The sequence below is a fragment of the Dermacentor variabilis genome, chromosome 2 (assembly GCF_050947875.1).
Source record: "Dermacentor variabilis isolate Ectoservices chromosome 2, ASM5094787v1, whole genome shotgun sequence".
Taxonomy (NCBI): domain Eukaryota; kingdom Metazoa; phylum Arthropoda; class Arachnida; order Ixodida; family Ixodidae; genus Dermacentor; species Dermacentor variabilis.
The window spans coordinates 74,728,179-74,800,267 of record NC_134569.1 but is presented as its reverse complement, the minus strand read 5'-3'; the positions used below and the strand labels follow the sequence as shown (position 1 = coordinate 74,800,267).

The 72,089-nt window shown below is 45.3% G+C and overlaps 1 protein-coding gene across 1 annotated transcript; it reads left to right on the top strand.

Annotated features, from left to right (window-relative positions):
* Nucleotides 1-30,195: 30,195 nt before the first annotated feature.
* Nucleotides 30,196-66,931, top strand: LOC142572096 (arylsulfatase B-like). Its single transcript, XM_075680950.1, has 10 exons — nt 30,196-30,354; nt 32,834-32,942; nt 35,210-35,369; nt 45,838-45,950; nt 48,893-49,003; nt 49,682-49,807; nt 51,035-51,161; nt 63,538-63,831; nt 64,724-65,160; nt 66,276-66,931. Exons 1-10 carry the CDS (start codon nt 30,311-30,313, stop codon nt 66,411-66,413), a joined length of 1,659 nt encoding a protein of 552 aa, XP_075537065.1. The 5' UTR covers nt 30,196-30,310; the 3' UTR covers nt 66,414-66,931.
* The last annotated feature ends 5,158 nt before the right edge of the window (nt 66,932-72,089 follow it).

Here is a 72,089-nt window from a genome sequence, read left to right as displayed (position 1 = left end):
GGAGCCGTAAAGTGGCTTGGTTTCTTTTGAGGCCCTTGGTCACACATGGCTTGTGAGGTGAGCTCCACAAAGAACTGAAGTGGCACAACACCGCTTCTCTGAAGATTCTCTGTCCTCTTGAGGCACTTTTCTCAATGGATTCCCAGACAGCGCTCTATGGGTGAGGCTCTCCGCCATCTCGTTACCTTTGATACTTATGTGCGAGTGCACCCTTTGAAAACGTATGGAGAAGCCTTTGATATGGAGATTGTGCACCGAGCGTAGGGAGCTAAGACATAAGGTCTCAGTAGAAAACCCGTGCTGTAACCTTTGAAGGGCCGATTTTGAATCTGTAAGAATGACAAAAGGTTGAGGCGTACGAAACAGTAGCTTCTTTAGAGCTGCCTCAATGACAACGCTTTCGGCCGTTGTGGAGGACACGACTGCAGTGAAGCGAACCGACCAATCATACATCAAAGAGGGAATGTGAAAAGCAGCTGCACTAGATCCTCTGGCCTTGTCCACAGAGCCATCAGTAAAAATTTGAAGATGACGTGCATATTCAGTCTGAGTATGTTCCACTACGAGCGAACGCGTTGCCCCCAAAGGAGAACTCTGCTTAGCACGAACGTGAGGAATTGTCAACGAACAATCGAGGCTCGCGAATGACCAAGGTGGTTGCAACCTCTTAGTTCGACCTCTAGAGTCAAGACCCAGGTAACCAAGGGTATTAAGGGCCAAGTATGCTTGGGACTCAGGTCTCTTTCGAACGCGCTGTAGAAGGGCTCGCCCGGCTACCATCTGTTTGAGGCGGCCAATTTGCATCAATAACCTTTGTGAAGCGACTAGGCTAAGAGGTATCGATAGAGACTCATAAATTACTGCATTGTTAGGAGCAGTCTACTGAACGCCAGGAGCCCTCCTTAGGCCCTTTCTATGCAAAACCTCAAGTCGTTCCAGCTGTGATAGCGAGGGGGAAATTAAAGGGAGCTGGCACATTATTCGGCTCGTCGCTAGTGCATCGTACAGCCTGATCATTGAAGAAGGGTGATTTCCCCATTGCTCACTTGCAACTCTACGGATCACATTGAGACGCGAAGATATCGATGTCACAACCGAGTCCACAGCTCGTCACCACTGTAGACGGTAGTCAACAATGACACCCAAAAAGCGCTTGTGCTTCAATTGACGAAGGCAAGATTGATTAAGGTCGATCTTCAGCCGCGCATACCGTCTTCCTCTACCTGGAAACATGATGAAGCCAGATTTTTCCACTGATAGAGTCAACCCAACACCTTGAAGGTAATATCGAACTGAAAGTAATGCCTTTCGAGTTATTAGAGGTAAAGGGTTGTGTTGATATTATCCGGTTAACCGAATACAAATGTCGTCCGCATATATCGACCTATTGATATGCCGGCAATGTTTCTGCACTTCAGCGGGAAGACCAGCCATTACAACATTAAACAACGTTGGGGAAAGAACACTTCCCTGAAGTACACCTAGCGATACCGCCCTTTCGGTGCTTATGGTACTTCCTAACCGCACTAGAATTTTACGAGCACTGATAAATGAGTGAATGAATCGCAGAAGATAGCCCTGTACGCCTATGGTCTGCAAACTATTTAGTATTGAGCTCTGACGGACGCTATCATAAGCCTTTGATACGTATAGGAAAATAGCTAGTGTTGAGAGGCCGAACGCTCTTTGATGTTCAGTTTAGCTTATCAAGTCCAAGAGGGTATCTTGCGCGCTTAAACCTGTGCGGAATCCAGTCATGCATGTTGGCAGAGCCCTTCTATCTTCGAGCCACCAAGATAAACGCTTACTTTCGAGCTTCTCCATGAGCCTAGCCACACACGACGTCAGTGATACAGGATGATACGAGGCCAAGTCTGTCATTTTTTTGCCGGTCTTCAGCACTGGGACAACACAAGCCACCTTCCATGAAGGAGGGACGTTGCCAGTCTCCCACACTCGATTGAGATAGCTTAGGAGCATCTTCTGGTGTTTCAGAGGTAGGTTCTGCATCATCTGGTTGGTAATGCCGTCAGGACCTGGTGCACATCGACGCCGCAGACTGCTGAGTGCTGTCTGACGCTCTCGAAGTGTGAACAGGGCGTTCGTAACAGATGTACATGTTGTAGACAGAGCACATGGATGAATTCCTGAACATGCACGTGAAAATGCATCTGCAAATTCTTCTGCCAAGCACGCAAGAGGTTTCTGCTTGCGCAGTGCAAGCGCTTCGAAAGGCTACCAATGACACGCCAAATTCTCGTCATCGGTGAGAAAACAGTCACGCTAGCGCAGAAGGACGCCCACTGCGATCTACAGAGCTTGTTCGTATGGCGTCGAATGGCAGAGTTAAGCCTATATTGAAGGGCGTCTTCAAGGATCTGTCGTCCTTCCGCATCAGTTGTCGATCCGCCCTTCTGCGCGCTGCGCAAACGCTCCCGAGTTTTAAATCCGGAGTCGGAAAATGATTAGGCAACTTGACCACCGTTGTAGCAGCCATCTTATCATAAATAAGTTTGTCTATCACATCGCCCGAAACACTTGCGAGTTGTTCCCTGTATTTGTCGCAATTTTAACAACATGGCTCATTTTAGAGCCGCGCATATGGAAGTCGGCAGTAAACACTAAAATTAAATTGTGATCACTTCCCATGTGGTCACGTGCAGTTGACCACTTCACATGGACGTCAGGTGCATGCAAGGTTGGGTATAAAGAAGTGGCTCAGGCTGGAGGCCGGAAGAAAGTGGGGCTTCCGTCATTGCCACGCACAAGTCCAAACTGTAGATAACTTCTACAAGTTTGCGTCCGCACGAATTTGTGTTCCTGTCACCCCAGACAGAGTGATGGGCGTTGAAGTAACCGCTTATAAAGGGCGTTGGGCAACGGGCACAAAGCTGCTGGAGAAACAAATCCATTGCTGCCTTCTTCCGTGGAGCCACGTACGGATGCAACAGAAAGAGTTCGGAAGCCAAGCCGTATCCTCACACCCGTTACCTCAACACTATCGGTGCAAAGATCGGTGACATTCAAAGCCACATGAGGAATCTCTCTTCGTATGTAAAGGGCGGCACTTCCTGCGGAAAATGACTTTATGCTGCAATTCTTGTGTGCGACATATCCAGTCAAAGATCTCCCGCTTGGTAGGCCAGCCTCCGAGGGCGCCAACACTGGAACACAAGTTTCTTTCAAAAATAATTTCAGTTCTGCTAATCGACTTATAATCCTAGCGCAGTTTCATTGCATAATAAACGGCACTTCTCGGTTATTTTTAGTTGCGCGAGGTTGATGAAAACTGGCCATATTATAAGGTAGAGTTCGCTGCGAAGTCGGTAATCATGGACTCAAAGGAAAGAACGAGCTGTACAAACTTCTTCAGGGTGCCTGTCTGCATCGCTTGAACATATGAGCGGAGGACTTCAAACAAAACTCGCAGAAGGTCGGACAGGTCCCGATTTTTGAGCTCCTTATTTTCCTGGACGCACTGCTTCACAACTTCAACAAAAGATGCGGACTGGGACCCACTCTTGGCCAAAGCAGCTGGTTTCTTCATCTCTTTTGAGGCAAGGGAATGCCCCCCTTATCGTCGAGTCTGGCTTTGATCTGGCCGCTGAGGAACTTGGACACTTTTGGCTGAAGCAGATCGAACAACTGACTCATCCATTTGGGGTTTCACGCGTCAAAACCACGATTTGATTATGAGGCACGCCGTAGTGCGGAAGTACGGGTTACTTTTGACCAAAGTGGGATCTTTAACGTACCCCCAAAGCACGGGGACACGGGCGTTTTCGCATTTCGCACCCGTCGAAAGGCGGCCTCCGCGACCGGGATTTGATCCCGCGACCTCGTACTTAGCAGCGCTACACCATAGCCGTTAAGCCACCAAGGCGAGTACAGCGGCTCTAGCGGCACGGCACATACATAGTGGAGCCTAACCAAGTCGGCGTCAAAGCGGTTCGTTGAAGATCGACACGTACTCAGCGGAACACACGCAGTGACCCCTGGGGCGCGTACCGACTGGTAAAGGCCCACGGGAACGGCCCACATAAAAGTTACAGAAATGTGTGTTAAAGTCGCTAGAATGGTTCGCATTAAAGCTAAACTCTGCCATACACAAAACATGAAGTAGCCATCTCTAGCCTACACTGTTGCACACATCCACTAAATTTTTACTTGCACTCCGAAGGCTTTACGTCATTAGTGCTATGTTAGTTTTTGGGGGGAGGGGGTAGCAAGATGAAACCACGGAGCATTATATATTATTTGTTGACAATGGCATAGTGTACAAAAAAAAAAAAACGTTCGCGAAATAGCGTCGCCATCAAGGCCACCATTCAACCGTTCTTATTTCGCTATTCACGGCTGTCTTGTTTCTTGACCACATGACGCCAAAGTTTGCTCAGCCATTCCACACTTCATTTCATGCGGTTTCCTTACTAAAGTTAGACTAAACTACCTTTCCTTTATTTTTAACTATATTAGGCTCGATTTTCATCCGTGCAGTGAACATGGAATTACTTTAAAAAGGGAAAAGACAAATAACTTTTTCTGGGTGCAAATAATAATAAAAAATGAGTATCGAATCGAAATTGCGCTTACCCCAAAAGCGAGCAGCTATGTATCCATAAATCTAAATATTTAATATTAACATAGATTGTAGGTAATAGAAATCAATATCACAAACCAAAGAGCATATTAATTTTACATAGATATGTAATATATGAAATTTAGTAAACGTAACATAAGAATCCGACTAAAAGAAATCATTATCGCACGGCAAACAACGTAATCACCAGTAAGGACTAATAACCAAGCACACATTGCATAACGACATTAAAAACAAGAAAACGCAATATTTATCAATGCTGCGGAATGCAAACTATAAATTGTACTTCGAAAGCGTTATGCATTTCTCGAAAAGAGAAGAGCTCAATGCTCATTGCCTTACGGAGTAACGTATATACGTATCAACAAAGTATGTTTTGTAACCTTTGAATGTGGTGTGCTTTAATTCAATCCTTCAATTTGGACAGAAATCTATATTCGCAATTTTTCTTTCTCTTCTTATTCTAACCACCATATACTAAAATGTTTGATTCATTTACATTTAAAGATTCTCTAACTTCTTAGATTTGTCTTACCCAAGTTTTGGCCAATCCACCAGGGCGGGCAAGTCCCATTGACACAAGGAACTACTATACTACAACGTGGTGGCAATGCGCGTACAGGAAATAGACGACCCCAAGAGCGAAGGAAGCGCACAGACTTCGAAGAAGAGCAAGGCAGATGGAAGGAGCGGCGGCACTCGCTTGCAGGCATCGTCGAAGGCCGCAGGGTGCAGGCCTGGGTGCCGCCCCAGCCATGGCAGCAGCTCGAAAGTCGACCGGCCTGAAGACCCGACTCGGCCAGGGCTCAATAGTGATCACTTTTCAAAGAGCTTTGCACATCGAATCCTGTTCCAGTGGAGGGACATCAAGCAAAGTTAGCTGGACATGCGCCGAAGTTTGCATTCACACCGAGATTCCCAAGCCATCTCCAAGTGTGAGTCTTCGAGTTGAACTTTTTACGTGAGACCATGAAGCCGCGAGAGCTATTTCTTGTGTGCAGCACATAAGTTGTTTTCAACATTTTTTTCGAGTAGCTAAGACGGTACGGCAGAGACATATGTTCTGTAGCTCCTCAACATTTCTGCGTTCTTACTTTGTTCGGTCATAATTCTTTTGTTCGCTTTTGGGTAGTGCAATGATATTGTTCCCGTAAAACTGCAAAAAAAAAAAAATCCCGCCGTGGTAGCGTAGTGACTCCGATGTTGCGCTGTTATGTCGAAAGGCGCAGGAAAGAATTCTGGCCGCGGCGGCCGCATTTCGGCGTGGACGAAATGCAAAAATGCCCCTGTGCCATGCATTGGGCGCACGTTAAAATAACCTTGTGGTAAAAATGATTTCAGATTGTCCTCTTACGGCGTGCCTCACAGTCATATCGTGGTTTTGGCACGCAAAAGGAGAGAATTATTTATACTGCAAAAATGATTATGTTCATTTCATTAGATCAAGCAAGGCAAAGGCCATCGTGGCAAGCTGACTGTTTCGCAGTCGTTATTTTGTTCATTGCACCAAGGAAAAAGGAAAGCAAAGTAACACACATGGTTGAGTGATGTAGCGTCTGAGTGCAGCGAGCAGATATAGACGGTTTCACTCGTGCGATAACGGCAGCGAGAATGCGCCCCCAAGAAACTTCCGGTCCCGGGCCTTATTAGTCTACTGCTCTGGAACACAAAGCGCGTTTAAGTTGTTTTACTGGCGGAAAGTCTATTTTTAAGTTTTCAGATAAACGACATGCGTATTACGCCTCAAGACTGATACATAAAAATTTTCGCGTAACTTAGGGCAACATTCACTTGTAAAATTTTACTTATGTACAGAGGAAAAGTGCTGAAAATCGGCGGGCTTAGATTTTAAAGCACTCCTGCTAGCCAGTATCGCAGGTAATGTAGTTCCTGCTCGTTAAGAAAGCGGAAACCGTCCAGGGCCTATGTTTGTAAACACTGAAAGGGTCTATAGAATAGCAGTGTTGTAACTAAATGTTACCAATACATAGAAAAGTATTATGCGGTTTTACCTGCCAAAACCACCCTTCCATTATGATGTACGATGTAGCGGGGATGTACGGAATTATTTGGACCGCTAGGGGTCCTTTAAGTTTGGACCACCGAAATACGGCCGCCGGGGCCGGGATTCGATCCCACTACCTTGTGCTTAGCAGCCCAGCGCTATAGCAACTGAGCAACCATGACTGGCGACAAAGTGAGAACGAGCATCTACCCACTACAGGATCTACCCACTACAGCAGAGCTGACACGCGAAACACTGTGCAGAGCAATGCTCTGAGTGCGGGAAGGTCGCGCGCGTGTCAAGGTCTTTCGATGACGGGCCATGCTCTGTTGACGTATGGCAGCATTTGTGCCCGAGATCGCAAACATCCAGCAAGTTCGGATTGTACTCGGCGCACTGTGCGCGTTCAATATAGAGGAGACCCCCCCCCCTCCCTCTTTGAAAAATAAAATAACCACGAGAAAAAAATACAAAGTACGACAGTCAACATCTGAGCTAATTCGTTTCTCTAGAATACATGGGGAACTTCAATGCTGAAAACAGTGGGACGTACTTGCCCGGCTAGCATTATATATATATGGGTTCCGTACACCTGAGCTGTGAGAGAAAGTGCATGTGCGGCATTGCGGGGCTTGATTTTTTTTTTTATTTCCCGAAGCTCTTTGCGAAACGAATGGAAGGGAGGCAGCTTTTTCAGGCGTAGGCTGTATGTTTTGCTCTGAACACATTTTAGTGTAATCGTACGTAGGATATAGCAGAATTCGGCCTGTTCAGGCGGACTGCCTGAACAAGCAGACATTATTTGCACGATAGATCACAACGCACAGTTACACTACACTAGTCAAGTTTTTTTTTTTACTTCTCGACTATGGATCCATGTTGTAATTGGAGAACTAAACCCTGAGGAATGTTGAAGTCATGTAGGCTTAGGAGAGATTATGACAAACACCACATTCATGATATCCTTGATATGGGCTATGCTAAATTGGCGTTAAAGTTAGCAGTTTTCCAAAATCGCTTTTCTTTGAACTCAAGGTGATATGAAGCGCCAAAGTAGTGCTAGTTTTACTATTACTGTTAAGCAGAGGTGGCTTCACTACAACACGGGTTAAATTTCGCCCTAACAACGGGCGCTTTATGGAGAATAATTATTTGTAAATTATTTAGTGAATAAGCAAAAATATATACCTCAACATTGCCATTTGTCATGCAGATAATTTCTGACTGTTGAACACACTGACCGCTCAAGCGAGAAAGCGCCGCTATCTGTCGCAGGCGATCTTTAAATAATCTGTTCGAGCTAAAAAGACAAGAAAAATTAAAAAGAGATTGTACACTGCAAAGCAGAACCATTGGAATGAAAGAAGAACAACAACTACAACGACAATGTGTTGACGAGGAACTCACTAATCAATTGTCAAAGCAAAATCCCCCTTCAGTGCAACTGTAGGGCAGCTGTAAAGTCGAGGCGCCCACGGAATTAAAAAAAAAAGCTGAGTGACGTCGATAAAAGTTTTCTTCGCAATGACGAGCACGTATGTTTCGATAATCTGTTGTTGCTGGTAGTAAGTCTGGAGAGGCCGTTAAGGTATGGCGCACAGTAAACGTAAATTTATTCGTAATAAATCGTGCAATTCACGTTTAGGAATCTAGGTGGGTGAAACAATTATTACAGGCAAACCTTCAGCAGACGCTTCTAACTCGCATTTCGTAAATCTCCTCACAAGCATTCGCAGTTACCGGTCTTACCAGCATCAAAACTGGCAATGCTGCTTTAATTCAACAAGCCTGGCTTCATTATCTGTTGGTGCGATATGGCTGTGACCAACAAATAATTTAGCCCCTCGGTTCCTCTTCCTCTCGTTCAACCGATTGTAAGGTTCGTTAGGCGCTTATTCTGAAAGGTAAAGGCAGAGACGCTGATGGAATTGAAATTCAGTGAATTGTCTTACAATGTATTATATCTGTTTTCAAAGACATTTTTGGCGGACTGGCTTCCGGAGCGTTTCCGATAACGCAAAAGTGGGAGTTCTATACAAATCTGGCGATAAAAACTACTTGCACAATGCCGATCAGCTTCAAGGCCACCTATATTTTTCAAGGGACCTGAAAAAATATTTTTACGCGTACACATTCTTGATGTGATAAACCGTTCTCAATTTCGCCTTTTCAATATGGTTTCAGGGATAAATCGTCCAATCATTCCTAGAGCAAGTGGAACTCTCACTATCTATTTTGAAGACAGAGCTAATTCCGGCGATTTTGTAGTTTTTGCGAGTGTTTTTCATGCATTAAGTCGCCCAACATTATTGACAAAATTAGAGCTTTAGAGATTTCCGTGGCCGAACCCCTAATTTCCTGACGTGATACGTGACCAACCAAGGGAAGGCGGAAAAATTATGAATTTTCCGTCATAACAACTTATAGGTACGTGTGGTTCACGACGGTGCGTTTGGACCATTATTATTCAATTTGTATGTTAATAATATCAGATACGTAACAGATCAGGCGTAATTCATAGTTTTCGCTGATGATAAGGAATATTTTTTTTATTTTTTGATACCGCTGACAAACTCTCTTAGCTGAAACATTACTCTCGAGAAATTAATCAGGAGTATGTATACTAAACCTTAATATTAAAATTGGCCTACACAATGCTGAATTATTCTTAGAGATTCAAGTTCTTTGCATAACACTTAACAGACACATGCTCTGAAGGACTCAAATTAAATACATTATTCTAGCTGTGTCTGGAAATGTTGGGGTGCGGTTTAACATCTTATATGTATTACTTGAGAGTTTTTAATGCTGAGATCACTTTTTTCGGCCCAGGTAAACCACAGCTCGTTATTCTGGGTTATGATGTCCCACAATACGATAGACATGACTTGCAATCTACAAAAGAAAGGTCGCAATTAAAGTGCAAACTTTTCCAGGGATGTATTGACACACCATTCATTACGTACGAAGAATTATTTCAGAATAACCAAGCACACATTATTATTCCAATATAAGATCACCTTAATATAGAATAACATATCATTTGTTTCAATTCACAACTCAAAGAGCGCTCCAGAAAGAGTGTACTGTTTTCGGAAGACAACCTGGCTGGGTATGTTTCTGCAAGCTAAATTATGGATACAGCAGCACAGAAACCTACACTTTTGAATGAAATAATTTATTCCGTGATAAATTATCTAGACATGAGGCAAACGGGTGTCAAAGTATGTTTTTAAGAACTTTTCTACTCGATACTACGCTGTCATGTACTTTGGCTAATTTCTATAAGACTTGTGAAAAGTGAAAACATTTTTTTCTATTTAAATATGTACATTTTTCGCAAGTGCATCCTTTTAGTATTTTCTAAGAGAAATTTTTTTACTTTTTATTTTTATCGAAGTTTTCATGATTTTCTAAATGTTTTACTGCTATTAGACACAATCTGTCCATAGAGAAGCTTTTCTTCGTTGCTCCTTGGATTTCTCGTGTACGAAATGCAGAGATAAATTTTGTATACTGGCATACGTGTGCAGGTGGTGACAGTGTTTTAGGCACATTTTTACATTTCTTGTGTTCACACTGGTGCTGTAGCCTGTAGGATCAGCTCTCCTGCTAGACACCGACTTCGGCCAGTGAGTTTCATCATGCTTGAGGGTTTCGCTGTAGTTGGAGTTGTTACAATGGTGGAAATAAAGTTGCGCCCACATTTGAGCTAAAGTACGGATGAAGGGATTCACTGCCGGAAAAGCGATAAAGAATACTGATAAACGCAACAAACAAGAATCGAATAGCTGAGTAAGATATTGACTGCAATTTAGACATCACTTTCGTTATTTCTTTCTGGTCAACCAAGATGTATGCAAAACGTGTTTGTAGTCCTGAGTGAAATCTCAAGACATAAACTGTATCGAAAATTTATCCCTTGAGTGCTTGCATGATGTGCGCATTCTCTTTTAATAGGTGTAGACGGAAGGTGGCATAAGTAATTCCAAGCGGCTGGGTTCCCGACGCTTGTCCAATTTCCTGCTTTTTGACGCACTACCCGGAAATGAGCACACATTGCACATATGATACCACAGATGGGCCAGACTGAAAACAAGTTTTATGCACGTGGGCTATCTCGTGTTTGTAGTCCTGAGTGAAATCTCAAGACATTAACTGTATCGAAAATTTATCCCTTGAGTGCTTGCATGATGTACGCATTCTCTTTTAATAGGTGTAGACGGAAGGTGGCATAAGTAATTCCAAGCGGCTGGGTTCCCGACGCTTGTCCAATTTCCTGCTTTTTGACGCACTACCCGGAAATGAGCACACATTGCACATATGATACCACAGATGGGCTAGACTGAAAACAAGTTTTATGCACGTGGGCTATCTCGTGTTTGTAGTCCTGAGTGAAATCTCAAGACATTAACTGTATCGAAAATTTATCCCTTGAGTGCTTGCATGATGTACGCATTCTCTTTTAATAGGTGTAGACGGAAGGTGGCATAAGTAATTCCAAGCGGCTGGGTTCCCGACGCTTGTCCAATTTCCTGCTTTTTGACGCACTACCCGGAAATGAGCACACATTGCACATATGATACCACAGATGGGCCAGACTGAAAACAAGTTTTATGCACGTGGGCTATCTCGTGTTTGTAGTCCTGAGTGAAATCTCAAGACATTAACTGTATCGAAAATTTATCCCTTGAGTGCTTGCATGATGTACGCATTCTCTTTTAATAGGTGTAGACGGAAGGTGGCATAAGTAATTCCAAGCGGCTGGGTTCCCGACGCTTGTCCAATTTCCTGCTTTTTGACGCACTACCCGGAAATGAGCACGCATTGCACATATGATACCACAGATGGGCCAGACTGAAAACAAGTTTTATGCACGTGGGCTATCTCGTGTTTGTAGTCCTGAGTGAAATCTCAAGACATTAACTGTATCGAAAATTTATCCCTTGAGTGCTTGCATGATGTACGCATTCTCTTTTAATAGGTGTAGACGGAAGGTGGCATAAGTAATTCCAAGCGGCTGGGTTCCCGACGCTTGTCCAATTTCCTGCTTTTTGACGCACTACCCGGAAATGAGCACACATTGCACATATGATACCACAGATGGGCTAGACTGAAAACAAGTTTTATGCACGTGGGCTATCTCGTGTTTGTAGTCCTGAGTGAAATCTCAAGACATTAACTGTATCGAAAATTTATCCCTTGAGTGCTTGCATGATGTACGCATTCTCTTTTAATAGGTGTAGACGGAAGGTGGCATAAGTAATTCCAAGCGGCTGGGTTCCCGACGCTTGTCCAATTTCCTGCTTTTTGACGCACTACCCGGAAATGAGCACACATTGCACATATGATACCACAGATGGGCCAGACTGAAAACAAGTTTTATGCACGTGGGCTATCTCGTGTTTGTAGTCCTGAGTGAAATCTCAAGACATTAACTGTATCGAAAATTTATCCCTTGAGTGCTTGCATGATGTACGCATTCTCTTTTAATAGGTGTAGACGGAAGGTGGCATAAGTAATTCCAAGCGGCTGGGTTCCCGACGCTTGTCCAATTTCCTGCTTTTTGACGCACTACCCGGAAATGAGCACGCATTGCACATATGATACCACAGATGGGCCAGACTGAAAACAAGTTTTATGCACGTGGGCTATCTCGTGTTTGTAGTCCTGAGTGAAATCTCAAGACATTAACTGTATCGAAAATTTATCCCTTGAGTGCTTGCATGATGTACGCATTCTCTTTTAATAGGTGTAGACGGAAGGTGGCATAAGTAATTCCAAGCGGCTGGGTTCCCGACGCTTGTCCAATTTCCTGCTTTTTGACGCACTACCCGGAAATGAGCACACATTGCACATATGATACCACAGATGGGCCAGACTGAAAACAAGTTTTATGCACGTGGGCTATCTCGTGTTTGCAGTCCTGAGTGAAATCTCAAGACATTAACTGTATCGAAAATTTATCCCTTGAGTGCTTGCATGATGTACGCATTCTCTTTTAATAGGTGTAGACGGAAGGTGGCATAAGTAATTCCAAGCGGCTGGGTTCCCGACGCTTGTCCAATTTCCTGCTTTTTGACGCACTACCCGGAAATGAGCACACATTGCACATATGATACCACAGATGGGCTAGACTGAAAACAAGTTTTATGCACGTGGGCTATCTCGTGTTTGTAGTCCTGAGTGAAATCTCAAGACATTAACTGTATCGAAAATTTATCCCTTGAGTGCTTGCATGATGTACGCATTCTCTTTTAATAGGTGTAGACGGAAGGTGGCATAAATAATTCCAAGCGGCTGGGTTCCCGACGCTTGTCCAATTTCCTGCTTTTTGACGCACTACCCGGAAATGAGCACACATTGCACATATGATACCACAGATGGGCCAGACTGAAAACAAGTTTTATGCACGTGGGCTATCTCGTGTTTGTAGTCCTGAGTGAAATCTCAAGACATTAACTGTATCGAAAATTTATCCCTTGAGTGCTTGCATGATGTACGCATTCTCTTTTAATAGGTGTAGACGGAAGGTGGCATAAGTAATTCCAAGCGGCTGGGTTCCCGACGCTTGTCCAATTTCCTGCTTTTTGACGCACTACCCGGAAATGAGCACACATTGCACATATGATACCACAGATGGGCCAGACTGAAAACAAGTTTTATGCACGTGGGCTATCTCGTGTTTGCAGTCCTGAGTGAAATCTCAAGACATTAACTGTATCGAAAATTTATCCCTTGAGTGCTTGCATGATGTACGCATTCTCTTTTAATAGGTGTAGACGGAAGGTGGCATAAGTAATTCCAAGCGGCTGGGTTCCCGACGCTTGTCCAATTTCCTGCTTTTTGACGCACTACCCCGAAATGAGCACACATTGCACATATGATACCACAGATGGGCTAGACTGAAAACAAGTTTTATGCACGTGGGCTATCTCGTGTTTGTAGTCCTGAGTGAAATCTCAAGACATTAACTGTATCGAAAATTTATCCCTTGAGTGCTTGCATGATGTACGCATTCTCTTTTAATAGGTGTAGACGGAAGGTGGCATAAGTAATTCCAAGCGGCTGGGTTCCCGACGCTTGTCCCATTTCCTGCTTTTTGACGCACTACCCGGAAATGAGCACACATTGCACATATGATACCACAGATGGGCCAGACTGAAAACAAGTTTTATGCACGTGGGCTATCTCGTGTTTGCAGTCCTGAGTGAAATCTCAAGACATTAACTGTATCGAAAATTTATCCCTTGAGTGCTTGCATGATGTACGCATTCTCTTTTAATAGGTGTAGACGGAAGGTGGCATAAGTAATTCCAAGCGGCTGGGTTCCCGACGCTTGTCCAATTTCCTGCTTTTTGACGCACTACCCGGAAATGAGCACACATGGCACATATGATACCACAGATGGGCCAGACTGAAAACAAGTTTTATGCACGTGGGCTATCTCGTGTTTGTAGTCCTGAGTGAAATCTCAAGACATTAACTGTATCGAAAATTTATCCCTTGAGTGCTTGCATGATGTACGCATTCTCTTTTAATAGGTGTAGACGGAAGGTGGCATAAGTAATTCCAAGCGGCTGGGTTCCCGACGCTTGTCCAATTTCCTGCTTTTTGACGCACTACCCGGAAATGAGCACGCATTGCACATATGATACCACAGATGGGCCAGACTGAAAACAAGTTTTATGCACGTGGGCTATCTCGTGTTTGTAGTCCTGAGTGAAATCTCAAGACATTAACTGTATCGAAAATTTATCCCTTGAGTGCTTGCATGATGTACGCATTCTCTTTTAATAGGTGTAGACGGAAGGTGGCATAAGTAATTCCAAGCGGCTGGGTTCCCGACGCTTGTCCAATTTCCTGCTTTTTGACGCACTACCCGGAAATGAGCACACATTGCACATATAATACCACAGATGGGCTAGACTGAAAACAAGTTTTATGCTCGTGGGCTATATCGCACGCGCGCACGCGCGCGCAGACACACATATGCACGCATCTCGTACAAACGAAAAGCTTTGTAATTGCGGCCACAGCACATTGGCGCATCGGGTTGGGAAGCGTACTGTCTCTGGCTTTTTCTACGCCAGAGAACGTTTATGACCATGGATACAATTTCACAATTCAGAATAATGATCATGTGAACCGACGGGCTCGGCTTCAGTCATGTGGCTGGTATACGAAGTTAACAGATGGCGTGGACGAGATAAATTTAGCGGAACGATAAATTTTTTTTAAAACGAATAGCTTTCTTTGCCTCTTTCAGCCATTTTAATGGTGGGTCGATTTGTCAGACTCGCCATTAAAAACGTTCGTTACCCGCCGTGGTTGCTCAGTGGCTATGGTGTTGGGCTGCTGAGCACGAGGTCGCGGGATCGAATCCCGGCCACGGCGGCCGCATTTCGATGGGGGCGAAATGCGAAAACACCCGTGTGCTTAGATTTAGGTGCACGTTAAAGAACCCCAGGTGGTCAAAATTTCCGGAGTCCTCCACTACGGCGTGCCTCATAATCAGAAAGTGGTTTTGGCACGTAAAACCCAAATATTATTATTAAAACGTTCGTTCATTCGTTTTATTCGCTTGCGATGGCAATCATCGTCGATGGTCTCTGCCGAATTCTTTAATTTAACTGCGAACTAATATTAGAGGACTGACAAAGTAGCGTTTTTATGTATGTCTGTAAAAATTTGAAGTGAATTAAAAGGAGAAAAGAAAGCAGGTTCACAGCTTCCTGGTAGGCGGCGAGCGCTGCTGCGAGCCAATCTCAAAACTGTAGGCAAGTGGCGTTCGCTGCGGGTACACAGATAACATAACGCACCTGGAGCAAACGGAAAACGATGTTTCTGCGCACAAAAAAAAAAGAAAGAACTGACGAATCCTTTTTAGCGCTATACCTTTCACCAGAGAGGGGATTATTTCAGACAAAAAAAAAAAGAATGAAGCACGCTCACATAGTTTGCAATAGGTGCATTTCGTGCAAAGACTTTTATTTGTTTTTTCAATGTGCACGCAGCTGCGAAAACATTTTCATCGTCACCGCTATTTGCATAGGGGGAACCACGTGGCTGCAGAAGCAACTTCTGCGTGAAGTTTAGCGAACGTGAGACTATGTGTTCGACTGCATCATATGTCTTATGGCGCCTACAATTAAATTCGCTACATCGCATGCTCCAGGAGATTGTACCTGGATGAGTCGGTGCGTTTGTGATGATGAAGGCTGTGAAGCTCCATAATATTTTATCTTCGAATTGTTATAAAAGCCCTATGTTCGAATGCACGCAATGCTCCTACCAAGCATAGTGAAATGGGCAGGTAATAATTAAAAAAAAGAGAAAAACGGAAAGTCACCAGTAGCTTACGGGCGCTGGCTATCATATTTACAAATAAAAAAAAATGGATAAAGTCGGATAGGGTAGAGTGCTGCAGTGCTACAGTTTCGCCGATGCGCGTCATAGACAGCGTGGAACTGTTACGTCACAGACAGCAGTGACAACAATTACGTAACTAATCGGCATTGAAATGTAATGAGCTGATTACAACATGGTAAGCCGACATAGTATCAATAAATATTGCAAAAATGGGGTTTACTGTCTCACACTTCGATATACGCTTCAATGGCAACTACAGCTACATTGCACTACTAATTAATGTTTTAAAACAATATAGCAGAGTGTGGGTGTACGCCAGTTCGTGATTCATGGTATGGGAAGTTACCGCAAGGAATAAATGAGACGTATAAATGGACAACACGAAGCAATACTCACAGCTGTTGATTTAATGAAACGAACGCCGAACTCATATAGATCAGACACACCGGTGTATCACATGAAAAGAAACAAAAGTTATTTCTGAGAAACAGCAACTGACGGCGAGCTAACGTAATCATCATCTTTAAAGCGTCGCATTGCCACTGCTTCTACAATCTCTTTATCGAGATGACCATTTTTCCTAAGAACAATCTATGTCTTTGATAACGAAGGAGTGTATCGCAACCAGCTACGGCAATGAATAGCCAAGTTCGATCCTACAGCAGGCCCCAGGGAACACTCATGCTCACGCAAGCGAATGTCAATGAACCTATACGTTTGTTTATTATAGCACCTGCCGCACTTAAGTGGAATCTCATAAATAACACGTATGGCAGATGCTATATTGGATGAAGCAGTAGGCGCATTAATATTTGCTTGCGTGAGCATGAGCGTTCCCTGGGTGCTGTTGGAGGGTCGCACTTGGCTGTTTATTGCCGTAGCTGCTTGGACCGTTCTCCACTGTTATCAAAGACTGAGATTATCGGCAGAAACAATGATGAGCTGGAAATAGAAATTGTAATGGCACTGACTCTTTAATGATGGTGATTGCGTCAGCTCGCCGTCAGTTGCTGTTTCTCAAAAGGAACTTTTGTTTCTTTCCATGTGATACACACGTGTTCGGCGCCTCAGTAATCTTCAGCGTTTATCATAGCATTTGTATCCCACACATTTTGAAGGTCGCTCTGCGTGTTTTACTGTTGTTTTCGTTGGTTTTCAGGTGCACACGTGTGTATGATCTATATTATATATATAAGCTCGGTGTTCGTTTCATTAAATCATCAGCGGTTAGTACCGCTTCGTGTTGTCCTTTTCTTTGCCTTGTGTGTTCCTTGTGGTAACTTTCCAAATAATGTTTTAAATTCTTGGCGAAAATTTGCCAGTTCGACACCATTTATAAGCCACCTACGTCTTGGTGCTTTCATGGTCGTTTCGTAAACTTGGCTTGTACCAAAATTGGTCTAGTATCACAAGAGTTTATAACGAACATAAATGATAGGTCATGCCATGAATGTCATGAAATGCGTGTCGTGCAGGTCATGAAACTGCCGCCTATGTCTTGATGTTCTCATGGTCGTTTCGTACCGTTTCACACCGACATTTTCGTAGTGTGAAAAGAGTGTACGACTAACCTAAATAATAGGTCATGACATAAATCTCATGCGGTGCATGTTATCTAGGTCTCACAACAGCCGCCTACGTGTTGATGCTCTCATGGTCGTTTCGTTAACTCGGAAGGCTCCTGCACACTGCTTCGCATAATATTGATTCCCACAAGGCTTAGGATCTGCCGGCTTTTTTACATTGGAGAGATACTCAAGTGAAAACCCTGCCCTAAGGAACCGATACGACGTCGCATCCTCGAGCAAGAACCGTGACATTGTGTAACGGGGGTCAGCGAAAAAAATCAGGCATAGCAACAGTTAACATGCTTTAAAAAACAACACACAAAAGGGACTCCTTCGTCTGTTATCAATATGAAACGGGATACAAATTGCTGAAGAAGCAAGTAACCCAACGACAGACCACCTTTGTTTACTCGACGAAACAAATTTGTGTTTGACGTTCGCTCCCACGTAGAGCACCAGGTAAACGTGGCAAAGATGCGGTGAAATTCTTCAATGCGCTTACCTGTGCAATACAGTGCCTGCAGAAGATACATACTTTTCGCAGCCATAAAAAACATTACAAATAGTGGCACGTCGAAAAAACGACAATTCACGGCCAGCTTATGCTTCAGCCATCGCACGCAATTCATCCGTTTTTTTTTCAAGCCAGAGAGAGTCTTTCTCTCGATATCTACCCAAAGGAACACCCTGTCAAGTGCTAAGTGTCGTGAGCCACTGGATATATTCAACAACACCGGGCGTGGCCATCCCAGAGAACAATATTGTTTTGCTTGTTTTGACTGCCACTTTTCTCGCAAAACCTCGCTAACGCTCTCCCTACCAACAGAAAATAGGACAACGTCATCGGCATAAGCGACAACACGCACTTCACGCGATTGTATCTTAAACCCCCTGATTTTTGTACTATTAGGTATTTTCTACAGAACGGATTGCGCCACGCCACGGACGCATGCATCGACAAGCGGCATAGAACGCCCTCAGGAATTTCTTGCTTCAAACTAGCGTCTCACGACGATTGGCACGATTCAATTCGGACACCTCGAGAGTTTGAGCCGCTAATGTGTTCGCCGAGCATTCCACAGACGCAGAAAGGAAAAGCTGCCCCCCCCCCAAAAAAAAAAGAATAAAGAAAAAAGCCAAATAAAGCCGGCAGATCTCACGCCCTCTGGGAATCGATGTAATGCGAAGCAGTGTGCGGAGTGTCTACCAAGTTAACGAAATGACCATGAGCGCACCAAAACGCAGGCGGCTGTTTCAGAGCTACATGCCACACATGTCCTGACATTCATGTCATGACCTATCGTTTATGTTAGTTAAGCACTCTTGTCTTACTATGACAATTTTCGTACATACCAAGTTAACGAAACGACGTACCAAGCCGTAGGCCGCTGTTTCATGACCTACATGACGCGCATGTCATGACCTATCATTTACGTTTGTCAGACACTCTTGTCATACTGTGCCAATTTTGGTGCATGCCAAGACGTAGGCGGCTATTTTATGACCGACTTGACATTCATTTCATGACCTATCATTTATGTTCGCCATACACTCTTGTCATACTTTGCGATATTTTGATACGTACCAAGAAGTAGGCGGCTGTTTCCAGACCTACATGACGCGCATGTCATGGCATTTATGTCATGGCTTATCATTTATGTTCGCAATACACTCTCGTCGTACAATGTCACTTTTTGTTCATACCAAGTTAGAGTAACTACCATGAGAGCATCAAAATGTAGGCGGCTAGAAAGAGAGATACTGTCAAAGTGGCAAATGTTCGCCAAGAAATGCTTCGCATTTAAAATTCGGAGAACGCTTAAGCTTCACCTTTACGAGTGGAACGCGAGATCATTCGAAGATCCTTTACTGCTTCTCCCATTTCCCGCCTACTGCACATTATATAACCGTAATGTTTACCGGGAAACGCTGGCAGTGAGCGCTATATACGCACGAAGGCGACCTTTTAAGTAGAAACATGGCCTCTTGCATGGTCCGCGGATACGCGGAGGCGAGCGCCATCTGGATGGTGTTGCACAACGAACCGGGTGGGCCGCTCTATGAACGTTAGGAACGTCGGAAAAGGGTTTGATGTTTGAGTTTACGCGTAACAGAATGATGTTTCCTCGTACATTCAAATTACAATCCGACCCTATGATGTCTGTAGGTTGTGTGTAAGCCGTACTTTATGATTTATCTGTTGCATTTTACTTTAAGAAATTCAACTACTTCAGTAATGTCTCAGCGCTACACGGAGGGCCTGCGTGATTGGGTATGAATGGTTCGGAATGATCGTCACTAACAAGATAGTCGACGATGGACGTGGGACGCCGACACCGGATTTCCTTCTGCACGGGGCTCCAAACGCTTCGCGTTAATGAGGAAACTTTTACCCACGATGATGTGCTTTGTCGTTTTTACAGCTCCGCTGGTAGCCCACGTTCACATAGTGGATAAACTGCGACTTTTTTTCTTAAAAATATAAATTATGTAGCTGTCAATGCCAAAAGCCATAGTCCAATTATGAGGCCCGCCTTAGTGGGAAAGATCGGAGTAGTTTTGACCACCTGGGGTTCTTCAACGTGCAGATAATCGAAGTATACAAGCAACCTTCATTTCGCCCCAGTATAAACGCGGGCCCCATGACTGTCTTTTCGCTTGCACCTTTGCTGTCTGAATATTAGGACTGCCTCGTAACATTTGACGTCAAAACACAACCGGTGTGCCATGAGGCATTGCGGCATGTAGCACTCGCGTTTCGTCGACGTTGTCACACTTTTATCATTCATTTTTAATGTAAAAATTGTGGAAGCAAACTAGGAAAATGAGGCTATACGGCAAAGTTGACAAGGTTCTGTCTCTATATACTTACATCAACGAGCCTGATATTGACTGCGTGGATTGATGACGAAATACTTTTCGATGTTTGGTATTGCCTTTCTTTGAGTTTGAATTTTTTTGTCATTTTAAACATGGCCTAACTTTTTCATCCATTGACGTTTCGCAGTGTTGTTGTACTGGTATAAGTAGTATTACTGTGGCAGCAATTAATGACTTGGAAAGTTGCTTTTCTGGGTCCATGAGTCCGTTCTATTTCATGCTTTATAACGTAAGTCGAGAGCCACTCTTACGGTTGTCTAGAACCGAAGCTGCACATGTTACGTTTTGCGCCAGACGTGCCGAAAGGATCAGACAAGTTTCGGGTGAACGACGTTTATTAACCCATGCTTGTGAGTTAATGGCTCGGGCAAGAAAGGGCAACGCTAGCCAGCGGCACTTTGCTTTTAACACTTAGTGGCGCATGCGCGCTTCGCAGAGTGCTCTTATCAACATGAGCGCCAGCCGACACAACAGTACACAAATAGATGAAAAACGTTCATTGTGTCATTACCCAACATAAAAGGCAAGCTGAACAAAAAGTGACCAGTGTCAATGAAAATATTAAGTCTAGAGGCATCCCCACACCGAGACATTGTTGCTAAAACCAGCACAGGGCTCCTTGAAAATAAGAATTATTAGACTGCATCATTGTCTTGGCAAATAAGCGCTTGCTCAGTGGAAAATTGATGCATGCTGCAATTGTAACATTTTAAATATTGGACTAAAACTGCACGAAGTGCGAATTAATTCATTAGACTTCCTTAAAGGAAAGCAATGACTTAAAATCACGACACCAAGGGACAAAACAGAAATATAATTTCAAAAGGAACCAGAACGAACAAACTAACGCGATATATTGCTCTGTTGAACTTGATTTTACCTTGGCGTAACAGCTTACCTTTGAAGCGGCCCGCACGCAATAGATGGCAACAATTCATGCATGTCCCTTGAGAACATCACTTTAATAATTGTAACTCTGTATATATTAGTCCTGAACAGAATGTAAATTCTGGGGTTTTAGGTGCCACTAGCACGATATGATAGGAGGCTTGCCGCAAGGGCTCAAGATTTACTTTGACCAACTGAGTGCTCTTTAACGTGCACTCTTTGCACGGCAAAGACATGATTTAATGCGAAAGTATTAGATGTCCCACGAGACTGGAACTGTGGCGTGATCAAGTGATGGTTGGGAAAATATCGCTGATGGGGCTAAGAGTAAAAACACGTCAAAGATGCTCAGACTGACGTCAAATTTCTCAAAGAGGTTCCTTTAAACAAAGAAAATTAATGCTTTTGAAAATGAAATTAGGCACATTTGGGTCTGGGTGGGAATTAAACCTGGATCGCCAAGGCAGCTCCACGGTTCTGGCTAACTAAGGGTGTGCCTAGTACATTCGTCGTTGCAGACGTCACACCCAGCTGCGACGTTAGAGTGGGTTAAGGTGTATTAAGGTTAGTACAAAATTAAAGCAAGGTGGATTAACATGAATTAAGGGGGATAAAAGTGGATTGCAGAGAATTATGGTTGCTACAACTTAGAGAAAGGTGGATAAAGATTTGTAGAAATTAGAATAACGTGGATTAAGGTAGAGCTGTGAAGGACACGTGACAATTTTATGACGTCAGACATAATGGACGTAGCAAATTAATTAAGTCATAATGCTTTCGCATTCAAATCACGTAAAAATAATAACGTGTTTGTCAATTTTTTTAGCATTTCACCCCCATCGAAATGCGGCCGCCACGGCCGGGATTCGCACCCGCCCCCTCGGCCTTAGCGACTGCGCCACCTCGGCGAGAGTGGTGGTTCAGAACAGAATACTCGAGTGAAGGGACTTTGAACTTTCGAATAGTGTAATATACTTCGACACGTAAATATTCGATGCATATTGGAATATTAGAATAACAGATAGTCTCAAATACTCACGCTCATCAATCAATGAATACGCAATGATTCGTGTGCGTGTTAACAAGAATGCTTGGCAAAGCATCTGCTCGAACAATCGAAGGTAGCGATCCTCCCAGTCAGGTTCCTAAGTTTGACGCATTTAGTTAGCGCTGGCATGAGCCTGATGTCTAATGAATGCATTAATCGCAAGTTTCAATAAAACCTTCTAAGCATTTTAGCATAGTGGCAAAAAAGTCTTTTGTAGAAGCAAAATTTAAAAACGCGTATGCGTTCAAGATTGATCCAGAATCGCGAAATATACGATATCCGTCATAGATAACGTGCTGCTTTCGCATACGTAAAGCTTCCGCCAGTTATTTTTGCCACCTGTACGATTTCAAACGGGGTCGTTATTCACCCCGGTGCTGATGAGGCACGTGTGTCCAAGTGTTTAAGAAAGTGATCTGTGTTGTGTGTGCCGAAAGGAAGGAGCCACTGCAGCTCACAACCCCTGGGACTGTGCTAAGAATCCGCACGAAGCTGCAACGATAACAACGATCCCGCCGCGGCTCGAGGCCGCAACGAGGTGCTATGACCAAGATGTCCAAACCCAGGCCGTCCAGCAGATCTCGGCGGCCCTCGAAAGGCAACGACCGAGCGAAACCGGAGGAAGGCTGCAACCGCGGTCGACCAAAGGGAATAGTGCGGCCGCGGCCGAAGTAGAGGCGCCACACGCCGCGAAGACGCGTCACGGTAACGCCTCCCTAACAGGGGAAGGCTAACCGTTCTGCAGGCATTCACAACAAAGTTTCTTCACTCACTCACTCACCTGTACGACTCCTTAACCTAAAAAAAGAGCAAGCTAGGAACGTACCTTGCATTAGGTAGCGTAAATAAAACATTGATGAGAGGCAACAGGTGATGTACCACCCTTTTGAAATACACCGGAACCACGGCACATGCCCGTACAGAGCAGCAAGAGGGCTCCATAATAACCTCGTCTTGCAGCGCATTGCGCCCTAATTAAGCTCGGCGCGCATAGCCCATGCGGAAGTTTGATCGAGCACGTGCGCTTAAAGCTGCAGCCGTCGACCATGGATGATGGCACTTTTATTGCATTAAGCTAACCTTTAGCGCAATCTGGGACCTTTCGGTGACTTTTGTGATGTTTTTCCTTTTTTTGCCTTCCTGCGATGCTATCTCAGTTAACATATCTAACGAAAGTCTGCTATAAGAACGCGTTTGCCGACCAAACACAGCGGTGTTCTCCCCGAATCGTTGCGCTGGTGGGTGTCGTAGTCAACTCGGTGCTGTATGTGATGGTGCATCGTTGCCACAGCGTACGTCTGGAGCTTTAAAGAACATTTATGGGCCTTGCCGGATCCCGGTGTGTTTTCGGTAAGTGCAAGCTTCCAAACTAAGATTGTGTGTCCTCAAAATAACCGGTTGAAAGCTGCTTTCAAGGCATCAGCACCGGTAGAAAGAGTGGTTTCTTTCTGAGGCGGAAGCCTTAAGTGGCTCATACCACCGATCGCCTTGGAAAAAAAAAAATAACGCGTCCTCTGCTCCGTTGGTACAAAAACAATCAGCATCACCAATGGCTCATATTCAAGTAAAATATCAAGGAAAGAATTCAATGGCTCATCACTTTCATGATGCAGAGGCTACAAGCACTCAGTACAGCCAAGCGAACAGTGCATAGATTCATTGAAATCGCCCATACAACACGCAGAACAGAATACGTTTCAGTACCCTGCTGAGAGGATGCAACGTAAAGTCGAAGAGAAAACTCGTTGGTGCGAGTATGTTCCCGCTATACGAGCGCGCGAAGCCGCAGCTAAGCGTCGAAAACGAGCTGAAGAAGCTGAACTGCGAAAACAGCCACGCGATGATGCGAGACGGAACATTACCAAAGTATGCAGCAGGCTTTCGCCTTCACGTGTTACAAGAGCGTAACATGCTGCTGAACATTTATTTAGACTTTCCGTGATCCACGAGATGAAATAGGTGTAGCCTTCGCAAACATCTTTTGCCCAGCACCCCGTTTCCGAGAAAAAAATAATATGAACCATACGGACTTGGTCGCTTGAAAGGAGTTTAGAACAGAATTGGTCTTTTTTACTTTTACACTAAGTGGTAATGGTGCACAGGGTTGCATCTCAGAGATGCTCGAGGTTGCACGAATGTTCAGCTCAGCTTAAAAACGAGCCGAAATGAATGTCTTGGGCGTGGTCAGTTGTCGAACTTCTTCCGGTGATTGTTCGATGCCATCGAATGGTAGGTGGCAGTTGCGGCGGTTGTATATAATAATAGTTACAATTATATGCCTTTAGCAATCCGTGCACAAGTAACTATAAAATAATGCTGTGCATGCGGTCAACGCCAGCCACTAATGTTTCAGTGTTCTCTTCGCTGGTCAAAGCTGCAGCACTTCTTAGGCTGTTGCATGGGTTTTGAGCCACCCGGCCATTGCACCCCCAAATTGTGAAGTGTTTCACGGTGCGCGGAGCGACGAAGCACAAAGGTACTGAACTGTTTAACGTCTTGAAAACGCGTAAATGCCATTGCACACACGCAATGGCAGCAACTAAGGCAAGTATTCCGGAATATTATTCGGTGGTTATAGGTAACCATCACTGTCTTATTCTCGAGGGGTTCGCGACGCCGATGAAAAAAAAAAAAACGCACACACACACACACACTTTCCGCTGGTGCAGTGCAAAACGCGGTGCCCCACAGGCGGGTGCCGCCCGTTGCGCACGCTTTGCGATCGATCGATGGCAGTGTAAGTCAAGTCGTCTGTTTGATCGAATCGCTGAGGGACCTGGGGCGTGCGGCCATTCTACTGCGATATCGAGGCGTCGACGTTATCAGGCTCGAGAGTGCACGCTCGGCCCGCGTACGGAGGCTTAGAGCGTGGGTCTTCAGAGACGCGGAGTGTGTTTGGCTGCGAAAACGACGAATTGAGTGAAACGCACCGCAGAATCAAGGGTCCCTCCTTTCTTTAGGTGCACGGACCGCCAGTGCTTAGCTCAGTCGCCTCGGTGGCGGAGCTAGAACAAACTATCGCCTAAATTCAAGCGCGCGGCTTTGTGACATTCTAAACAGACAGCAGCGTTCCTGTAGAACTACCGTTTGTACATGCACTGGTAAGTAGAGTGGGCAGTAAACATCATGCTAACGTTATCTCGTATTTCACGTGGAGCTGACAAATGCTGACAGTTTCCGGTTACTGTGGAGCTGCTGCGCATCACGCCAGCGTTGTGAGATGCCTGGTAGCTGCCAGGCAGACGGGCCTTGTTTGTCTGTTGCGTCACTCCAATATGTTGCATATGCGCATAGTTAGAACACCGCCGAGTGCTTGTGATGCCCATTCTACGTCCCTGTGCTTATAATTTTGTGCTGCCTTCAGTGTATGATGGAACCGTCCGAGGGGTTCAAGTGCGACGCTACTGGAAAGCCAGTCAAGACGCAAACACAAAAGGCGGGCGGTGACGGACCTTTTCGGTTCCTGTGCGAGCTCGTCGTGACGCCATGTGCGTATTTTAAATACGCGGGCCTAGTTAATTTTTATCGGTAAAGATAGACAACGTTGTGTTTAAAAGAAAGCTAAAGCCTGATCTTGGCAAGTTTCAGAAGCCTTTACGTAGCCACAATGACCTAAATAAGAAATCTGGAGGGCGCTTAAGTTTCACCTTTAAGAGTGGAACGCGATTAATCAATCAATCAATTTTATTTACCAGAAACAAAAGCAACCGGAGGGACACCTGGGCAAGAAGCTGTCACAGCAGCTTGATGGAGGCCCAGGGTCCCTTACGTGGCAGTAACACTCACATGATATATACACAGAAGGCTTTATACACAACAAACATTACACATCGCACGTATGCGTAAAAAAATGACATTTTACAATTGAATGCAATATACTAAAGCGTCGTTTTAAAGAAAGTAATCACGCAAACTATTTTTATTCAGCGTAGCTGTGGGCTTATATTTGTTTAGTACAGTCGGTATATTATGTGTTGAGGACTGTAGGCGGTAATTGTTCCGAAACCATGGTACCTTCCATACCTCGGAGTTTCGTGTAGTATGTTTTGTGTGAGTGCAGAGTTATAGCTTAGCAAGAGATGTCAAATAATTAACATATTCGGATGAGAAGTATATTGTTTCTAGTAATCTATGTTCGTATAATTTATTTACACGGTTTAGTCTGTATTTGAGAAATATATTATCTGTTGTTGAAAGCTGATTAACGTTCTTTATATACGGAGCAATATTGTTTTGAACTATTCCCAGCTTTGCAAGTTAGATTTAGATCTTGTAGCCCAGACAAGGTAATAGTAATTTACATACGATAAGAAGAAACTATAGTATATTTGAAGTTTGGTCTCGTAGGTAGAAATGTGCGGCAACGTGCCACAGCACCGGTAACCACAGAGAGTTTGCAGCAGAGATGTATGATATAGGCAGCCCACGTAAATTAGAAGAAATATATACTCCAAGAATTTTAAACTCTTCAACCAGTTCAATCCGTTGGCTCTGAAAATAAATAGCATGAGTAATGTTAAGTGGTTTATTTCTTGCGCGAAATATTACAACTTCCATTTTCTTTGAATTTACTTTAAGCTTATTTGTCCGCGCCCAATTGGACAAACTTGTCATAATTTTATTACATTTTTGCACAAGTATATTCGCATCAGGACCTGAAACACACAATGTTCGATCATCCTCGTACATAATGAATTGAACATCACTGTTTAGTTCATGAAAATTTTAAACAAAAGTGGCCCTAGAATGCTTCCTTGAGGCACACCCCATACAATAGGTAAGATAATGAATTATGTTTATTAATAGAACCGTACCGGACGTCGATGTTTGAGATATGATTTGAGTAATTCTAGCTGTTTCCCACCAATTCCATACAAACGAAGCTTCCGAATAAGGATGTCGTGATTGAGGCTGTCAAAAGCTTTACTAAAGTCTATAAAAATGCCACCTGTGTAGTAGTTGTACATTTTGGAGCGTACGCGATCGAGCAACCGCGGCTACGTTGGAAGTACGATGATTCAAGCATAAATAGTGGCGCCACAATCGACCCGCGGATGACATTTGGGCGAATGTTTAATTAAATTGTGGGGTTTGCGTGTCAAAACCACGATCTCATTATGAGGCACGACGTAATGACGGACTCCGCATTATTTTGACTCCTTGCGACTTTTCAACGTTCACTTATATATAAATGCACGGGCGCTTTAGCATTTCGTCCCCATCGAAATACGGCCGCCAGGCCCAGGTCGAACTTGCGAATTCGAGCCTAGCAGCGCAATGCCACAGCCACTAGCCTATAACTGCGGGTGCACCACCGACTGTGCTGGATGCTGTCGCTGTGCTTTGAGTCACATGCATTTCCTGGGCAGAATGCTCTCCCAATGCAGAGTTACATTCGCGACCGAACGTATCGGTACTTTGTGGTTCTGTCCCGTCCTACAGCCTGAAAAATCATCTTCACTAGTTTGTACCTCCCTTTGCGACCCCTCGCCCCTTTTACCGCAGGTTAGCAAACCGGTTATTAGAACCTGGTTAACCTCCCTTCCTTTGCCTTTATCCGTATCTACAGTTTGCTCTGATTCACCTTTACAGTGTTGATGCAGATGTAATAAACTTATTGCTTTCATTTATTTACCGGTACAAAGTGGAAAGTTTGGCTTCTGATGAGTGTACGCTATTGCAATATTGTAACAACGCTAAAGAGAGCTTTAAAAACCTTTTAAATACATTTAGAAAACAATGACCTTCAAAGAACCCTGCATCCGCCCAAACGTAGAAAGGCTGTGATCAGGGTGGATCAGTTGCCGGCATACTTTTGAATACTCGGCCAGCCTGCGCGCTAAAAGTTTTTTTCTTCTGCTCGTTATATACTTGCGAATAACTTTCTGTGGCTATGAAGGGAAAGCTACGGAGGCAAAGCATGCGCAAATGAGAGCGCTTCTGAAAAGAATCCCATGTTTCAATCCATAATCGTTTAGCCTGGAGAGACAGAACATAAACACCTCATTATGCAAAAAATAGGTGAGGCGTGCAGACAGGGCACAAGAGTAGAGAAGTGGACAACACGAACGCCGACTATCAAATGAAGGGAGCACTGAGGCGAAAAAATAAAGACACAACAATCATCTGCGCAAGCTCTGGAATGGTATCACCACGTGTCAGTCGGGTACATGTGCCGGTCTACGTAAAAGATAACTGTTAAGGCACTTAATCTCTTCCTTATGTAAAGCAATCGAAGGCGGACTCACGCACGCACTTCCACCATTATAGATATGCCATTTCTTCATTCTTATGCCTGTATAATACCACGCATTCATCTAACTTTGGCGTGCAGTTACAATCTTGGCAATGTAGGGAAAGATTAGAAGGCGATCCACCGGTTAACGACCTTTTATGTTCCATTAGCCTCTGATTGATACACCGTCCCGTTTGCCCTATGCAGAACTGGCCACAGCTAAGGGGAATTTTATAAACCACACCCATACGCCCGTCAGTAAAACTGTTGTTCTTATTTTGTTTCACTGGACAAATATCCGTTCTTTTTTTGCCTTTTACTTGGTCCTTTTTCCTCTGCACGGTCGTGCATATCTTACTTAGCTTATTGGGAGCAGCGAAAGCCACATTAACATCATGTCTACTTGCAACTTTTTTGAGCCTGTGCGACACTGAATGAATGTACGGAATAGCCACTACTCTTTGTTTTTGCTATTACTGCTTTCTGTAATCGTTTCCATCTCCCTCGAAACCGACTTCTTTAGGCGTTCAGCCGCAGTGGCCACTGCTACATGAAGGATTACCTGCTTCTAATAGGCGCCGGACCTGCACATTAAAACTGGCGGTCATTTTATGCATGCAGGATCTGGTGAGAGAAGACTTATGACACGACATGGCAATTCCGTTTTTTACTACTTTGGAATGCTTGGATTGAATGTTTAACAACGGCTTTGAAGATCTTGGGGAGTACTGTCAACAAACGTGATTTTGTTCGAAGACCAAGGAAATGTCAAGAAACTGAATTACGCGTCACTGAGGAAATTCCTTGGTAAACTTTAATCCTCCTCCCTAAAGATTAAGTTGCTCACTTACTGAGGCCGCAGCGGAATGGACTTCTTCCCTATTGCATCGTCTTATGGTAGAGGCATGACATATATATAATGGTAGAAGTGCGTGCGTGAGCCAGCCTTCGATTACATTACATAAGGAAGAGGTTAAGTTCCTTAACAGTTATCTTTCACGTAGACCGGCACATGTACCCGATTGACACGTGGTGATACCATTCCAGAGCTTGGGCAGATGAGTTTTGTGTCTTCTTTCTTTTTTTGCCTCAGTGCTGCCTTCAGTTGATAGTCGACGTTCGTGTTGTCCACTTCTCTACTCTTGTGTCCTGTCTGCACGCCTCACCTCTTTTTTTTCATAATGAATCTTCACCAACTAGCTCAGCTCTCTGTCGTTCTAAGATACATAAACACGTTATTAGCAACAATTAAGACATAATACACCATTGAGTGTAAAGGTTTACTTGTTTTGCGGCTTTTGTCTTCCGCGTCTGGGGAAACTCGAAACCCTCGCACGTGGAAGCTACGTCGATTCAGCGTCTGTTCCGACCAATTAAGAGCAGGGTCAAACACCGCCGCACTAGTTGGCGCGGTAACAGATGTGCAACAGCCACGCGCCCATAGCTTTCCGTTCACAGCCACAGAACGTTGTTCGTGAGTATAGATACTTTCAACAACAACAACAAAAAAATACACCTGTACCTGCAGCAAAGCCAGTTTTGTAAACCCTGCCGAGCTTGCTGGCCTGCTTAGGAAGTCTAACTAGGGAAGCGCAGCTGGTGGCACGGAGCATATGCTGGCATGCATGTGCGCATGGCACACGCCTACTGTTAGCCAGAAGTGGGCTCCGCAGTCGTTTATTGCAAAGCCGCTGGTGGACCTGGCAATGTTATAATGTTGCGAGAACGCTCAATTCGCAAACTCGGCGCGGAAAGAAGGTAAGTGGAAACCGCATTGGCTGCGATGCGTGAAGCCTCGACCAGTGTCTGTATATCAATACGTGTACTTGTTTATCCTTCTCTTGGGGACCGCATTTCACCCGCTAACTGAAAGCTATCGCGAGGTGCAAGACGAGCCTAGATGACTTGGAACTACTCAACTATTATCATTGATTACATCTCTTGCGTATGTTCTCGCTGAACCTTTTATAATGAGATTGTGTACACGACGCCAATTCTGTAGTACTGTCTGGAAGGCACGCGGGCACGAGCGGTTACGCTGGAACCATCAACGACTCATCTATAAAGCAGACATGCTTCACCCGCTGATCAAATTTCGAAAATCGCAGACTATGCTCGCCGCCATCGTTGTGCTTTAGTGTAGCCTGCTTTCTGGGCACATATTCGCTCAATAAGTCAGTTTCGCGATACAGTTTTGCTATACTGTGTTCTTCAACATCACTAGAACGTGGCAATGTCGTATAATCATTTCCCGTGACAGTTCAATAGCGTTCGCACACTGTCCTCCCATTCCGTAACTCGTAATGACCATCGGTTATCTTCCCTCCTCATTACGTGTCCAGCCCATGCCGATTTCTTTTTCTTGATTTCAACTAAGATATCATTAACTCGCGTTTGTTCCCTCACCCAATCTGCTCTTTTCTTATCCCTTAAAGTTCACTATTGTCATTTTTCTTTCCATGGATCGTTGCGTCGTCCTCAATTTAAGTAGAACCCTTTTCGTAAGCCTCCAGGTTTCTGCCCCGTACGTGAGTACTGGCAAGACACAGCTGTTGTAAACTTTTGTCTTGAGGGATAATGGCCACCTGCTGTTCACGATCTGAGAACGCCTGCCGAACACACCCCAGCCCATTCTTATTCTTCTGATTATTTCAGTCTCATGATCCGGATCCGCAGTCACTACCTGTCCTAAGTAGATGTATTCTCTTACCACTTCCAGTGCCTTGCTACCCATCGTAAACTGCTGTTCTCTTCCGAGACTGCTAAACATTACTTTAGTTTTCTGCAGATTAATCTTTAGACCGACCCTACGGCTTTGCTTCTCCAGGTCAGTGAGCATGTATTGCAGTTGGTCCTCTGAGTTACTAAGGAAGGCAATAAATATCATCAGCGAATCGCAAGTTACTAAGGTATTCTCCATTAACTCTTATCCCCAATTCTTCCCAATCCCGGTCTCTGAATACCTCCTGTAAACACGCTGTGAATAGCATTGGAGATATCGTTTCTCCCTGCCTGACGCCTTTCTTTATTGGGATTTTGTTGCTTTCTTTATGGAGAACCACGGTGGCTGTGGAGCCACTATAGATATCTTTCAGTATTTTTAGATATGGCACGTCTACACCCTGATTCCACAATACCTCCATGACTGCTGAGGTTTCGACTCAATCAAACGCTTTCTCGTAATCAATGAAAGCTATATATAAAGGCTGGTTATATTCCGCACGTTTTTTATCACCTGATTGATAGTGTGCATATGGTCTATTGTTGAGTAGGCTTTACGGAATCCTGCCTGGTCCTTTGGTTGACGGAAGTCTAAGATGTTCATGATTCTATTTCCAATTACCTTAGTAAATAATTTGTAGGCAACGGACAGTAAACTGATCGGTTTATAATTTTTCAAGTCTTTGGCGTCCCCTTTCTTACGGATTAGGATTATGTTAGCGTTCTTCCAAGATTCCGGTACGCTCGAAGTCATGAGGCATTGCGTATACAGGGTGGCCAGTTTCTCTAGAACAATCTGCCCACCATCCTTCAAGAAATCTGCTGTTACCTGATCCTCCCCAGCTGCCTTCTCCCTTTGCATAGCTCCCAAGGCTTTCTTTATTTCTTCCGGCGTTACGTGTGGGATTTCGAATTCCTCTAGACTATTCTCTCTTCCATTATCGTCGTGGGTGCCACTGGTACTGTATAAATCTCTATAGAACTCGTCAGCCACTTGAACTATCTCATCCATATTAGTAATGATATTGCCGGCTTTGTCTCTTAACGCATACATCTGATTCTTGCCAATTCCTATTTTGTTCCTGTGTAGAGACAACTCTACAGCCACTAAAATCTCCAATTAAAAAAAAAGTGAGAGAGAAAAGAAGGGGGCGGGTGGAAGCGAGAGCAATGAATTAGAGCATATTTACGATGCTTTCAGGGTAAAGGACCGTACGGGGAACCGCAACGAACAATGTAGAAATAAAGGCTGTGTTAAAAAGTCATTAGCTTTATATGTCGCTGCTCGTTCTAACCCGCAAAAATGAACTTGAGAGTTAAAAAAAAAAGCGGACCCTAGAAACAGTCTGTGTAGAGACTGGGCGTTGCTCGGTGTGTTAGTCGTGAGGAAGCACTTAGTGACATAACATTCAGACGGGGGGTCGATGCAGACATCACGATACAGAATATTATCCTCGAATTTGACTCCGATACTGCGAATGGTTTGATAAGACAGCCCCTTTTTCCTCTTTTACAGCACAATGACAGCCATCTTGCCTTGTTTGTGTCTGCTGCTTTCCCTCCTGTCGCCATCGCAATGTTTCAGGAGGCAGCCTCACATCGTGTTCATCCTAGCCGACGATATGGTAAGCTCGACCGTTGTGTGCACGTTACGGATTTATATTGTTAGCACTCCACATTATTTTGTACTTACAGGGGCATGCTACCAGAGATTAAACGCCTTTCATTCCAGAAAGTCGAGCAATGTGGGGGTGTTACGCGCCTGTGTGTATCGAATAATAAAAAAAAGTAAAACAAATGCTTCTGTGTCAGCATTATTTACTAATTTCAGCCATGGCAATTCGGATATGTAACAGAATTGTATCTGCTAAACGAAATGAAAGCGCTTACGTTAAATAATTTGATTCACTTAAAGTTTAAAAAAATCCAGTAAGTGTCCTGCAAAGGAAAGAAAAGAGAAAAGGCTCTTAAGCTTCGGATTTAGGAGTGGAACGCGATAGTATTCAAAGACCCCTGACTGTTTTGCATGCTTCCCAGTAACTGCATCTTATGTAACCGTAATATTTACCTGGAAACGCTGGCGGCGAACGCTATGCACGAAGTGGAGCTTTCTGGTTAAAACGCGGCTTCTTTCGTGGGACGATAGCGCAAAGCCACGCCAAGAAAGAAATAAATAAATGAATGAATAAATAACTGCATTTGTTCAGGTTTCTGTTATTGTTTGGCAATTTTAACACTTGCGTTTGAGAAGATTTAACATAAAAGGCACGCGATGCGGAGGTAAAGCTGGCGTTAAGCTTTCCCCGTACGTCCGCCAATCCCGAAGATAGTGAAATGCCGGGCCGACCCGCGGCGGAGGTGAAGCAGGCGTTAAGCACTCCCCATACGTGAGGAAATTGCGATGATAGTGCGATGCCGCGCCGACCTGCGGCTGAAGTGAAGCAGGCGTTAAGCACACTCCATACGTGGGCGATCCCGAAGATAGTGCAATGCCGGGCCGACCGGCGGCGGAAATGAAGCAGGCGTTAAGCACTCCCCGTACATGGGCCGATCCTAAAGATAGTGCAGTGCCGGGAAGACCTGCGGCGGAGGTGCAGTTCGCCGTTAAGGGGCCCACACACACAGAGCTTAGCTGGTAATCCTTCTTCATAGAGTGGAAGGGCGCTGACATTTTTTTCGGAGTTTTAATATTTCATTCTGAGAAGATTTAACATAAAATACGTGCGCTGTCGGTGTTTTGCTTCATGACATTTGTTTGTGGGCTCTCACTCTCAAAATTCCGACGAGTTACTTTGTCAAGAATGTAAGACTTTAGTGATAGAATGTTGTGGCAATGTAACCCGCATATACCGCATGTCATATCAACGCGTGGCAAATACATATACCTAAACATATAGGGAAATTTTCGCTCAGGGGACATCGGCACCGGACGGCGACACCGCATTTCCTGCGATATGCGGGCCTTAACGCTCTGGCGTTAAAACAGGCTGCATCTGTAACTTCTCTCACCGTCTGTGATTGTTCGTATTTCCCAAGCCTATATTTTTGTTCGTTAAAGATTTTCATTTCATGAAAAAATGCCATCAACAGAAAAGAAGTCTAAAGAAATATTCTGTGGTGGATTTAGCGGTAAATGTGGCAGAAATGCGTAAATTACGTCGCACTTCTATGAGATCACGGGTGCATGATTTAAACCGCGTTCACCGCAATGCAATGTGTTCAGGAGCTCACTCGGCGCGCGCCCTGGCTAATCGAGGCGAGAAATGCAGCTGAGGGTGGAGAGCTTTTCTAAGCTCTCCCATTCCCTTCTTACCACGGGACCGGCTCTTCACACGCATACCCTTTCCCACTTTGACACTCCTGACACGTCAAAAAATATTTGGCTGCTTCGCAGGTGCTCAAAGTCGGCGCTTAAGTTCCCGCTTTATATGTCGGTGTTTTAGTAATTATGCACCAGTGAAACAGCCACAGTACGCCCCGAGCAGCCGTTGGACCACTTAACTTGACATACTTTCAGTGAGTAAATTATAGAAATGGTTTTATGTTTCATTTCACGTTGGGTGATTCCTCTTCCACCTGAAATTTAATTAGTATAACTAGTGCAACTTTATGTCTGGATGGAAGGTGTTGAAAATCACGTTCTGCTACAATACAACAACTAAGAAGAGAATTAGGAGACAAAGTGAAAAGAAAAAAAGAAGGCGCCACCAAATGCTCCCAATTTCCTGACTTCAGGAGAGAATAAAATCTCGGCTGAAAAGTGAACATCCTTTTTTAGGACGAATAGTAGGCAAGTGTTATTGCAATCTACTCTCAGCATATGAATTTCAGCTGCACGATTTTTCGATACGCGCGTCTGTTATACGAGCTTACTAATATGTGTACCTTGCAGGGATGGGACGACGTCAGCTTTCACGGATCTCCTCAGATACCCACGCCAAACCTGGACGCCCTGGCAGCAGACGGCGTAATACTCAATAACTTCTACGCACAGCCAGCCTGCACTCCTTCGAGGGCAGCACTCATGACTGGACTGTATCCGATACGAACAGGTGAGCTTTGTAACGAGAACCCCAATTTCCACCATTCCATAGCATTCCTCACAAATTTATTTTATACAGGTGTCATCCTCTTTGGATTGGGTTAAGCTAATTTCTCTGCATTGTGCGCGTCCTCTTGCACTGGACTGAATTTTACCTCGCGTTGTGCCAGAATCATATCATATCGTTTTGGTGCCACTGTGTCCTACTGTGTTTTCGCTACTGAATAATCTCATCTCTTAAACGCTACAAACAGCCGATTTCTTCATGCGAAAGCATTATATGCCCCATTACGCGAAAATTCGTCGGCGTGCACGAAAGATGGTACCAAAAAAATGGCTGAAGGCGTGAAGGGTAAAGACACGTCAAGAAACCCTCCGCCTGACGTTAAATTTCTCAGGGAGGTTTCTGTAAACCAAGTAAATTAATGGCTTTAAAAAGAAAATTTGGTGCAGTTCTGTTTGGGTGGTGCCATGGTCGCAGTGGCTATGCTGTTCTGGCTGACTAAAGGCGTGCCTAAGGAGTGCGTGATTGTATGTCACGTCAATGTCAATATGTAAATGGGTGACTAAAGGTGTGGCGTAGTGCGTGCGTCATTGCGCACCTGACGGCGTAGTCAATGTTCATGAGGTGGCGCACGTGATCAGTGTATGAAATGAGTATCAAATAAAGAAGTGAAGTCAGTTTCACGCCGTGAAACCTATCAAAACAGCGACGCTGGTGGTCGTTTTCTCAAGTTCGAACTCATGTTCAGCGCGATTTTCATGAAAGTCTTTTGTCTCATTATGGTCGTTTTGCTAGATTCAAACTTCGATTGCGGATTGCGCACCCTCTTCAGTTGCGTGAGGTTCTGATCAAACCACAGTTCATCACACACTTTGCAATTGTGGCCGCAGTCATCGTCAAGGAACTTTATCTTGAAATGTCCATCGGCACTGTCAGTGGGAGGAATCTCTCTGTATCGACGTCTCTGCTCGGCCTCCTATTCTCGAAGTTGGGGGTTTGCTTGCCTCTGCTGGCGCTTGGCTTGGGCTGCCTTCTCATGAAAGTGGGGGTTGGCTTGCCTCCTCCAGTGCTTGGCTTGCGCTTCCCGTTCTCGGTCGTCGGAGGAAGCGGCTTCTTTCCGCTACAGCTTTGCTTGCGCTTCTATTTCTCGAAGCTTGGGATTTGCGTGACGTCCACGCTGCCGCTCTCGTGCGGGCTGCTGTTGCCACTCACGCCGAGCGGAATCCATGGGGTGAAAAGGGGCGCGCCGGCGAAACACCGGCTCCTATACCCCTCTCCTCCTCCCTCTCCCGGCGCACCCATCCCGGCGGGGCCCCGGATGGGTGGATAGATGGATGGATGCTATGAGTGTCCCCTTTGGAACAGTGTAGTGGGTTGAGCCACCAAGCACTTGCTAATATATTGCTTGGTGTCCCAGCTATATTAAAGAAGGAAAAAAAAACAATGAATTCCCATAACTAAACTTTCTGAACCACTATTGTAAGCTTTATAGTTTCCCTACTTTTCTTCCACCAATCTTCCAATCGCCGCTTACTAATCTCTACTGCGGACATGTTTACTTTCCCGCGGCTCTCGCTGCACCCAAGGACTTCAAGAAGGCCAGCGATGCCTAAATCGACCGCTGGGCAGAGATATCTTCACATTCTAATAAAACGCTGCGGTAAAGCTAGGGAAACGATGGAGCACGTTTTATTAGAGTGTGAATATGTGAAATGCCCAGCGGTCGATTTAGGCATTTATCTCCCTTTACAAGTGCGTGTTCTAAGGCATCCTGATCTCGCTTCGAAAAGTAATGAGCTTCCCTTTCAGTTTTCATAAATTGCTTCTTTTCTGATTTCGTTTCTTCCTCTTAATTAGTTAATCATAGCAGGCTTCTTTTCCATTGCCGCCACCTATGAGATTATCTCAGCCTCTCTGACTTTCCGCTTGATGTTCTATGTTGCCAATTTGCTCACCATACAGGTCGCATACTTGCTGGTAAGCTTCCTAGTTCTTTTGCTCCATTGTGAATCAATGGTATTCTTCTACAAATACCTGACAACGCTCTCAGCCGATTTACGTCCTTCCATATTCCACAGTCGCTGTTCATAATCAGTTTTACTCCGAGCTCCTCTCATTTCAAAGCTTGTACAGCCCATATGACCCTGCACAGCTTCACTTGTAGTCTTCCTGTGAGCGCCCAATGCGAGGCGTCCCACTGACATTTGGTTGCATCGAGTCCTGATTGTACCCTTGATTTCAAGCAAACAACTGCATTTCCAAAGTTTTGGATCCATTACACCGTCTCACATAGCCCGGAGCACCTCGTACCTATTGTATCCCTATAGCACTCTGTGTTTCATTATAGCCGCATTTGTCTTCCCCTGTGCTGTTACTGTTTTTTCCTGTGTTTCCAGATATCTATCATCTTCGTTTATCCACATACGAAAGCATTGATATTCTTTTGCCTGAAGTATTTCCTGGCCCTGAATTGACATTGTCTGTTCACTGTTTTCATTGAACACCGTAACACCTGATTTCTTAACGCTATAGTTCAGACCTAAATTCTCGCCTTCCTGCCCACCGATATTAACCAGACGTTGCATGTCGCTTTGATTGTTAGCAAGCAACACAATGTCGTCCGTATCAAACAAACCTGGAAGATGCTGCTCTACCACTATACTCGCCGGTTCGTATGCGAGATGAAACCCGATATTAGTTTCCTCTGGCGCCCTTTCCATCCTCGCCATGCACATCGTAAAAAGCAGTGGGGATATAAAGGGCACCCCTGCCCAGTCCCTTGTTGATATCAACTTTCTCCTCGATCCTCATCCCTTCCCATTAACGCAAACCTTCCTACCTTCGGCACGCCCTCTGACAGTGAGCTCCGAAACCTGCCCCCTGTGTGACATCGGACGCCGGACGGCGAAGGCTCGACTTCGAACAGCTCCGCTGTTAAAAGCCTTAATCTTGGATTGAACGCCGCCGAGGGCTCCTTCGAGTTATGATCTCGGCAAACGAACGCGTTGAGACTAATCCTTCCCTTTATCCCCCTTGTTTATGTCCGCGAACACAAAGAAATTATTGCGGTGATTGTGAGAATGGAGAATACTAACCACTGCAGAAGGGGGGGGGGATGGGGTCACGGACTACAACTGCTTGAACTAATTTTTCCTCTTGATTGACTATGCTTCAAACACGGTACACTCTCGAGAAGACTACGCCATCGAGAGTGGATTGGATGTATCAACCCCCTTTTGGACGGTGACTTTCCCTGAAAATTTAGAAAATGGGTGCAGTCCTCTTAACACCTTCAGTGCACCGTTTAATTAATTTCAGGGTGCAAAAATGGTGTTTTCTGCGAAACATGCAGCTTGCCGAATTTAAGGGTGCTCGGCCGCTTGCATATTTCAAGCAAGCAAAAAAGCCACAGGTGTCTACTTCCCAGCGATTTGCGTCAAGTGATAGTTTGAGCCCATCATATGGTCACACTAGGTTATGGATGTCAACTTGCTACTTCAGGTATATGGCGTACCAGGTGGTGAAGTGAAAAAAAAAGAAAAAAAAGGAAAGCACTACATTTTCTCTTATTTGCTACAATGTCTTTTGCTTTTTACCACTGGCTTCGTTTAAGTTGTTTCATGTCGGTGCTGTTTTACAGATCAGCTGCCAATTGTCAGTGAATCATAGCACGTCAGCCACAAAGGCGCATGTAGTTATTTCTTCAGGCGCATGTTCTTTCTGGTGTAGCATTGGGAGTGATGCAATATTAAGGGCAGTAAGTATTGCGCTCCTCCATGCAATATCGGTTGAACTAAACATACGCAGGTGAATGCGGAGCAGTTTTCCACAAATAAGAACACATAATTTATTGCGGAGGCGGCGCGTCCTGGTCGTAAGCTTGAAAGACAATACTTTGCCCACTGCGTCACAGGAGCTCGCGGTGCTACTGCACTCTTAAAGTGCTCTCTGGTGCTTGTGCTGGAACATAGGTCGTGACTATGGAGTTCCGACACTCTTTGGCAAAATCGGATGTGTGGCAGGCACGCTGAAACTCGTAGGTCTGCGAGGTCATTTCTCTGCGAAATTGCATCGTATGTGAGTAGCAGGCAAGTGGTGCCATATTGGATGTTTTTATTGGACGTATGTGCTTATGTGTACCTTAATACTAAGTGCTGGTTACCTAGTCTTGCAGACCTCTACGCTTATTTTCATTTAATGAAGAAAGAAAAAAACAATCAGCAAGTTGGAGGAGAGGTAACACTTCCAAATGGAAATCTGTGGGTCTGCAGTTCACATGCAGGCTAGGCTAATTTTCTTTTATTTGCTGCATTTACTTATAACCGTCTCGAAAACACTTCGGGATTGCTTCAACGGACGTCAGAAAGAATGTGCTTCGTTTCAGACATCAGGTGCTGCGCTGTGGAAGCTGCGCAAGAAGTTCGGTCGCGAAAGTGTATCACTCCACCTTCTATGCTTCGCTGCGCGCCAGCGGCGTTTCCTCGCGCTAGCATGCACGTGAGGCTGCCGCAAAGGGCTGCAAACATTAAGAAAACAAAAACAGTGGAAAGCACATTGTCCTGTAACAACTTGTTGGCAGTCGTATAGGTAAATTGTTTGTTTCTAAGGGTGGAATCTTTTTTCTTTCAGAATTGAGTTGATATAAGCAACAGTTTGACAATACGTCGAACATGGCCGGGATTTTGGGACATGTACGCGTCGCACCATCCCATTCAGTTACGTCAGGGCGCGCGGCTTCCGCCGAGAGATGGCGCGAATGGTACATGTCCCAAAATCATGATGGATGGATGGATACAACTTTCTTGTACGTCCGGCAAGGTTTAACGCGACCCGGGCTCGGGTCTCCCACGGGGGAACGTCAAGGCCCTGCCTCAACGCCGCCTCACGGGCTTGCTGGACTGCGCACGTCTGGATTCTGAGGTCTGAGCTGAGCAGAGCGGCGGCCCACCTCGACGACAGGGTCTCCGGAGTAACTGCCATCCCTCCGATAACTGCATTGCACTCCCACAGCATGTGTTTGAGTGTTGCTGGTCTTTCCTGGCACAATCTGCACGTGTCGTGCTGATGCTTATCTGGGAAGATACGTTTCAGACGGAATGGATTAGGGAAAGTGTTCGTCTGGAAGGTGGCCGTCGCCAGGCGACGGCCTGCTTCCTGTTCAATTTGGGACTCGGCGGTGGGTATGTCCTTCTGGTGAGCCTGTCCCGTTCTGCTCGAGAAGCGTTCGCTATCGTGCGAGAGGCGTTGCCCTGTTCGGCGCGGCGGGTCATGTCTCGCGCCGTCCGGTGCGCCGTCTCGTTTAGGTTCGGGAGCGCGTCGCCTTCCGTGGTGACGTGCGCGGGAACCATATGATCCTCGAGCTCGCGGTTTTGGATCTGCCCGCTTTGGCCAGAATGGACAGGGCTCCCTTGGAAATGCGATTTTTGGCGTAATTCATTACTGCCGTTTGCGAGTCACTTAGTAAGACTTCGCATTCTTGTTCTGTGAGGGCCAACGCAATCGCTACTTCCTCCGCTATTTCCGAGTGTTTAGTGTATACATTGCACGTGGTTCTGGTTTTTGACTCTGCGTCTATGACTACGGCGGTGTATTTTTGGCCGTTCGCATATTCGGCCGCCTCGACAAAGCACGCGTTTCTCTCCTTGCCGAATGATCGGAGCAGAGCCTCGCCTCTTGCCTTTCTTCTACCTCGGTTGTAATCGGGGTGCACGTTTCTTGGGATGGTTGCCACCGTAATGGTCTCTCTGATTTTGTTGGGGATTTGCATTTTCTGGCCGTGCTGGTTGTGGTACGTTATGCCGAGCATGTTCATAATGTACTTTCCCGTCCTGGTGGTCGACAGGCGTTCGAGCTGCGACATGCGTTGTGCTTCAGCTATTTCTTCTGGGATGTTGCGTATGCCCAGCTGAGCCAGGAGCTCGGTGCTCGTCGATTCCGGGAGGCCCAGGGCTATCTTGTACGTTTTCCTTATGAGCGTGTTGATCTTGTTCTTTTCTGCGACGTACCAGTTGTGGTAGGCGGCTACGTAGGCGATGTGGCTGACAACGAATGAGTGGATCAGTCGAATGACGTTTTCTTCCTTCATGCCCGCATGTCTATTGGTTATTCTCTTTATGAGTCTCGTGGCGCTGGTGACTTTGCTTTCGATCTTCTCCACTGTTTCGCCGTTAGCTCCGTTGCCCTCAATGATCTTTCCGAGGATTTTGATCTTGTTTACTTTGGGAATTGCTTTTCCGTCTTGGGTGTACAGGCCGATTTCCTCGTACTCCCGGGGTCCTGTGTAGTTCTTTGGTGGCATGCCTCTGCGCGTGGGCCGGTAAAGGAGTAGTTCGGACTTTCTCGGGGAGCATTTGAGGCCCATTCCTTGGAGGTACTCTTCGACTTTGTGAATGGCCGTTTGTAGTGCGTGTTCAATTTGCCCATCACTGCCGCGTCCGCCCAAATCGTTATATCGTCTGCGTATATAGCGTGGTGGATTCCTTCGATTTCCCGTAGTTCGCTGGGAAATCCTGAGGATGTTATTTTTAAGCGAGAACGCTGCCAGCGCAATAAGTCGCTGCAGTCTCCCCACAATTCCACCTGATGTATAAAACAGTGTATGTATTGGGGGAGACCTCCACCACTGGAAAAGCTGGCGCCCCCGTCGGCTTGACGTGGCATGATGGATCACGTGGACACAGCGGCCGCGTCGGCTGCTACGGAAGCGCCGAAGCGAGCTGAAAACGAAAGTCACACATGCGCTGCGGTTCTGATTAAGTAGTGAGGCTTTCCCGTCTTGGGTGTCTGCTTCACAGCATTTGAAAGCACTATAATAGGTAGTGCCTGCCTTTGGAGGCGTGCAGCATAGTAGGCTACTGCTTGGTGCCGCAGTGCCAGACGAACGCAACGGAGCCCGGTGTCAGCCTTATTCACACGTAGCCGCAAAACAAGGAGCCCCGTGAAGCTTGGCTCTCGAAACTTAGAACCGGCAGACAACCCTCGGCTACAAATCGGGTATGTAGCAAGCACAGACGCGAGGGAGTTTTTGCTACGACGCCTGGACTGCAATGTTCGGTGAGTAGCAGAAAACGCGCACTGAGGCGCTCGCCCGCGCCCGCTACCCGGCTAATATCATGACGGTTTGGTCTATGAACTTGTTGATGCTACATACTGGCAAGTTCACTGTAACGGAGAGGGAGCAGCAAGACGCACATTAAAAAGAAAGGCATGGAATATGGTCATGTTTGTGTTATGAATTAATGCACTGGATTACGAAAAAGAAGCAGAGGGAAATCTAACGCTGAGAAGACCGACAAACATACAGTACGATGCAACTTGAGAAATAATATTGAAATGTCCAAGAATTTAGGAGACCCGCCGTGGTTGCTCAGTGGCTAAGGTGTCGGGCTACTAAGTACAAGGTCGCGGGATCGAATCCATTTCGATGGGGGCGAAATGCGAAAAACACCCGTGTGCTTAGATTTAGGTGCACGTTAAAGAACCCCAGGTGGTCGGAATTTATCGGAGTCCTCCGCTACGGCATGCCTCATAATCAGAAAGTGGTTTTGGCACGTAAAACCCCATAATTTAAGAATTTAGGAGACAAGACAAAAAATGATTGTATCGTCGCGACGGCATATCACAGCTTGTCGCCGTAGGCGTCGAAGTCTCTACAACGAAATTATTTTTGCACAGTTTTGTTAGCGTTCACGCAACAATGGTTGCTAGTGTGCTGTCAAATGCTCATATGCTGCGGCCTAAAGCTCACGGCGCCACGCGAAAACGCGCTCACAGCGAAAGCAAAATATTGTGCGCGGAAACGCATGCAGACGCGCAGTAGGTCGCTGCGAACACCTGCGATCGCTGCATTGAGGCTTCATTCTGCTATGCCCCATTTGGTTATACAGACGGTCACATAGCTTACTCTCAGCGTTTGCCTACCTTTCACGCAAGAAGCCGGTTCAGGACACTCCATCACGGTGAGCGTGCGTGGTGGCGTTCACTGTACGTATTCGGTAAAGAGATATCGTCTGTAAATGATTCTGCGCTGCCAATTTGCCCAAGATTATTATATCGAGAGTCAGAAACTTCCCTCGTTTTCAGAGTACTTACATAAATGTCCAGGAGGGATGCCACGTGGTGTTTCGATTGAGTGCCGTAAGCGAAACCTATGACGAGCGCACCGCGTGATCCCTCATACTACGCAAGGGAGGCGCTTCCGACAGATGACGACTCCGTAAGTCCTCGCCCCCATTGCGGAGTGCTTCGTTTTCGTGTTTTATAGTTCTTTAAATTCGGCAGGTAAAACTCGAGTTGCCTACTGTAAGAGAAAAACCAAGGAGATATCGGTGTTTTGCTGTATGACACGAAACCAGGAATAAACATGGTACTTGTATTTTTGTCTGGCAGGCGAAACTTTGGGATTTTCCTGGTAGCATGCAAAGAAATGACACAAGCAATGGTCTTTCTTTGCAAACAAATGTTCTAATTAAAAAGCGAGATCACTCACGAGAACATGTACTTACGAAGAGATCTTCTCGCAAATATTGGGAGCATTTCCGTGTCCATCATTGAGCGGGTTGGCGGGGGGGGGGGGGGAAGAGCTCATCTGTCGGTGCAGTAGTCCTTGTCTATTGTCGTCCTATTTTATAGGATACCAGTATATGCTCTTCCCACAAAATTAATGCAATACCAACTATACGAATCAGCCATCCTTCTTTGAACGTGGCGTAGTTTTATAAACCTACTCTCAACGTCGCGGCTACCATTCGTATTGCAGAGAAACTTCACCGCTTTGCTAATTCACCTCCTAGTGCATTATCACCGTTTACATGTAGGAAATGCAAGGCATTGCGTCATTGTAATATTTATGTAAATATGGCTAACAAAAGAAAAGCTTTCGTTTACTCGAAGCTGGCAGGCACTGAATGTACGCGTACAATATTTTAAGTATGACCGTATTCGCTTGCATAATACACGAAAAGAAAGCGCACAATCCATGTTGATATATCAATAATGTTATATTAAGTACCTTTACCACATGCTCAAAAAAGGTGGACAGTTTTCATAGCTTTGTAACACCTGTCTTTACTGTTATTCGACATGAAAAGGTAGATTTCGGATGGAGATCGGGTCTAACCCGTTTTTCGCACGTTTTCTTTGGAGTGCGAAAATAGGACATCATCGTGTCCCCCCCCCCCCCCCCCCGTCCCGAAAACGACGGACCCGAAGTATACAGTATTCGTAAAATAAACCATAGGGGCGAAAAAAAACCAAAAAACTTAGGCTCCACTTCGGGAAAACACATATTCGGAGAAAAGCTACAATTCCTTTACATCACCTTTCGAAATGGGTGTACTGAATAACCTAAATGCCCTTTTTAATGGCTTAAGAGGGTGAGTGATAAACACGAGAAAACACCTTTAAGGGTGCAGTTTTCCTTAGCACGCTGGTCGCAAGAGAGTGTAGAAAATATTGTTTAAAGAAGTTATCACCAGTAGCCTCATGGTGAAATTTGCGAAATAGTTGCACTAAAATAATGAACTATATCGTGTGACCTGACCAGTAGTAATTCATAACAACCCTGATTTTGGAGCGCAACTGATTTCTTTTCTCGCCCAGATATCGTCAGATCTGGTGCTCAGATTATATATATATATATAAGTGTGTGTGTGTATATACGTGCATATATGTGTATATATGTGTATGTGTGTATATGTGTATATCGTATTTTCACGGTGGCGGTTGTTAGCGCTTGTTTATTTTTCGTTTTCTTTTTGTTTGGTTATGCATCTAGGGGATAGGCGATTCTTTTTTCACGACAGCGTTCCTTGTACTTTATGTACAGTTTGCAACATGACTGTCGTTCTTTCTTAACTCCTACGTCGCCATTGCAATGTCATTTCTTTCTTTTTCCATCTGCAAGAGGACTACACAGATCCCATGAACTAGGCTCATGAAAGTTCTACACGTAACTTTTCTTTTATAAATCCTTCCTCAAACTGTATGATTCGGTTCTCGCCTTTCCCATGAAAGTCCTACTGTTACCTGCTTCAAAACATACTAACAAAGAGATCTTTATAACTATTAAGGCGACCTGACCCTGTAGGTCTATATTACACCTGCTATTTAATTCTTAGTCCCGTGATCTTGTGCGACGGTATCAGTGCGCTTATGGCTGCTTATTTTGCTAAGCACATGGGTCTGAAAACAATTAGGTGCATATCAACGCTGGGTAGTTTGTGAAACGGTAGTGACGCTGTATGCCTGCAACATGAGTATCTATTGAAATGCACATGTCCGTGCTTTACTTTAACTCCTTGCATATACATTTTCTTTTTCTGCATCTGGGTAGCAGTGTACAACAGTACCTGAAGGCGCCAACATCTCTTTCAGGTTCATCTATAGCGCTCTGTAGCCAGACATACACACATTATCTTACTTTTGACATATAACGACTCAATCGCTTGCTCGGCTCTTTGCACCTGTCATCCAGGATTGCAAGGACTGGCGCTTGACGTAGCCGATCCATGGGGGTTGCCGTCGGACTTACGGATACTACCTCAATACCTCAAAGACCTGGGATACGACACGCATCTCGTCGGAAAGGTGTGGCTTCCTTATAACTGCGCCGCCGACGGCATTTTCCAAATTTCCGGCGGTGAACCCTACCACCCGGAGATCGTTGCTCTTTTAGAGGTGGCGTGTTATCGCAGCTGCACACGTTCATAGCAAACACAGATTGGAAACAAGTGGCGCAGCCTTAGGTGAGGAAACGACATGCCATTCCCAAGCACGGTGTAGCTGCTGAGTTGTTCATTTCGTAAACATCGTGCACGCACGCGCAGCTCGCACAATTTCAAAGCCCCGATGATGACAGCAGCGGATACGCGCTTCCTCATTCTCTTACGGCATGTAAATATATCTTCCATTTGGTAATCAACGTTGCGCTGTCACCGGACTTCTTTCTCCCCTTCTCCCATGACAGCATGCGCTTTCACAGGTACCGAGCCGAAGTGGGTTATTAGGGAACAGTAAAATAGCCCTTAAAATTGTTGTCAAGGCAGGTTTGCTCGGTTTCAGAATAAATGCCGATCCACCAGCCCAAGCGGACGTCTCGGTTTGCTCCATTGCCAAACGTCATAGTGCGCCTTCGTTTATCTTGTGCTGCTGTGTTTGGAACTTGGAGAGTGCTCTTGAAGAGAGTATTTGTAGCGCGTTTAAAGAAAAGATATGAAGGCATCCGTATCATGTATACTCGCGCAGCAGACACTCGGTTTTCTTAAGAAGTTTACCATCTAAGGGGTGATTACGCATTGGATAGCCTCACAGGGTGCCACTACGCTCCCGTAGTCAACAAATTGCGAACTGTCCATTTGCATTTTTTTGCCCCCAATCGATGCCTGTCCAAAGGAAAACGATTCGCAGTAATACCACACAATACTCAAGGAAACTTTTGCACAGCTCCAAATGTTCCCCACTTTTTTCTGGAAACTGGAAACATGCTAAAATTTTTGCATTCGAAGGCATTTGAACCTATACGAACCGAGTCAGAAAGATATGATCCGGCTGAACTCGTTACAGCTTTCGCTCCGGAGCTGAACTTGAACTAAACAAAAAGACCTGGCCGTGAACCAGAACCGATCCGCCCAAGATTTCGCCTCTGTACTCTGCAGGAAACACTAAAGTGTTCATTATTCGTGAACATTGACAAGGTCTAGCCTTCGACAACGAGGCACTGGAAACAATGAAAGTTCTGATACGAGTCCTTGTTCTGCGCATAAAAAAACTTTACCAGAGGCCAAAGTTGGGGCATCAAGATGTTTTCCTTCACTTTCGTAATTCTGCAGTCTATATTCTCATATTTAATGAAGTATTCTCGTAAGTCTGGTTTCAGGATCCATCGTGAATCGTGAATTTTTTTGTTATTCGCATATTCATTAGCACTGAACATTAACAACAGTATACAGAAAACGAAGCGCTGAGCTTTAAGGGAACCTCATGTGAAAATCTTTCAGGAAGCTTGGAATCCAGTGGCAAAGAAAATAGAACATAAAAATGAAGTTCGATTTTAAGCACTAGCGCAAATAAAACAGAAGCGTTACCTTAAGCGTTATACATAACAATTGAATACAAATACAGAGCACAACAAAATATAAACATAGTCTCTCGATACCAAAATTAAAAGGGATAGTACAGGCCCAAGGTAATATGAAACAAATTGCCCTCCATTTGCTGCTCATTGTCTGTGTGGTTGGAAAGCTTTAGTCAGTGTTTGAGCTATGAAACTGGCGCCACTAGTACTGCTGTCAGGCTGCAAGAACAGAGAAGGTTAGAGCCTGCCAAATGTTTCGACTCCATGACTCGCCGGAATAAACATGCTTGGTTGGGAAAAACTCGGCCAGGTTTCACCTTGCACTGCCATCTACCAGAGCATGCGGCATATATCCCAAACGCTTCTTCAGTCTTGAATTGCGCTTCAAAGAATTGCGTGCTCGCATGTTTATTTTCAACAGTTACTTGGGAGTCATTTAGGGGAACAGCTGTTGCAAACCGCAATAATGTGCCCGAAGGGTCTTCATGACAGCAAAACAGTCAGCGTACAGGAAGGGAAACTGTACGTATTATAGTGCATATATTATATAAAACGATTTGCACCTATAAGAATTCGCTTTCGTTAAGGAAACACCACTAGTATCACAAAATTAACGAGATAAAAAAATTAAGCAAGCACAATATCATTTTATACCCCGACTAAGCAAAGAAATACATTAGGCTTATGAAAGGCACAATACCACAATATTGTACGACTGTATAACATTAGTGAGAATCCATCCACAAGTTGTCACGTCCAGGTTGGAATAAAAAACACTTCTCGTGGAATATATATTTACTTCGTTTCCCTAATATAGTCCCTATTTATTGCTTCGCTTCGGGCATGTGTTCAAACAGTATTCTACAGTTGTTTCGGCGATATTACGAATTCTTTCGCCATTGTGCTTCAGAGTGTAACGTTCACAATTCGTGTTGAATCCGCCTATTTATGAAACACCCTCTCTAACTCATGTCTAGACAGGCAGACTCGTGCCTCCTGTTTTCATTCAGCTAGTCCGCTAATTAGTGTGTTCTCAGCGCCGACGCTACGGCTACGTGTAATTAAAGATTGTAATATCATCAGACCGCAACACACGTCGTTCTGGCATCTAGCGCGCAAGTATCACGGAATAAGAAAGAGAAAAAAAATAACAGGACCGTGGGCTTTATGATGCTTTATACATTCATCTACAGTCACCTTGAGCATTGAGAACAATCAACCGTCTTCTAAGATACATATCCTTCTTTGCTCGTCTGCAGATAGAATGCAGTTTACATACATATGCTGTAACTAAGAATGAGCAGAAATTAGTTTATTGATAAAATACCCATTGCAATTGTGTTGCAAAAAGTATCGAACCATTGAAAAAGATGCAGCTGCAAAGCTGACTGTAGTCTTTCAGAACGCTCTTCTTTCGGTACCAGTTGTACAGCACGTTCATATTTTTTGTGTGCAGTGGGCTCTTGGCTACTACAAGACGAGCCTAACTCCGACTTGCCGGGGCTTCGACAGCTTCTACGGCTATTACAGCGGAGAAGAAGACTACTACAACCACAGCATAACATATGTACGCATGTTTCCGAATGTTACACGCAACCGAGGCGGGTATATTAAGGCAAAGCTTTCATTGCAAGCTCTCCCGTACTCACCGGGCCTGGATGATGCTGTCTTGCCTATTAGCTCATACGCAGGGCGTAACTGTCATTTGTTACAACCATCACAGGTTCCTGGCTTGCTTGTGTTGTTTTCTACAAAATTACGCCGTGGTAAAACAAATGATGCCTTAGTATCTTCGTTACAACAAATATACGTCATCAAGCGCACAATTCCTTCAATAAAGTAAACAGCTTAGGGTTTGGGATTTCGATTGGCTGGTGTTTAGCCGAGTAAAGTTAACTTTACCGTAAAGTTTCAGTGCCTCCTGGATCGGCGCGCCGACACTGTATACAGAGCCATAGCTGAAGGGTCCAATCCCAGATACCGTACTATGCACACCACCTGGGTCGCATGCTGGGAAGTCTTCGTGTCTTCACTGGCAGGCAGTTAATACCTACGGTGGAAAACGTTGCGCAGAAGATAGCCAGTTGCATGCCATTTATTTACTCGTTTCGCGAAAACTTGGCTTCTCATATTACAGCAGGTGGGTTGGACTTGCGTACTTATTTCGTGCTGAATACAGGTCATACGTGAGTACTCAGCAAACTGTGTAGAAATTGTAGTGCCATCTCCATTTTTTTTTGTCTAGCAAAACCACACCGGTCAGGATTTCTGGCTCAACATGGATCCTTTATGGTCTGCATACGGCTCCTATTCTACGACGCTGTACACGCATAGAGCAAAACATCTCATCCGTAGCCGAAATAATTCAAAGGTAAGTGTATGTAGATTACATTTAGCTGGGGGATCAAATGGAGTGGTTGAAAACGCTTGCTTCCGGTTACTGCATTTGATTCATATGTCGGCTACGGCTCAAGGGTGCCAGTAATGAGTTGAAAAAAAATGCTCATGGCCATAAGAAAGAAATGAACCACCTATTAGAGGACCTAATTGGTCATACTTAGGCGCAAAGCATAAAAAAGGTTGTGTAGTCATGTGACGTTCATACGACACAAGAAATCGGAGTAAGCTAATAAGACAACCTTAGGTTTATTGTGAAACCATAACTAAATACTGGGTAATTGTACGAAGTGTTCAAACGTCAACGGGTAAGGCACCAACCTCCGAGAAAAGCCATTCCGTTACCTCGTTACGTGTGCATGTCAGTCGTGCCCTGTATGCTAGCGCTTGTTCTAACATGGACAGTGAGTGATATTTCTCATGCCAAGGAATTATAATTATATGTCACTGTAATGCTGAAGAGAACTCTGCAGATGACTGAAGGGTTACGAGACGGGGACAACCTCAGGACGCAGACAGGAACGTCGAGCAATCCGCCAGTTGACCTGACAGATATCGATTTCCGTTTCTTATCCCAACCACAAGAAAACTGGCAAAGTGAAATATTTTCATTTGAAGTTTATCATCCCCGCAACATGGGTTTGTACGTGTGACACATATACGAAGTCCGTTTCTAGCTGTTCGATGTGTCCTCGAGTGGCTATATTTGTCTTCATACAGCATCATGAGCGACAAATAGTGCTTTCTTGAGTTGTTTTAACGCTGTGGTGCTTAGCTTCCTTTGGTCCTCTTGTTTGCCTGCTAATTGATCGCCAAACGCAAATTGTTCACCAAATTACAGACGCGTAAATGTTTTAATTGAAAAGAAAGATTGTAAAACAAGGAATGGTTGCTGGAGCAAATGTTTCAACAAGGGTACTTGCCTTCTTGTGAACAGTAACTGAAGACAAGTCCCCTTGCCGAAACGCTATATTTCCAGCTATATTTCTTCTTCCACAACTGTTTGTTACTTGAAGCCTCCATCGTCTGGTGAACCTATTTGTTTTGTGCGAATCCCGTGGAACACGTAACTCCTAATTCATCTTGCAATCAACTAAGGACTATCTGGTTGCATACACCTGAGACGTGCTATAATTTCCTGCCATTGATTGTCCGATGCACTCTATCATATTGCGTGCCGTTTCTGTTGTCCCATTCCCAGCCACTCTTTCTGCTGTTGAGTCACCAGTCACCGCACGGAGCAGGAGAGCCTGAGCCATTTCAGGCGCCGCAGGAAAATGTTGACAAGTTTCCTTACATTGGAGAAAAGAATAGAACAATATACGCAGGTAAGAGATTGAATTTTGCAATGAGAAATTAAGCAACGAATCGGCTGGAGCTGAGAATATGCACAGCGTAATTACCGTGATCAGCAGAACGCACTCGTCACTTCTAGGCTATATGCGCAATCTGCAACATGAGTTTCATTTTTAAGTGCTCGAAAAGGCAAATCGTCGAATCAAACTGAATACGCACATTCTAGAAAAAAATTACATTTGAATATCGAATTAAACATATAACCTTTTCAATTTCTGAACAAAGTCAAATATAAAGTGCTTTAAAATGGAAAACTGAGCTAGTTGGTAAGCGTCCGTGGGGAAGTTTCTGTAGTGCTCAAAGTTGAACGATGCAGAAGTCAAGTACACGGGACAAGATATTGTGTGGAATGAGGATTGTTAAACTAGCTTACTTACGTTATTGGATACCTGTAATACCATTAAAACCTAGATTTCAGGTCTTCTAAGGACCTGTATATGATAAATAACTGAAAGGTTATCGTCTATCGTGCACCACGACAATGAAAGTAGTGAAACAAAGCAAGAGGAATGCATTATGAATGCACCAGGAATGCATTATAGTGCTGGGATAATTGAAGTAGCACAAAGATGGTGCGACTAGCCAAATAAATTGCTTTGGTCGTACCTAGACCACAAATTCGCTGGCTTTCTAAGACTAAGAGTGTTAATTTAACTACTGGGAGTTATTCTACACTAGTGATCTCGTCCATATGTTCTCTAAGGAACTTGCACATCTGCGCAGCAACCGCCTTTCGCATCTTGCAGAGTTGTTCAGAAGATCTACTTGCTTTGTCCTTTCTCGCTGTAGAATGCCAATATTATCCATCATAGCATAGGGGTATAGTATAGTATCATACCTGCGTACTTTCTCAATTTTCTCGTAAAGTTAACAGATTTCAGCTCTTTCTACAATTTTGCGAATGTTGTGTCAAATTTTACGGGTAGTTTTCTTCGTGGGAAGGTTTCGCTCATCGGTATCTGAAGCCATTTTTCGAAATCTTCTGATCGTGAAGGCACCGGAATGACACCTGCTTCGACGAAGGTTATTCAGACAAGTTTACACAGCAGGTAAAATCAGCAACTACAGTCACTACAGCCACTGCAGCAGTGATATTTAAGCTCAAAGCAACGGGATATTTGTCATGAGTCTGGGGTCTCCCACGTTCGTTGCTGCTTATGTGCTGCGTCATGAAGTAAATTGTCGTTAATAAAGTGCGTTTGTATCCGTCAAAAGATATCTGCTCATGGCAAAAAGAAATTGTAATGTCCTTCCCTCATGGGGTGCGGGGGCGTAAGGGAGCTCTGAGGTTGGCAGGTATAGTAGTATGCTTATAATATTGATAACGTCATCGACCTACGTTGAACGTAAGAAGAGATGTAGACGGTTATTCGTTGCTATGTTTCTGCACGTAGGAGCTTATGACAATGTTGCTCATACATGGTGCCATACTTGATGCTCTTGAATCGGTTGACCTTGGTTGTAGAGTGTACTGTGGGACCTGCAGATACTTGCACATCGCGTCTTTCTTAAGAGCAATAGCGGTCAGACCTCTTTATATACATCTCGCACACCATGGTGTTCCTCAAGGTGATATCTTGTGCCCCACACTATTCAACCTTGTTCTTCACCATTTCGTGGAACGCTTACTAAGTGAAACGCATACTAAATGCCAATGTACGCCGTTGACATCTGCATGCGGACGTGAGGTGTAACACGGCCTCAGGTACAAGCGCGATCCTTCAAAGAGCCAAGTCGTCAATATCAGCGTATCTTAGCCAAAAGACCTCTGAATTCCAGATGTGAAAGGTGCGTTTGTTGCGTTTACGCTGCAGCCAAGTACGTCGTACACCATAACTGTCAATGAGCAAAACCTTTGTTATAGCAGGACGAACAGTTTCTTATGGGCCATCATTGATCGAGACCTCAGCTGGAGTCCCCATTTGGCCTGCCGGAAGAAATCCAAGCGGCCATTTCTACCTTCTCAATTTCCTTAGAGAAAAAACGTGAGGTACGTCAGTACATGTGATGTCACATGTACTCAGATATATCTCAGATATGTGAGATACAGATTACTTGTAGTGACCAATACTGTTAGAAGTAACATTCGCACAAACGAGGGCATTCAAGTGCAGGCACTTCGAGTTTTTCTTGGAATGCCACGGCGCACATACACAGTGGAAATAATTGCGATAGCCAATGATCGCCCAGTTACAGCCCATATTATATGCCATTTCGGAATCGCTGAGAGCGCTGCTTGTGACAGTTGCAGCACTTAGGAAACCATGGAACATGTCCTCTTATTTACCGTGTTACAACTCTTATTTACCGCTCCGCTTGCAAGCGCACGACTGCAAAACTTGGCTGAGATGTTCACAACAGCGTGCCCACGAAACGTGGGCACGCTGTTGTGAACAAACGAAACGTGGGCACGACATGTTCTTCAGATCGTGCCCACGTTTCGTGGGCACGATCTGAAGAACATGTCGTTTCCTTCTGTCGCGAGAAACTTCGTGTGTCACTTGATCCTGCTGACATTGAGCGCGCGCACCGAATGGGTCGTTACACGGAAGCTAAGAAACGCCCCATTATTGTAAAATTTGCGCGTTTCAAAACCAAATCATTGATACTTTCAGCTACATCTCAGCTTAAAAATTCAGGGTATACTGTTCGCGAAGATTATTCAGCCCTTGTCAGATTGGCCCGTAAAAAACTTTTTGCGTATGCTCAGCAAAATAACGCTGCGTTCAAGATACGTTTCAACAAACTTGTTATTGGTAGCAAGCAATACGTCTACAATGACACAGCCGACACTGTAACAGAGCTATTGTCATCATAGCCATCACCACCATCTGCTTTCCGCCCACTACGTGCCAATCCTCATCAAACATCATTAGCTAACAGAAATGCGCGGGCTTCAAAGAACATGACTCTAATACTGACAAATATCCGCAGTTACCTCCCAAAAAAAGAAGCAGTAGGGTCCCTTCTTGAAGATAGTTCCGCGGACATTGCTATTTTTACCGAGTCTTGGTTAACTCCAGATATCGACGACACAGAACTTCTTTCTGAAACAAAAAATTTTATTGCTTACAGGCTCGACAGATCGGGAAGAAGGGGTGGTGGCGTCCTTGTTCTCTCGAAATCAGAATTGCTTACATCCCCCGTCCATGTTAGTTCCTCTCACGAGATACTTTGCGTTAAACTGACCCTTCCTAGCTGTACAAACATTATTGTTGCTTGTTATCGGCCTCCTAATTCCGACCGCTCCTTTTTTACCGACCTTCACTCCGTCCTACTTGATCTGCACTCTCGGTTTGTCCATGCGAACTTCCTACTTTGTGGAGACTTTAACTTTCCCGATATTGACTGGGAAACACTGTCAGCACCTTCCGGTCCGTCGAACAAATTCATTGACTTAGTCCTCACGTTTAACTTCACCCAGACAGTTAAAGTGCCTACTCGTGGCGACAACATTCTCGATCTTGTTCTCGCTTCCAAACCTGCGTTAATTGAGTCATTAACAAGCATCACTGGTCTGAGCGATCACGAGGTGCTTGTGTTCAATTTTTCCGTTCCCATCGTCACAAAGCAACGCTCCATTAAATACATTCGCGACTACAATAAAGCAGATTTTCGCCCTATTAACCGTGAGTTAGAAACTTTTTTCCACCTTTTCCAGCAGGCCGCACCCACTAGATCAGTAGAACAAATCTGGTTGCTCTACAAGAATAAAATCTTATCCCTTGTCGAAACCTATGTCCCCCTTGTTTGCATACGTGGTGACTGTAACAAGCCCTGGTATAGCAACGCCTTGCGACAGTTAGCAAACAAAAAGAAGCGCCTCTATCGTGCGGCCAAGCACACGAATTCTGTAAAAAAATGGGAAACGTACAGCAAGTGCCTCCAAGAATACATTAGCATACTACGACGTTCTAAAAAGAAATTTTTTCACAAAGATCTTGAAAACATTATGCGCGTTAACCCCCAAAAATTCTGGAACCTGGTCACCCCGTGCAAAAGTCGTACTCAAAACATTTCTTTGATTAACCATGATGGCTTACATGTCCCTGATATTGAGCGCGCGGATGTCATGAATTCATATTTTTCCTCCGTGTTCACCCACGAACCTGCACTTCGTACTCCCCCAATATGCTGCTACTAGTTTTTCCCTAATGCCACCAGTTCTTATAACCCATGAAGGTATCGCTAAACTCATCGACAACCTTAAGTTGTCAAGCGCTCCTGGACCAGACAACATAACTGCCAAAATATTGAAGGGCACCGTGAGCATTTCTAGCCGTATTTTGCAAATTATTTTTCAGCAATCTGTTTCAAACGGCGAAATACCAAATGATTGGAAAACTAGTAAAATAACCCCAGTATTTAAGGCAGGCAATCGATCCGATCCTTCTAATTACCGCCCAATTTCATTAACATCTATTCCATGCAAGCTGCTGGAGCACATTTTATATTCGCAGATCGCATCACACCTCGACAATAACTCTTTCTTCTATGAAAAACAGCACGGTTTTAGATCAGGCCATTCATGCGAGTCCCAGCTTTTCGAATTCACCACAGACCTTCACTTAAACTTAGATTCTTCTTTTCAAACTGACGTCATTTACCTAGACTTCTCCAAAGCCTTCGATCGCGTTCCACATCGGCGTTTAATGGCAAAACTGTCCTGCCTCCACGTTGACCCTTTAATCTTGTCATGGATTGACTGCTTTCTCCGCGAACGCTCACAATATACAGTAATAGGGAACCACAGATCGCAAAATACTACAGTCATCTCTGGTGTCCCCCAGGGATCAGTGCTGGGACCACTCCTTTTTCTGGTATTTATAAATGATCTTCCTAATGCCATATCATCTTGTATCCGCCTCTTCGCAGACGATTGTGTCCTTTACCGCCGCATATCTACTCCCGATGATCAGGCTCTGCTTCAACGCGACTTAAATCTCATAGAAACCTGGTGTGCGACATGGCTTATGCAACTGAACATTTCCAAATGTAAGTTCATGCATGTATCAAGAAAGCGAAATAACCTCAGCTATCCGTATTCATTAAATTCTACACCACTCTCTGAAACAGAATCATACAGGTATCTTGGAATCATCGTGAACAACAAACTAACATGGTCTGAGCACATTGCAAAACTTTGTACAGATGCTTCTAAGTTGCTTGGGTTTATCAGACGATCCCTCGCTTTTTCACCCCGTTCTGTCCGTCAACTCGCCTACGTAACATTCATCCGTTCGAAACTCGAATATGCCTCGGCGATCTGGAATCCCCATCAGAACTATCTAATCGATCAGCTTGAAGCCATCCAAAATCGCGCGGCCCGTTTTATCACATCGCAGTATGACAGACGACACAGTATAATTCTTATCAAGGCATCCCTTTATCTTCAACCCCTGGCACTTCGGCGTAAAGTTTCACAGCTTTGCCTATTTAACAAATTATACTATACCTTCCCACAGCTAAGAAATTCTGTATTACACCCGCCGCTTCGCACCTCACGCCGTCTTTTCAACTCCTTAAGTTTGCAGCGCATACATGGCTCCACAAACTCATTTAATAAATCTTTTTTACCTAGCTCCATTACATTGTGGAATGACTTACCCGATTCCATAGTTACTGAAATAGAACCTAATAAATTCAGGCACTTATTAACAGCACATTTCAAGAGCTGAGCTATTTTGCCGTGTTTTTGAATGTGTATGCGTGTTTTGTTTTGTTTCCAAGTTGTTCTTGAGCCGCTGTGTCTATCTTAGTGTTGATGCTTCTAATGATGTTAATGTTGAACATGAATCCTGAACTTTGTGTTGCTTTTTTGTTGTTACCGACCATTGTATATGTAACGACTGCTCCCCCCCTTATGTAATGCCCTAAGCCAAGGGCCTTTAAGGGTAAATAAATGATGATGATGATGATGATGCCATCTGCCAACTGTCTTTTCGCCATGCCCGAGGGCCCTTTTAAGTCAAGCGTGTCAAGTTTGTTTTACCCTTGAAGCAGGACATATGCCGTGCCACACACCGTCTCATTGTTGAACTGCAGATGCCTGTCTGACCCTCAGGGCACTCTGATCATGGCGCGGGTGACCATTCAAGTCACTTCCGTGCTTATGCGGAGTCGGTGACACTGAAAGTGAAGCAGGACTTTCACCGGATGTTAGTTGAAGTTGGACCCTTTGCCAAGAAGTCCTTCAGCGATGGAAAGCATTAAGCATGCGATGATGCATGGCACACTACCTAAAGCTTAGCAGACGGAAACTTCTTACAGCTTCCTGACGGGGTATGTACTAAACAGCCCGTTCCTTGAGAATATTCCTGAGGACCACTACCACGTCGCCGAGTACCAGGCACTACCGGACGAGCATATCATACATCGATAACCTCTTCGCCAGTTTCTGTAGGAAAGTGAGCGCCGTAGCACAGTGGTTGACATGTAGGTCTTTTCGTTCTTTCCACTCGGCTTGTTGGCTGAAGCTGACCACTTTTGGAAGATCACGACAGGAGAAGTTGTACGGAGTGAGAGCATTGCAGGATTGGTCCCAGCCAATTGAGCATTCGGGCCTGACTCGTCAGTGTTTCTTGACTGCGCGGTATTCAAACGCGGCACTCGCTCGCCTGCAGGCGAAAAAGCCTCCGGGGTGTTTCATCACTGAAGAGCACCTCTGTATTCTGCGAGAAAATTCAGCAACGACGTAGTTTGGAGATGACTTGAAGAGGAACACCACGATCAAGAACCTGAAGTGAACGCACTGATCTTTTCACAGTAACTCCAACCTTGTTCGACAGATGGCGCAGCAAAGCGCTCCAATCTAGAGTCACTGGAAAAAATTTCAGAGTACCGAATTTGTTTTCCCCGCGCCGCCGACACGTTCATTGGCTCAACCGCACCACGTGACTTTCGGGTGCCATATACCTTCCAAGCGCCGGGCGGGCCGGCTGAGTTTGAGCGCAGGCAGCGCAGATTCCCTACGCTTTTTTTGTGTGTTCCGATTGTCGCGCTCGCGTTTGACTGGAAGGAAATCATGCCTGGCTGCTGTGCCTTTGGATGCAGCAACCGAAACGAGTCTGGAAAGACTTTTTATACGATTCCGACCGGGAAAAATGACCGAGAGCGTCGTTCTGCGTGGTTACACAGAATCGGCCGGGAGAACTTCAAGCCTACAAAAAACACCCGCGTGTGCGAGGTACAAGTACACCTTGCTTGTGCTTTTCGGCACTGTTTTAGAAGACATTTAAGCGAAGTGCACGCCGTGTTAGCGATGCTACGAAAATAGGAGTTCATTGCAGGGATCGTTCGCGTCTTGCACGCTTGACACGGGTGTAAGCGTTTGTTGCTCAACACACGCGGTGGTCGTGGCACGCGAAGGCACACTTGTCGCGCGAGAATTCCGCGTCCTTACGTGCACCAGCTGGTACTCGCATTATTTCTCCGCGCACGTGAGCGTGCTGTCGCCTCGAGTCACTCGACTCATATGACACTTGTTTTTGGCAGACCGTGACGATCGCATTGAATAAAAACATGGTCAATGCATGTCGTGCGTCCAGATAATGGCCGCTTTCTGTGCAGTTGTGTTAGCACTGGTACAAAAATAGAAATGGTTTAAATGTTAGCAATCCTTGAAGCTGCGTGTTTGCGGCCACATGCACGTTTACATCTCAATTGAGCTATTTTAATTATCTCACTGCGTAAACTTCTAAACCTTTATAAGGTATTCTTCCTCTCTTTAGTTGGGTCTTTCAACTTATTATTACAGCTACCTTTCATGTTTTTCTTGTTTCACATGTCTGAAACAGGGCTTCATTCAAGAAAACCCTGGAAGCCTCCTTGGGCAGCCCAGCGTTAGGCTGACAGCATGACACTTCTAACCATACAACAAACATTTGCCGGACACAACGGAGGAGGCCATTCTGGATCGGCTCGCAGCTAGGTATTTACCACTTAAGGATAGCGATGAGAGTACAGACCTGCCTGATTATACAGGGGAAGACTGTGAGCCTATGGATCAAGACTTCACAGAAAGCGAAGTTCGTGCAGCCCTGTACGACCTCAACAGTAGATCTGCTGCCGGTCCAGATGGCATTTCCAATAGGCTGTTGAAAAATTTGGACGATCATTCCATAAAATATTTAACAGAGTATTTCAACGAACTCTGGAAAAACGGTGATTATCCGAAGGAATGGAGAATTGCTAACACAATTCTTATTCCCAAACCAGGCAAGCAACTCAATCTAGATAACCTAAGACCCATATCATTAACATCATGTCTGGGCAAAACCATGGAGCATGTCATACTCAATAGACTGACTAAGTATGTAGAAAACAGAAATGTTCTTCCGCATAACCTGATCGGTTTCCGTCCTGGACTTTCGACTCAAGATGCAATGCTTTTAACCAAGCATCACCTTATTCTTGCTAGCCCGCTACATACGAGAGCTCTTCTAGGCCTAGATGTAGAAAAGGCCTTTGATCGCATCAAGCACAGGGCCATATTGGATATCCTCTCGGAGATGGGATTGGGTAAGCGATTGCACAATACAGTCAAAGCCTTTCTCGGTGGCCGTTCTGCTTGTCTCAGGTTAGGCGAGCTCCAATCGACAACCCTGGAACTTGGGAATCGTGGGACACCACAAGGGTCTGTCCTATCTCCCATGTTATTTAATTTGGCAATGTCAAAAGTGGCTCGAGGTCTCGCGCAGATTGAGGGTATCCACTTTGCTATATATGCAGATGATATAACAATCTGGAGTGCCGAAGGTAATATGGGACAAACAGAGATCAAACTACAGGAAAGCATTTATGTGGTAGAAACAACACTTGAGGGTATGGGACTGAACTGCTCTGCTAAAAAATCAGAACTATTGGTATTACGGAGCAGTAAGCGTGGGCGCAGGCCGAACGGATATATCCCAGAGGAAGAACCCCGCATTGACATATGCGCCAAGAATGGAGAACCAATCAGGCAGGTGGAGACTATTAGAGTGTTAGGACTTCTCCTGCAAGCGAACGGATCTAATTGCAGGATGATAGAATACATCTCTAACAACTCAGAAGAAGTCATTAGGCTTCTGCGTAGAGTTACCAACAAGCATAAGGGGCTAGGAGAAGACAGTGCCATCAGATTGGTACATGCATTCGCCTTTTGCCACTTCTCGTACGTGGCTGGCATGCTACAATGGACACAGGCCCATAAGAACAAGCTAAACGCTTTAATCAGACGACTTATAAAGACTGCACTAGGACTTCCCATCAGTACGGCCAATGATAGCTTATTGCGCCTAGGGCTGCATAACACACTAGAGGAGATAGCTGAGGCTCAACAGGTGGCCCACCAGGAGAGAATAATGGGGACACGTCCTGGGAGGGCGCTACTTGAAGAAATTGGCGTAGAAATTAACAACCACACCAACGAAGGAGAATTATTAACACAATTGCAAGCGGGACTACGAGAAACAAGTCGAGAACACGCGGTATCCGATTACAAACTAAATAAATGTATCCGATTTAGCTTGTGAAATTATACAATGAACGTACGTACACGTGACACTGTCAGGTGTTAGTTTCGTCCTGCTTGGAAACATTCCATAGAAGCCGGCGGTGGTCCGCGATGTTCATGCCCAAAAGCACAAGCTTGCCTCATTGCGGCTCGAAGGGACGAAATGTTTCATTCGTAGCTCGCTCCGCGGAAGGGGAAAGAACGCGTGCATAAGTTCCCGATAGCAGCGCTAAGCGGCTGCCCGCAATCGTAACACAGTTCCAGCAGTAAACACGATCGGCGTGCAAAACTACCACCGGCTGCATTACTTCGCACAAACTAACATTTTCTTTTATTTCTTAGCAGCCATTGTCTCCGGGCACAAAGTATTTGTACTTCAGTAAACACTCAACCTGATGTGTCACCGAATATCAAGCTCTTCCAACACGGCGGCCTTCCCGCGACGCAGTCGGCTTGGAAGGTATATGGCGGTGGCCGCTCAGTGTTGCCAGTCAAATCCCGACCTTTGCGGTACTCTGAAATTTTTTCCAGTGACTCTACTCCAATCTAGTATCCCTGTATACGCTCCCCAAGAACACTACTCCACTCCACCGAGCGAGACATCGCCGAGCTAAAGCACTTCGGCACTCCTCTGCCGTCTCCGCACGCCCGCTGGGACCACTGACCCGTAAATGCGCTCAGCTATATATAACTCTCTAATAACTGAAATTGAAGTAGAGTTGAAGGTTTAACCATCCTTGTGGCTACGCGAAGCCATGAACAGCTTGGATTTTTCCAAGTGCTCTGCACATGAGTCCCCTGTACACTTCGCAGCACGATTGACGTGTTTAATGGCAGGTACAACGATGTGCGGCCACTGGGTTACAGAATCGATATATATATATATATATATATATATATATATATATATATATATATATATGCGTGTGTATGTATGTGTGTGTATAGCAATTGGTTGCCAATCATTGTTTATTTCTTTCACAATCGCGAAGATTCTGACATCCGTGGTTTCCGTTTTTTTTCTTTTGAGGCTCCCATAATCCGAAGGCTTGTATGGGCATGTGTACATGCGCAGTCTAGCTGACGTAACCAGGATCAAGTTAGAAGAACATTGATTGCTTGCAATTCACGTTTGCCGAAAAATGATGCACGTGTTTGTGCTGGACAAGTTGGGCAGCAGATTTAGATATGAGAAATGGAGTCAATAAAGAACCGACCTTTCAGCCGATATCGCGTTCACTGCAGAAGTCTTCCGCGCTGGCATCTGGAGAGTTTCTATGCTATCGGGTGCGCTGTTGTAAGGACAAGATGTTTGTATGGGCAGTACACGAGATACCATCCACAAGAGCTGAATCACCGGAAGATGGCAAGGCAGCTGGCGTTTGTCATCTCAGCCATGAGCTCGAGTGACGGCCACAAGTGGCAGGACATGGGAGGGGGTGATGTGTGTACTTTTATGGTATGTGAAACAATCAACAATCCGATGGTCTGCTGAAGTCAACATATGCAACCGTAAGCGGACATTTATTTCATGGCATCGTGAGAATGGTGCTAAATTGCTGTAGTATTCTGGCGTTAGATGGCGACTTTAGGAAGACGGGCGTAGCTTCCCACCGCAGTCTTCACAGCCCTTTGCTTGATTTCAAGTATGCTTCATTTTTCCACGGTGTGAAACAGAATAGCGAAGAATTTCGACACCGAATTGGAGTGCGCGTTTCTCGAAACTGCGACGAAGCAGATTTTTGCCGGTAACCTGATGGTACGTCATTACTGTTCGTCTTCAATTTTCCTACTGCGCCCTGAACATTAAAGTGAATAATTAAAAAAAAAATTCACCGATGATTACGATACTCCTTAATGCGAAATTTGTGCGCCGCTCTATACGTGTCTCCATTTCGCGATATATTAGCTGGCGCGGACAATCTGTCCCGTGCGGCACGTTGCAAACGGAACGAAATGTGGCGCAGCTGCCTCGCTAACCGCAAGATCGAGAGAGGCAGCGCGTGGGTGACGCGTGGGCGCGATTCACAGCAGCTGCCATAGACAGACTTACGCTCATGCAGCACTTTGTTTTCATATACGGTGTCAGTGTACGCGCTCGCTGCGTGCCTTATCGGTGTCGTCATCAGTAAACAGACAACGCGTGCTACACTGGCGGCATCTCGTTGCCATCGTCACCACAGAACATGTCTTGCGTGGTACTACGCTTTTCTTCTTACGCTTTCGCCATACGCTCCTCCTCCGCATTACGCCTTATGGTACCGCTGCACATTTCTCCTCCGCTTTCTTCCTCGCACTCTCTTCTCTATCGCAGTCTTCCTTCGCTGTGTTCGTTCGCTTTGTTACGACGAGGGACGCAGAGGTACACCCAGGGATGCGCATGTTCAAAGCAGAAATGGGTGCCTAAGAGCCGCGCTCCAACATAGCTAGTAAAACATGATTAATTACCTAACATTACCTTTATTTGTCATGCTAGTAATGTCCGCCTCTTCAAGCAACACAGCTGATGCGCGATAATTCAGTTATCTGCTACAATTCACCTGGTTCTACATCAATGTTACCCCGTGCTCCTGAAACTTTAATTTCTTCATTAAATCGTGCAGGTACTATAATTTATTGTACTCATCTGAAGAGCGTCATGACTTCCGTATGTTTATTTCATGTTCTCGATACGCAAGCCGTTGAATGCCACGACTTTAAGGGAGCTGATGGTTTGCGAGAATCAGTGTCTGTGAGCTGCTTGTCGAGCCCTCCTGCACAGTTCTATATCTATACGACACGTGCAACACGTCTGAGCACATCAACATGTTTAATGTAGCTGTGATTAAGTGGTTATTTTATCACGTTTACAGGCATGGTTGACGCACTAGACCAGTCCGTCGGCGAAGTGGTCAAGGCTCTGAGCGACGCTCGCATGTTGCAAAACACCATCATCATCTTCTGCAGCGACAACGGCGGACAACCCTGGGGTGTGCACACAACCCGCAGCATCAACTGGCCGCTCCGCGGGTCCAAAGGCACGGTCTGGGAAGGAGGCACCCGAGTTCCCGCTTTTGTCTGGAGTCCTCTCTTGTTCCGCTCTCGAAGAGTGTCCCATCAGCTTATGCACATCACGGACTGGCTGCCTACATTATATTCAGTTGGAGGTTGGTTCGTTATACTTGTTGTATGGTATATTGCTTAGAAGACCGAAGGGATATAATGGGCTAATTAGATGTTTCACGTGTTCAAAGAGGACAATGGGTATTGAAGAAGTATGGGAAGTAGAAGTGCAAATGATTTTATCTGTACAAAGACACTATTTTCGGGCTCTTCATAACTTTACATAGAGAAAGAAAGTTGCAGTTTGAAAAGCCGCATGTCTGAAGCAAGCTTATGCTCCCTCTCTTCTTACAACAAATGAAACACTTGACTGCACCAACAACTAACGACGCCTCACTTGAACCTGTTTTCAACTGACTTCAATTAGCGATAACTTTCTTGGGCTACAAAAGTACACAACTCAAGCTATCAACAACCCAATGGTGTTTTTGCCAGATGGAGTGCAGAAGGGTTCTACTTTGCAAAAATAATGTCAAACCAACTCGCCCAACCACTTATTATTCTAACCCAATAAGGGCTGAGTAGAAAAAAAAGCGCAATATATATAGAAGAGCATCAGTTTTCGTTCTGTTATTTTTTGTTCAGGATGCCCAATCGCCAATAATGCGAGTTAATAATAAGCACGTTCTTCCTGCTTCTAATTTACATGTGCTCTCGTTATATTGCACAAGTATTTTATTTGTTACCTTGCTTGTTTTAGTGTTGATTTGTGTTAGCGTGTGTAATCCGAAACATAAAAAATGGTACTTTTGCTGAAACCATCGCATCGCGGGTAGTGGCGGAAGAGTTAGCAAGCCCAATGCCGGATGCATTAAGCACAATTCCCTCATTATCATGAACGCTAAACCAGCTTAGCAAGAGATGCTTATTTGTGTTGTGGGCTTGTTATGTAACGCTCTTACTGACCCCTTTTTACATTGCGGCGCGCGTTTTTAGGAGGCGACGTACAGACGCTTGGCAAGATCGACGGCTACGATATGTGGCCGCACCTGCGCTACGGACTGGGCTCACCTCGAGTAGAGATGCTTTATAACATCGACTACAGGTTCTTGAACTCCGCGGGGTTGCGACTGTGGCGCTACAAGTTAGTACTAGATGGCACAGGGTTCATGAACGAGCGGTACCCGAGACCTGGCGGAAGCCGCCCCAGCCGCGACCTCGACAAATTGCTCGACCAGTCAACGGCAGCCAAAGTTCTGCGTGGCTTTTACAAAACAGACCGGCTCAGATTTCCTAAATATTGGCGGGAAAGCGCAACGTTGAACTGTCGTGTGTCACCATGGGATCACTTCCAATCCAACGACTCCGTCCACCTTTTCGATATCGTCACGGATCCGTGCGAGCTGAACAATGTGGCCAGCTCGTACCCCGAGGTCAGTATCGACAGTTCTGTCACTTAAGTCACAAACAAAGGTCTGAAATATGCCAAGACTGATGCCTCATCGGAAAAAAATGAGCCTGAAATCCTTCTTGGGCCATAGCGGGGAATAGTGCTTCAATCTCTTGAATTTGTTGCTTACAAGTTTCGGAGACCAACAGCACCGCCAGCCAGTATAAGCAGAGGGTATAGCGTACTTCCAAGCATGAGAATTTCTGCGTTTCAAATGTCTGCTAGCAAAGCCTGCTATGTTCATCTTTTGTGTGGTAATATAATAATTTTCGTTCATTGCAGAGTACAGCGGGCATTGAACTTGTCTAGAATGATAAAGCGGCCGGCTATGGACTGCGTCAGCATCGCCTAGCGGTAGCGCTTGAATACAACATCTATTGGTTACGAGCGCATGAACCTCGCATGCGGCACGACCATGCGAGGACTTATTGTGGTGTCGGCCTGCACTTTCTTCGCGAGCAATGACCACCGAATAATGCACTTGACCGCACTGAACGACTGATTCACATTGCCTAATCTCCTCTCTTCGAGATGCACCGCTGTCTTGCGCGTTGAAATATTATACATGTGACGCCTCTTAAGTTTTACTTCACAGGAATTCATATTTCTCAAGTCAAACGAGCCGGAGCAACTATTCCCTAGTGGTAACACTTTATCTTTCATGCCAATGCACGGAATAACTGATGTCAGATGAATAATGAATTCACTGCGATTCTTACGATACTTTGGGAGTTTGCTCTAGAGAAAAGATTAGAAGACAGCAAAGAATAATTGAAATACAGGAAGACTTAAACCGACTTCTTGCCTGTATACTGTATACTGATGTGCATGCCTAAAGTCATTGTTTTGACTTTAGTTTTGAATTATTCCTTGCGATATGAAACAAAAAATTGCGTCCACATTTGCGTGGTAAATATGTATCTAATGTATCCAGGGGTGCTATTTATATTTGTCAGCATTGATGAGTGTTTCGTGTTGGCTGCACTGCAGACTTTGCAGATCCCTGTGCCCCATCTAAGTGCTAGCATCTTTTCAACCATCGATATTTTGGGCTAATGGAAAAGCAACATACGTTAATTATGCCTCTCATGCCTGCAGATCGTGGCAATCATGAAGAAGCGCATTGACGCCTACCAAGCTATGGCGATGCCAGTGCAGTTTGAAGAGAAGGATCCCGCAGGCTTTCCTGAGAACCACAATGGAACTTGGGCCCCATGGGCAGGGACGACGTGCTAATATTTATTCCTTTTTATTGGTACTGGCTATTCGACCGGACGCGTAGCCAGTTTTCGTGTGATGGTGGGACATTTCGAGAGAACACGACTGACAGGCATGTCCCGAGAAATCGCCTGTGATGGCGTCTGTTTAGCGACGTATAATTTCGCGTTTGTACTAAGCGCTTATTCGCCTTCGTAGATAAAAGGCTACCATCAAGCCTGTTTTGATAATTCTCTTTAGCTAGATTCTTGGACAGCGGGAGGCATTCTGTAGCGATGACTGTTTCAAAGCAATAATATTTTTATATATTCTAACACGCGTGCGTCGCTACGTGCCAGATATTTATGTTAAGACGACGCAACGACCGTTGCAAATAGGACAGGTCATTTCAAATCGCAACAAGGACTGCCTCTTTGAGACGACTGTTTGGTGGAAATGATTGTTTAAGAGAGAGAACTGCTAAATCGACACGAATGAAAACGTATTTATTTCAAGACCATGGCACGCTGTACAAAGAGAATAAATTTTATTTTACGAAGATATATTCCGCATGTTTGTTGTTTCTGGATGTGGGCGCTTCGCCGATATATCGCACCAACTATAGCCACAATATGGCCGCAATTATGGCCGGCAAGACCGTGGAGGCTTTACCCATTCAATCCAGAGTAGGGACGTCAGTTTGTCCGGGAAGAGTGCGAGTTTTTTTATTTTTGACGGGATAAATTGTGATACCATGAGGGGTTAAGAAACACGCGACGAGAAAGCTTGAACGAAATCGAAAGCTGTGGGAGCAGAAGAGATCCACTTTCCTCAGGGTTTCAACTGTCATGAATTAACGCTTACCACGATCTTCATGAGTGCCCAAAGTACATCATAAGAAGAACGTTAACTTGAACAAAAATTCGCACATCTCGCGTGCTATGACAATCTGCGTATGCAAAGCTTTCGTGAGCCAGCAAGGCAGAATGGCGCATCACGACAAGAGGCTCGCTGCAGACTTCAGTGACGAACGTGCCTTTCAGCAACCATGGTTGACGTTGACCATGAAGCCAATCCGTCATAGGCAGCCACCATAGAGGAAATTGAGAAATAAGATGCGGTTTCGATGACGGTTCTACATAAACTCGGTAGTGCTTTGGCCACGAAGTCGTGTCGTGTTCTGCATCCTTCAAATATAGCATTCCATGAAGGTCACCTTTCACGCATGAACTAGCGGTGGGGGACAGTAGACCATACACACGAGCGCTTGTCTACCCCCTATCATGAAAGGCTACAAACTCTCCTCAACCAGTACCCCGCTCATTTAAAAAGTAGAGCAAGTTCATAAGACTTGCGGTTAACGAGCATTGTAGAAAACATTTATTTCTTATCTTAAGCATGCACACAGATGCGATATCAGTGCCATCCCCACGCATAGCTTTCTCCCTCGGAGCTGTACCTGTGTTGAGACGTTGTGCATCAATGCTGACATCGCAACCTCGATAATCTATATACATGCATTGGCTTCGCGCGCCAGCTCCAGAAGACCTGCTTGAAGCAATTTCGGCAACCATGGACCAGGTTTGTCATTTCGCGATGTTTTTGCTGAGTGAGGTTTACGCACTTACTGCCAAGCTGGGTTACCCGGTGACGGTGCGGCAAGCTTACGGCAAGCCCAGTGTAAGCTTCCGTAGTACTATATAAACCCTGCAAATATCCCGGCTGGTTTAGTGTTGTACAAGTGTTTTCCCGAGGGGTGTGTGGAGGAGCACACTTAGCCGCATGAAACTAGAATCTCGTCAAGTATGGCGGATTGTGGTGCATGTGTTGAGAATGCGTCGAAGTATACACTTGTCAAACCGGCCGGCGCCATTACAATCGCCCATGTACAGGAGTTTTAGACATTGCCCCCTACGGCTTTCGCAGCAGGCACTAGCGTAAATAAATTGGCAGCATTAAAAAATGAAATTTCAATCACTGATCGCTATTTCACTACATTTAGTTGTCGACGTTGAGAGAGTATGTCTTTTCACTCATAAGCGTACTTACGGCAGTTAGTCGTAACGTGTTTATTGCTTTATAGCAGAATTATGGTCAGGATTAAAACACTGCTATTACGCAGCAGGAAAATTTTGAACAGTGCGGCAAATAGGCACATTATTAGAAGGACCTGTCCTCTCGACGCTGATAAATAGCAGGTGTTGAAGTTCAGGTGGCCTTTTGAAATATAATTTTGTTATGCCGCACACTGAGTTACACTGTCGCATTCCGGTGAAGTTCGACAAATAGTCGCCGGAGCAGTGTCCAAAACTCCTGGGTATGGCCGTCGCGATGTCCGCACGTGGCTCCTCTGCATATATATCCAGGCATGATTTTCTGAAGGTATATCGCGCGGGCTAAATTCCGCCCAGCAACGAATATTTTTTTTGTCACCAAAAAGTAGCCCATACCCAGTGGTACATACCCACGGAGCCAAGGTAGCACCAAAAAGGTTCATTCAAGAGCGGCACTTAGCCAGTGGCCTAAGTTTGTGTATAGGAGGTTCACTGAAGGGCCGCACATACCCACTGGTAGATACCTTGTGACCAAGCTTGGCATCAAGGAGGTTTGTGGCAGCCCCACTCGTGAGGTTAACCTCTCTACCTTTCCTTCTTCGTTCCTCTCTCTTTCCTGCTCGGGAGGTGGGTGGGAAGGAGAGAGGGAGGACTAGCCCAGGGAGCATGAGAGGTACGCGAAAAGAGAAAGAAGTAAGCTCTGCTACTGTGCCACCACAACGCAGGCACCGTCTTCTCCATTTCTCCTGGGACGTCATGCCCTGCCTCGGAAGCCATGTTTAAACGGGAGACGGTCTGACCGACGTCGTCGTCTCTCCAGGTTCATTAAAGAGCGGGGCATACCTAGAGACCCAGGTTGGTCCGACATTTGGTTTCGAACCAGTTTTTTCTTTCAGCGGAGATGCACAGTGTTCTAATAGTTCATTAGACCATGGACTATCCAGTGAACCATGTTGGCTGGAAAAGAATTCGAGGCCCACACAACGAAACAAACAAGCAAAAAGAAGACATCGGGAGGCCCATAATGTATTCATTAAGGTTATGCGGATCCACAGCACATATTGAAATATATTTGAAGCAAAGCTTTCTAGGAGCAGTAAATGAAATTTGAGTAATGAAAATTTGAGTAATGAAAATGAGTAAATTTGCCCGTTTCATTCCTGCGTCTTCTGTGTAAAGAAAGTTGGCGCACGCGCCTGTGGGCCCGCGCACTCATACTACGCAATGTATCAAACGCAGCGGTCATTTGAAACAGCTAGTTGGCGCCGGCACGATAAGAGTATGCGTACTATTGTAGTCTAATAGTTAGAACGTCAGGATGCAGCACTGGGTGATCGATGTTTGATCGCATAATTGGAAACCTAATTCAACGCATGAAGTCTGAGCTGTTCGGTCAGACAACAGTGGCAGCCCCTGTAAAGAAAGTACGGGAGGGTTGCAAAGAAAGCTTCGCTCTAAAGGTTGAAACCACCTGTGAATTTTAGGATGCCTGAAAGAAGATAGAGTAAGAGTATCATTATGTATTACTAGCAAAAGGGTATGCAAACAGAAAAGAAAAGGGAAGCTGCTGTAGCCTCACCGAAAGCTAAAGATTATCATAACCTTTATCAGTCGTAGGTCTGCTTTTCTTGACAGGTATTTCTCGGTTTGCACGCGTGCTGGCTACACCAATCAGTATAGCCTTGTTCGGACACAACGAATGCTTTAGTCATCGGAAACTCGTAGTGCAACAGTGAATGAGCCAAAACTTACATAAAATCTGTGACTATGGTAGGGACAAGGGTTCATGTACTTGACTCGAAATATAGGCGGATAGATAAATCATCGTTGGCAATGAAATGTGCTTCTGCTCAGTTGATGATATGTGACGTAGTTCGGCAGGGCTAGGCCAGAGCATTCGACATGAAGTGTTCATTGACGGCGTTCCCGTGCTGTTGAAGTCCTGTCTCAAAGTTATCAGTCTCGCATATACACACACATGGTTCGACGTATATACGACGTCTGGGAACTTGTCGTTGTTGAGGTGGACCGTCACGTGGACTGGCTCACGTCTGAGTTTTAGGGACGGCACGTGCTCTGCCTGCCTGTACTTACGTAACACAATCAACTTGCAGAAATTTACTGCTTGGCTTGTAGTTAGCCTTCCATTATTAAAGCTAATAATTGTAACACTGATATCAGCCAATGCCGTATGTGTAAAAAAAAATTACCGACGATTACGTTACTTCCTAATGCGAAATTTGAGCGCAGCAAATAAGCTGTTTCACCTTTTCGATAGATTGAGGCAAAGAAATCGAGCAACACATGTATGCGCTATCACAGAATTTTTTTTTTAATTTTTCACACGTATTCCTTTAACAAAGACTCCTCTAGGTAAGCTTCTGCTTCGGCGGCACGCACCTCTGGATTCTGACGGCGACGGCGCTGGGCCTCTGCTCTGGCAGCTCGTTTAGCAGCAGCAGCAGCAGCAGCAGACGGAGGACTTCCATCGGTCGTCTCGCTCATGGCTCAGAAAGAACTGGCAGATAATTTCGCAGTGGCGAACGGCAGCGGCAATTTCGGCTCGGGCGGTGCACATCCGCCGCCACCGATCTGGCTCTCTGATTGCCACCGCACAGGGCGAACGGCAGCGGCAATTTCGGCTCGGGCGGTGCACATATACAGATCCGCCGCCACCGATCTGGCTCTCTGATTGCCACCGCACAGGGGTTGCATTGGAGGAGGAGCGAAGAAAGGAATTAAGTTCGAGCCGGCGCTTTGACAACCGGAGACTCGCAGGAAGAGGGGGGAGGGGGGCGGCGTGTACACCCAGCGGCAAACGATGGGGGCAGAAGCGCGCGCAGCAAGCGGACAACACGATAAAGGGAGGAGGGAAGAGATAGCAGCGACTGACTGATGCCGCTGACGCCGATAGTGAGTCAACCCCAGCTGCGGAGTTGGTTTCAGGGACAACGCCGCCGATGCCGACACAAACAATATGATACCCTCGCTTCCGCAGCGCTAAGAACCAGGTCTAGCCGTGGGAAGGTGGTCACGTATTCGTCGACGTGCCGGGGCCTACGTGAAATAACCGGCGCGTCGGCAACTGAAGAGCACCCTATCCGCCACACAAGAACAGGGGGGGGACCCTTTCCTCCTCTTTCTGCATGGCGGCGAGGGTGTTCTATGCAGTCACGTTATCTTGACTCTCTAGCGGCGTCAGCGGCATCAGCGGTATCAGGCGGTCGCTGCTAGCGCTGAGGGGATGAAAGGGGGGCGGAGCTGGTTACGAGGCCGACGACAACGCCGACGACGACGCGAAACCCAGGAACGGACGCCAAAGAGCTGCGCTCTAAAAAGACACCACGTCGAATGCTGTTTTCATCGAAATTTGTGTAAATATTTCGAATGCCAACGTCCGTGACGCCAACGTAGAGCTCACTCACTCTTCAGCACACCATTTTTCGCAAAGGCGACTCAGGGACTCATCAGTACATTCGCTTCTTTATTTCAAATCCCCGCTTATGTCACGTGCTCTGCCTTCACTATGCCTGGTTTCAGAATTCGAACTTTGGGCTTGTTTACAACTTCGCGTGCGCTTCCATTTTACTTCTTATTCTTTTCAGCGAGGAATTCGGCGCTTGACTACCTTAAGCCACTCAATACTCAAAAGCAGAACACG

Excerpts from the sequence above, each read along its gene's own strand:
- LOC142572096 (XM_075680950.1), top strand. The coding sequence starts at position 30,311 with ATGTTGCGAGAACGCTCAATTCGCAAACTCGGCGCGGAAAGAAG. Across the intron at positions 30,355-32,833 it reads AAACTCGGCGCGGAAAGAAG|CACAATGACAGCCATCTTGC; the intron begins GTAAGTGGAAAC and ends CCTCTTTTACAG. Across the intron at positions 35,370-45,837 it reads ACTGTATCCGATACGAACAG|GATTGCAAGGACTGGCGCTT; the intron begins GTGAGCTTTGTA and ends CCTGTCATCCAG.